The 72,089-nt window shown below is 37.4% G+C and overlaps 6 protein-coding genes across 6 annotated transcripts; all 6 read left to right on the forward strand.

Annotated features, from left to right (window-relative positions):
- Nucleotides 1-26,100: 26,100 nt before the first annotated feature.
- LOC143050801 (uncharacterized) lies at nucleotides 26,101-29,287 on the forward strand. The gene is made up of 3 exons (XM_076223915.1): nucleotides 26,101-27,871; nucleotides 28,335-28,676; nucleotides 29,274-29,287. Exons 1-3 carry the CDS (start codon nucleotides 26,101-26,103, stop codon nucleotides 29,285-29,287), a joined length of 2,127 nt encoding a protein of 708 aa, XP_076080030.1.
- Nucleotides 29,288-29,380: 93 nt separating this feature from the next.
- Nucleotides 29,381-30,134, forward strand: LOC143050802 (uncharacterized). Its single transcript, XM_076223916.1, has one exon. It carries the CDS (start codon nucleotides 29,392-29,394, stop codon nucleotides 30,100-30,102), a length of 711 nt encoding a protein of 236 aa, XP_076080031.1. The 5' UTR covers nucleotides 29,381-29,391; the 3' UTR covers nucleotides 30,103-30,134.
- A 1,739-nt stretch (nucleotides 30,135-31,873) lies between these two features.
- On the forward strand, nucleotides 31,874-32,896 carry LOC143051225 (uncharacterized). The gene has a single exon (XM_076224200.1). It carries the CDS (start codon nucleotides 31,898-31,900, stop codon nucleotides 32,819-32,821), a length of 924 nt encoding a protein of 307 aa, XP_076080315.1. The 5' UTR covers nucleotides 31,874-31,897; the 3' UTR covers nucleotides 32,822-32,896.
- A 1,174-nt stretch (nucleotides 32,897-34,070) lies between these two features.
- LOC143050803 (uncharacterized) lies at nucleotides 34,071-37,350 on the forward strand. The gene is made up of 2 exons (XM_076223917.1): nucleotides 34,071-35,112; nucleotides 36,272-37,350. The coding sequence occupies exons 1-2, from the start codon at nucleotides 34,071-34,073 to the stop codon at nucleotides 37,348-37,350; spliced, it is 2,121 nt and encodes a 706-aa protein (XP_076080032.1).
- Nucleotides 37,351-37,553: 203 nt separating this feature from the next.
- Nucleotides 37,554-41,176, forward strand: LOC143050804 (uncharacterized). The gene is made up of 2 exons (XM_076223918.1): nucleotides 37,554-38,595; nucleotides 40,084-41,176. Exons 1-2 carry the CDS (start codon nucleotides 37,554-37,556, stop codon nucleotides 41,151-41,153), a joined length of 2,112 nt encoding a protein of 703 aa, XP_076080033.1. The 3' UTR covers nucleotides 41,154-41,176.
- Nucleotides 41,177-41,993: 817 nt separating this feature from the next.
- On the forward strand, nucleotides 41,994-55,946 carry LOC143050805 (uncharacterized). Its single transcript, XM_076223919.1, has 8 exons — nucleotides 41,994-43,027; nucleotides 43,815-44,138; nucleotides 44,555-45,688; nucleotides 46,101-46,253; nucleotides 48,412-49,653; nucleotides 50,810-50,863; nucleotides 53,940-54,004; nucleotides 55,727-55,946. Exons 1-8 carry the CDS (start codon nucleotides 42,049-42,051, stop codon nucleotides 55,904-55,906), a joined length of 4,131 nt encoding a protein of 1,376 aa, XP_076080034.1. The 5' UTR covers nucleotides 41,994-42,048; the 3' UTR covers nucleotides 55,907-55,946.
- The last annotated feature ends 16,143 nt before the right edge of the window (nucleotides 55,947-72,089 follow it).

Here is a 72,089-nt window from a genome sequence, read left to right on the forward strand (position 1 = left end):
ATTTGAAATGTCAAACAGTTTTTTAGCGGTTCGTTTTGCGAAGTCTATACCTATCCATGTTGTGTTTTATCTGAAACAATAGTGTAACATCACAACATAGAAAGACGCACTATAAAATAATAATTGAAATCCTTTATCAGTACATCTGTCGTGTATAAGTTGCAATTTTGTACAGGTTTATAACATGTACAAAAATATTGTACATGTTATAATTTGTACAATGCTAAAATACAAGTTATAACATGTACAAAAGTACCTCGTACATGTTATAACATGTACAAAAGTACCTCGTGCATGTTATAACATGTACAAAATATTGCTTAAAAATGGTTTTAACCTGTACAAAATTTGCTGAAAAAAATAAAAAGCAGAATATACATGCAAGATTAAAATCATTTAAATAATAAAGAACACTAATGAAAAGCAAAAGAAGAAAATTGACAAATGGCTACTACAATTTCACCCTGAAAGATGTAAATACATGAAAATATGTAAGAAATCAAATAAGGGAGCTACCATTTGATTTTTATGGGGGGGGGGGGATAGGATGAAAAATGTTGTCCTGCATTTTTTTTTACTTGTAATCTCTGTCCTGCCTTTTTATTTTTCACTATATTCGGTCCTGCCTTTTTTTTTATTAGTTTATCCTGACTTTTTTTTACCTAAATTGTCATCCTGCCTTTTTTTTGCAAAGTGTCTCATCCTGCCTTTTTTTTTTACGCAAAACTCCTGTCCTGCCTATTTTTTTCAAATTTCATCCTAGCCCCCCCCCCCCCCATAAAAATCAAATGGTAGCTCCCTAACACTGACCGCTCAACAAATCACAGTCTACTTAATCATACAATAGCAAAGGTTAAAGAGCGAAAAGGTGAATAAGGTTAACTCCATGTTTGGAGTTCTCAAAGAACTTTTCAATACTTGGGTACTAAGACATTCATATATACCATTATATAAAACCATGTTAAGAACTCATTTGGACTATGCTAGTTCAGTATGGTCTCCCTCCATACAAAAAACGATATTGATAAAGAAAGAGTCCAAAGAAGGGTACCAAAACAACTACCAGGTCTCAAAGACTTATAACCTGTATAAAATCGCAATATGTACACGACATATCGACAATTACCTATTATAGCTACGTATATGGCGCACTGCAATCTCTTTTAATTTTTCTTTTTCCAAATGATTATCATTAGGGAAAACGAAGCACTTTAACGCCCTTAATTGGTACTCCACCCCTTGAAAGTTGTGTTTAAACTCTTTGTGATAAAATACGAATTTGAATTATGCATATTATGTATAATATAACGACTTTAGTCGTAGGTATATCCTATACTATATCTAACTAAACGACATTTTTTTTCAAAATTTTAGTTTGCGGCGTGAATTATATTGTCCCAAATGTCACAGTTCACCATGTGCATGTAATAAATTATACTTACTATGGTAACGGAACGAATACTACTGGAACGAATACTACTGGAACGAAGGGAGAAATTGGCCAACCAGGTAAAATACTTTAAGTTATTACTGTTTATTAAAAGAAAAATATATATATGTATATATATATGTAGAGAATGTATACACACATGAGTAAATTAACATTTGACAAACATGCAAAAAGGACAGATAACCCGTGGTAATTAAAAAGATATAATATATGAACAAAATAGTGACGTTATGTCCCTCCCCCTTTTTAATAATATCGTTACAACAAGCCCAATAAAAACTTCCAAAAAGTAATTCCGAGAGACAATCTATATACAGCAACTATAAATCCCCGACTCTTCACAAAAACAATAATAAATATATTCATTTTTTTTTTCATAATCAATAAATTTAGAGAACAATCAGTAAAGTAGATCTAATTAAATGACAAAGAAAGTGATAATCCCAACACACAATATAAAAAAGAAGATGTGATATGATTGCCAATGAGACAACTGTCCACACGAGACCAAAATGACACAGACATTAACAACTATAGGTCACCGTACGGCCTTCAACAAGCTCATTACCGGTCGTTAAGAAATTAATCAGAAAGAATGACTTAGTCCAAACTTTTGAACAACTCATCATAGATAGTAGAATTATAGTATTTATATAAATCGGCTTTAAAACTTTCATCAGACACGTACTCCCTCTTAAATCATTAATTCGTCATAAGTCTAGTTTTATACTTAGTCTGAGTTGTTAATACAGACGGTCCAAGTTGTTTTATTAACAGTCCAAGTTGTTTTATTAACAGTCCAAGTTTGCTTAATAATGACGGTCCGAGTGGTCTTTTATGGAGACGGTCCAAGTTGTCTCCAAACTGACTTGTCTTTAACCCGACCAGTGGGGTATTGTCCAATTTCGAAATGAACTGACATTTTATGATCTATTTTCATCATTTCTACAACAGTACCACTAGAAACGTCCATGAGAATCACTATACAAACATGTGAGAATAGCAGCAAACCAGTCCACATCGACTTACAACTTTATTGATTAACTTTCACATTTAACTTACTGTAACTATATTCTTATTTCACTTTCTATTTTATATCTAAAACGGCCTTATAACAAATTATATTGTAACAGTACTTCTGGCAAACTGCATGAACCGCCAAAGTTGTACTTCCCTGTTTGATTTCATCATGTTTATATGTAATATTGTCCTGAAGATGCCACACTTGTTGGCGAAACATGTTAACCAGAATAAGGGAGCTACCATTTGATTTTTATGGGGGCTAGAATGAAATTTGAAAAAAGGCAGGACAGGAGTTTTGAGTTAAAAAAAAAAGGCAGATGACAGTTTCTGTTAAAAAAAGTCAGGATAAAGTAAGAAAAAAAAAGGTAGGAAAGAAAAGAGTGAAAAATAAAAAAAAAAAGCAGGAGAGAGATAACATCTAAAAAATATGCAGGACAAAATTTGTCATCCTAGGCCCCCCCCCCCTAAAATCAAATGGTAGCTCAATAACTCTTACCATGTGGTAAATGATGGACGCTATTGTCTTTATTATCGTTTTATGTTTTATATTGTAGTTCAATCATCAATACCCCTTCAGTCTCCAGAACTACAATCTGCTGACCTATTGGATCCGCCGCCGACGTTAGACCTCAGTGAGTACAAAACTATAACCTGATATTCTAAATTGTAATTATGCTTTTCACTAAAATTATTTGGAGTCCTAGAGTAGAGCTCATCTCTTTTTTGCAGAAGTGAGGCTCAGTTGATTTTGGTAAGGTCCTATAACCAAGATAACATTACATTTATAACTCAAATAATTCTTATCTTGATCTGCTGTTGGCTCAGTTGATTTTGGTAAGATCCTATAACCAAGATAACATTACATTTGAAACTCAAATAATTTTTATTTTGATCTGCTTCTGTTGGCCTTAAGCTTTACAACAGTTTAAATAAAGTTAAGTCAGTGAATTGATCACAGTAAACAAACCAAACTACTGGAATATTGATCATGAGGTTAATGCTAGTACAAGTTAATCATTTAAAAATTAGCAAATGTTCATATACAGACAAACAACGAACCAGATTACATGACTTGGTACAGCCATAATGCTAGTGCACGTTAATCATTTAAAAATTAGCAAATGTTCATATACAGACAAACAACGAACCAGATTACATGACTTGGTACAGCCATAATGCTAGTACACGTTAATCATTTAAAAACTAGCTAATGTTCATATACAGACAAACAACGAACCAGATTACATGACTTGGTACAGCCATAATGCTAGTGCACGTTAATCATTTACAAACTAGGAAATGTTCATATACAGACAAACAACGAACCAGATTACATGACTTGGTACAGCCATAATGCTAGTGCACGTTAATCATTTACAAACTAGCAAATGTTCATATACAGACAAACAACGAACCAGATTACATGACTTGGTACAGCCATAATGCTAGTGCACGTTAATCATTTACAAACTAGCAAATGTTCATATACAGACAAACAACGAACCAGATTACATGACTTGGTACAGCCATAATGCTAGTACACGTTAATCATTTAAAAACTAGCTAATGTTCATATACAGATAAACAACGAACCAGATTACATGACTTGGTACAGCCATAATGCTAGTACACGTTAATCATTTACAAAGTAGCTAATGTTCATATACAGACAAACAACGAACCAGATTACATGACTTGGTACAGCCATATTGCTAGTACACGTTAATCATTTACAAACTAGCTGATGTTCACCACATTATTTATGTATGTGCCTGTCCTAAGTCAGGAGCCTGTGTTTCAGTGGTTGTCGTTTGTTTATGTGTCACACATTTATTTCCTTCAATTTTTGTACATAAATAAGGCCGTTCGTTTTCTCGTTTGAATTGTTTTACATTGTCATATCGGGGCCTTTTATATCTGACTATGCGGTATGGGCTTTGCTAATTGTTGAAGGCCGTACGGTGACCTATAGTTGTTAATGTCTGTCATTTTGGTCTCTTGTGGACAGTTGTTTCGTTGGCAATCATACCACATCTTCTTTTTTATATATACAGACAAACAACGGAGCAGATTACATGATTTGGTACAGCCATATGGTGTACTCTTATTAAATATACAGGTATAAGCTGACAGTAAATGCTAAATCATCGTTTGTTATGAGATTGTGACACAATGATGACTGATATTGTGACTAATTTACCTATTATGTCTGTTTCGTTTACACATCGTTTTAAATACCCCGGTATAATGGAATTTGACGTGACTGTTATACAAGTGAGAAGTTTAGCGCTATAAAACCAGGTTCAATCCACCATTTTCTAGCCAGTCAAGGTCGTTAAAAACTTCCATTTGTTGTATTTTCTACCTGTACCAAGTCTGACAGTTGTTGTCCATTCGTTTGAGGTGTTTTATCATTTGATTTTGCCATTTGGATAAGGACTTTCCGTTTGAATTTTCCGCGGAGTTCAGTATTTTTGTGATTTTCACTTTTCTTTATAACAAAAATGTGGTATACAACACACCATCTATATGAATCATTCTGTATTATTTAAAAATAATTTTAATCTCATTTTCCCTTTCTTGAGCTCCGTTAGTTTATAGAACGTACCGTGTTATAAAATCGTTTTTTTTATAGATGAAACAGGAATACGTGGAGACAAGGGAACGCAAGGTGATAAAGGAATGACCGGACAGAAGGGCACACAAGGAGACAAAGGAATGGCAGGAATACAGGGCACACAAGGAATCAAAGGATTGAAAGGAATGATGGGATACAAAGGCATAAAAGGTATGCAAGGAATGAAAGGCATCAAAGGAATGAAAGGAACAGGAGGCGACAAAGGATTAACTGGAAATAAAGGTACAACAGGAGATAAGGGTACTACAGGAGACAAAGGGATACGAGGAGACAAGGGAACACAGGGCGACAAGGGAATGAAAGGAGGTACAGGAAACAAAGGCACACAAGGTGATAAAGGAATGACAGGAAACAAAGGAACACAAGGCGATAAAGGAGTGACAGGAAATACAGGAACACAAGGCGATAAAGGAGCGACAGGAAATAAAGGAACACAAGGGGACAAAGGAACAACAGGAAATAAAGGAACACAAGGAGACAAAGGAGCAACAGGAACACAAGGTGACAAAGGTGGAGTCGGTGCGGATGGCAAAGATGGTGCGAAAGGAACCCAAGGGGATAAGGGAATGACAGGAAATAAAGGAACACAAGGTGACAAAGGAGCAAAAGGAATGAAGGGACAGACGGGATATAAAGGAATAAAAGGAGTGCAGGGAATGAAAGGCGTCAAAGGAATGGCGGGAGATAAAGGATCTAAAGGTATGTTTTTGCACGGTTGGTTACTTTAGATTTAGCTTCGGTCTCCATGTCTTTACACGTGACTATTATTATGAATCGGTCGATATCGCATTACAAGTTACAACACTGAGTATAAAGTGTTCAACCTCGTACTTTCCTAAAGGCTGAAATTTTACTACATTGTGGATGTTATTAATGAGGCCCCTCATGGGGGTCCTAGTAATCACATAATCACCATTTTTTTGCCAATATAATCACATAATCATTAAATATTTGCTTATCTTTAGTAATCAAATAATCATAAACTAAAAATACAGTCCTAGGTAATCAAATAATCATGAAATATTTGGCTTAATAATCAAATAATCATTAAAAAAACGGCCAAGTAATCACATAATCAAAAACCCCATGAGGGCCCTCATTAATAAATGTCGCTTCTCTGGCCTCCGCACCTGATTTTAAATAATCACTATTAAAGTTTAAAGGTTGTCTGAAGTCCCTCATTGATTATTTAAAATCCGATATGAAGGCTTGAAAAGAGACCTTTCATTTACTATCGTTGGTAGATGTTTTAAACTTTAACACAAAGAAGACAGAACAAAAGATAATCAAACAGTAGGGTTTTTCTTTTCAAGATATATGAAATAAAATGATATATAAAATGGCAGCATTTTCTCAAACATTTAGTCGGTACTTTTAAATTTGTTTTAAACAGATTAAAAACTACAATGCATACAGGTTGTAATCAGTATATGAGCGAATCCCAGAGGCGAATTTAGGGGGAGGGGTAGTTGTCCGCCCCCTTTTGAGCGGGAACTGAAGCATGACTTCAGTGGGCTCCTAATTTTTAAGTCAGTTGGGCCCCTACTTTTGAAATTTATTTGATACGCGACTTAATCCAAATCATATTTCGCTCATACCACTCCGGGAAAAAAGGGATAAAAAGTGCAGCATATACAATTTAATAACAACCTGTATTAATAAAACAATTGTGTATTTACACAATACATAAATATACAAAAATAATCCACATACCCATATGCTCTACACATGTCTAAAAAGGAAATATTACCTCCGCCCATGTTCTTTTAATACGTGCAAACAACATAACAAATGGTCAGCGTATTTGATACTCTACAATCACGTGATTTAACTTTGTTAATTTTTTTTATAGATTGATTGTAATGCGTTTTCATAGTGTAAACAACTCATGTACATGTAACATTAACCTTAATTTTTCAGGAACTTCTGGCGACAAAGGAACACACGGAGATAAAGGCGAGACTGGGAATAAGGGAACACAAGGAGACAAAGGAACACATGGTGATAAGGGTATGACAGGAATGAAAGGAACACAAGGAGATAAAGGTGAAAAGGGAATGAACGGAAACCCAGGCACTCTAGGCGATAAAGGAATGACAGGCAATAAAGGTACGACCGGTGACAAGGGAACACAAGGAGACAAGGGAATGACAGGCGCAAAAGGAACACAAGGTGACAAAGGAATGACAGGTCAAACAGGAACGCAAGGAGACAAAGGAACTAAAGGAATAAAAGGCGAGACAGGTTCCAAAGGAACGAAAGGAATGCAGGGAATAAAAGGTGTAAAAGGAATGAAAGGAGCAAAGGGAACACAAGGCGATAAGGGAACAGCTGGGGATAAAGGAATGACAGGAAACAAAGGGACGACTGGGGACAAAGGCACACTAGGTGACAAAGGAATGACAGGAGGGAAAGGAACACAAGGAGACAAAGGAACCAAGGGAATGAAGGGAGAGTCAGGAAACAAAGGGACGACTGGGGACAAAGGCACACTAGGTGACAAAGGAATGACAGGATCTAAAGGGACAGATGGAGATAAAGGAATGACAGGCGAAAAAGGAACACAAGGAGACAAAGGAGCTAAAGGAATGAAGGGAGAAACGGGATACAAAGGGACGACTGGGGACAAAGGCACACTAGGTGTAAAAGGAATGAAGGGATCAAAAGGAACACAAGGAGACAAAGGTATAAAAGGAATGAAAGGCACTCAAGGAGATAAGGGAACGACGGGAGATAAAGGCACACTAGGTGACAAAGGTATGACAGGAAATAAAGGAACACAAGGAGATAAAGGAACCAAGGGAATGAAAGGAAAGACAGGATACAAAGGAATGAAAGGAATTCAGGGAATGAAAGGTGTAAAAGGAATGAAGGGAACAAAAGGAACATATGGTGACAAAGGAACTGATGGTGATAAAGGAACAATGGGAGATAAAGGAATGACGGGTAAAAGGCTTATTACGGCGTTCTATTATTTTTTTACAGAATTTTATAAATATATTTTAACTTATCGTAACTTTAGATTGAGCAGGGTTGGCAATAAAACATGGACCAATTAAGGATTTAATATTTAATATTTTTTACATATCAAATATCAATACAGTTTAGAATGTAAAAAGGCAGTTTTTTTATGAACGGAAGAAAAAAGTTAAATCGTTCCTTTTATTTTTTTTTAATTTGACTATAATTATACTATATCAGGTTATATTTTGGTCATCTTTAAATGAAGCAAAAAATTGGACAACTAAAAAAAACACGTGTTACGGAAATTGATTACAATGATTATAATTTATCTTTATACTGGTAGTAAATGTCATAAGGAAATCTATGTTGCCAATTCTCTTATTTCAATTATTGCAAATTGTAAACAATTCATATCATATGAAAATAACTGAAAAGTAATATCTAAAAATGTAATGCTTGCGGACTCTTTTTTTTTAATTGAATGCTTTTAAACTGGATTAGAATACTTGAAGATAGACTGATGATTGGGCAACATTATTTTTCTATTGATGGTCCGAGTACACAGTTATCGTCCTTTACGAATATAGTCCTTAGTGTGGACAGTGTGTAACTTGCCAATTTTTTTTATACCCCTTCCAAATTTATTTCTCCATGTTTTATGCCTCATATAGCAAGTAGGGGGTCGAAATGACACTGTAAACAAAAGTGTGTCATAAATATTAATGTAAAGTAGTGATTAGGTCCAGCTGAAAAATGTAAAAAAATAGCACTTCGGAAGCTGTCAAAAGATTTCAAGACCCCCTTAACATAAAATTGTCCATATTTTGAGCTAGGGCTGATGAAGTTTTCTATAATTTTGATATAATTTGTCCCAAAAGTAGTTCAACACACTGTAAAAATATAATTGAGAAAGCGCAGGTGGGATTTTTTAATTTTCATTTATTGTCTAAGGGAGCTACCATTTGATTTTTATGGGGGGGGGGCTAGGATGAAATTTGAAAAAAATAGGCAGGACAGGAGTTTTGAGTAAAAAAAAAGAAGGCAGGATGAGCAACTTGGTAAAAAAAAAGGCAGGATAACAATTTGTGTAAAAAAAGTCAGGATAAACTAGTAAAAAAAAGGCAGGACCGAATAGAGTAAAAAATAAAAAGGCAGGACAGTGATTACAACTAAAAAAAAAGCAGGACACATTTTTCATCCTAGCCCCCCCCCTATAAAAATCAAATGGTAGCTCCCTAAAAGAAATGCACTACGAAATAACTGTGTACTCGGACCTGTTAGCACTTATTTCACATCCTTGCAAATAACAATGCATGACGTACGGATATTATTTAACATCATTAAACATTATTTCATAGGGGCTAAAGGGACACTAGGAGATAAAGGAATGATAGGACCAAAAGGAACACAAGGGGATAAAGGAACACAGGGAGATAAAGGAATGAAAGGACAGGATGGAACACAAGGTGACAAAGGAATCACAGGTTTAAAAGGAACCCAAGGAGACAAAGGAACCAAAGGAATGAAAGGAGAGACAGGTTTCAAAGGAATGAAAGGAATGCAGGGAATGAAAGGCGTCACAGGTATGAAAGGGTCTAAAGGAACGCAAGGAGACAAAGGTATGACAGGAGGAAAAGGAACACAAGGAGATAAGGGAACGACGGGAGATAAAGGCACACTAGGTGACAAAGGAATGACAGGAGGGAAAGGAACACAAGGAGACAAAGGAACCAAGGGAATGAAGGGAGAGTCAGGATTCAAAGGAATAAAAGGAATGCAGGGAATGAAAGGAGTCAAAGGAATGAAAGGAGAAAAAGGAACAAATGGAGACAAGGGAATGATTGGTCAACCAGGAACACAAGGTGACAAAGGAACTAAAGGAATGAAAGGCGAAACAGGTTATAAAGGAATGAAAGGAATGCAGGGAATGAAAGGCGTCAAAGGAATGAAAGGTTCTAAAGGAACGCAAGGTGACAAAGGATTCATAGGAGAGAAGGGAACACAAGGAGACAAGGGTATGACTGGAGAGAAAGGAACAGATGGTGACAAAGGAATTACAGGAGAAAAAGGAACACAAGGAGATAAAGGCATAACTGGACAGAAAGGAACACAGGGAGATAAAGGACTGACAGGAATGAAAGGAACACAAGGGGATAAAGGAACACAAGGGGACAAAGGAATGATAGGACAAGATGGACCACAAGGAGACAAAGGAATGACAGGTCTAAAAGGAACTCAAGGAGACAAAGGAATGACAGGTCTAAAAGGAACTCAAGGAGACAAAGGAATGAAAGGAATGCAGGGAATGAAAGGTGTTAAAGGAATGAAAGGGTCTAAAGGAACAGATGGAGATAAAGGAACTGTAGGTGATAAGGGGGCATCCGGAGAAAAAGGTGAAAAGGGAACACCTGGTTCGAAAGGAACGCAAGGGGATAAAGGAACACAAGGAGATAAAGGTTTGTACAGATATCTAATTTACATTGATTGTACCATATCCTTTAACGTTTATTTACCAATAATTTCGATTTTTGAATTCTATAAAATTATTTTAATACAACCACCCACGTTAATACACGGCTCGAAACAGGAGTAATGGCTCGCTGAGGATTGAATTACACCTGGTTCTTAGGCTCGTACAGCTAATACTTTAAGACACTTATGTATCTTACAATACTCAAGTCAACTTCGGAATTCTTCATCAAATCATTAAAATAATAAATTGTTTGTTGAAAAGTTCATCATAAAATTACAGGTCGACATCGCTTTATGTACACTTAGTCTTGACACACATTTACACTGTGAAATTGAACGTGGTGTGTGAGTTTTTTCGGAATTTTAATAAATGGGTAAAGGTGCAGACAAGGCAAAAATTCAAAACCGAAAAGACAAAGATTGTCAATATATAAAAAAGAAAAGGGAAAAATTGGCAATTTATATATATATAAAAAAGAGAAAAATGTTCATACAAATTGAAGAATACACAAATGAAAGAACAAATTGAAGAACAAAGAAATGGATTACCATATAATTTTGGCAACTTCGAGAAGAAAAATGATGAAAGCATATAAACATCGACACAATATATATATAAGTTTAGTTTTCCATTATAGAAATGATGTTAATCTTTCAAGAATGAGCGATGGAAGGATCATATAACCGCTGTTCTATGATCCCCCCCCCCTAAAAGTCAAATGGTAGCTCCCTAATGGGTGCCGTAGGAGGTCCACCGGAATTTTTAGCGATGATTTATTGGCATGTATGTAGTCATATCAATCGCTCCTTTGAAATTGAGCCATTGTTTGGATGATTTGTGTTCCATATTATTCCGGAACATACTCTTGAAACATTATCATAACAATGGCTAAAATGTTAGGGCTTGCAATCAGTATGTAAAATGTTATGAATGGACACATACTACAAACACTCTAAAGGAAAGTATAAGAATATGCAGCTCAGAAGACTTTGGATAACTGTAGATCCCCTTTGGTTACAGACCTTTTTTAATGTTTAGGTCTTGTGAGTCAGTGGATCTTAAGTGTTCGAGTTTTGATGTTTCCGTATGAAGGTTAACCAAAAAAGCGTTTCGGACATTCGAAATCAATAAGTGATATTTGGATCTTCAATACATTGCAACTATTCAATTTTTGGAATAGCAATTGAGATGCCATTGTAATATTTTGTATACAATATGAATTTAACGGTTATAAAATGAATGTAGGACAAAGTCACAGGACAAAAAGTCACAGACAAAAAGTCACGGACAAAAAGTCACAGGACAAAAAGTCACAATTCATTTTTTCTGATTATTTTCTTTGAATAAAAAATGCTTATTTTTACAAAATCATTTTTGCATTTTTCTTGAAGTATTGTATATTAACCAACTTTGTAAGCAAAATTTATCAAAAAAATATCAAAGATGATTAAATAATTGTTAAGAAAACAAAATGTCGACGTAGATTGGCACTTAAATGGCTGCATGGTGCCAACAAATATGATCTTTGCATGATTAAAATTGATTAAATCTTTTTTTTTCAAGTAAAATGATAAATTTTATTGACTTTAATATGAAATTATGTATTATAAAGTTATATTTCAAGATATTTCTCTTGTATATTCAAACAATTGTCAAAAAAATATTTGTGACTTTTTGTCCTATCAAATTTGTGACTTTATGTCCTGTGACTTTTTATCCTGTGACTTTCTGTCCGTTTACCTTATAGAATAACTTATATATCTCCACATCTGTTTTATATAAATAACGGTTTAAACACGACACCACTGCTATGGATCTTTAATTTCTTTTTAAATCATTCATTATAATAGGGGACAAGGGAACAGTAGGTGACAAGGGAACGACAGGCGACAAAGGAACATTAGGAGACAAAGGAACGACAGGAGATAAAGGAACACAAGGTGATAAAGGAATCACAGGTCAAACAGGAACTCAAGGAGACAAAGGAACTAAAGGAATGAAAGGCGAGACAGGTAACAAAGGAATGAAAGGAATGCAAGGAATGAAAGGTGTAAAAGGGACGAAAGGATCTAAAGGAACACAAGGCGATAAAGGAACAGATGGTGATAAAGGCATGACAGGATCCAAAGGGACGACTGGAGATAAAGGAACAGACGGCGACAAAGGAACTGATGGTGATAAAGGAATAACAGGACAAAAAGGAACACAAGGTGACAAAGGAACGACAGGAGACAAAGGCGCAACAGGTATGTAGTACGAGACTTTTTCTAATTGCAGGTAAAGTAAGCCAGCTCCAACCAACCTGATGTTCCTGTGGGATTTTATTTCTTTGGACAAACATTTTTAGGATTTAAAAAAAAACAAAAAAAAACAATTATTTTCAATATCATACATTAACAAGAAGTAAGTTTCCACTTATCTTTAATGGAAACAATTTCTGTTTTATCTTTGGCTTCTAAAACACGTTTTACTTTCATGGAATTTAGAATCAAACAAGTTATTTTATGAAATACCCATCCTCACAAAAGATGAAATAATAATTACAAAAAAATTATTAAAACCATGTTTATAACCTATAGATACCACTGAATTATAAAATTGAGAACAACCCGACCATAGAGCAGACAACAGCCGAAGGCCACCAATGGGTGTATATTCCTTATGTTACAAAAAAAAACCATCTTTTTTTTAACAGCAAAACGATGTCAGCCGCTGAAAAATATGTACAATAGAAAAATAAAGGATATAGACTAGGGTATATATCAATGACACAAAATACAATATTTGTATAGCAAAATAAAAAACTAAAAGAATACACACACACAAAGTAAAGGACAAGCCCTTATTTTTATTGCATTTCTTCATCTCAAATCACAGTGAGGCCTTCGACACGAGGCATTAAAACATAACAACTTAGTAATTAAGATATCAGACGAAAAGCGAGGGACTGGTGTTCCTGGTAAATTATATTAATGCAAAAATGTAAAAATAAATTCTAAAATTGAGGGCATATATATCATGTTTCTCAGATATGAAGTGCCTGGTTTGGTCACTTTGGTATTTTAAAATTTCCGGTAACCATTGCAGTAAGAGGTCTGATGTGTAACACTTTTTATTTCTTTTAAATGTCCATACGTCTGTCATTTACTTTTAGGAAACAAAGGAACACAAGGTGATAAGGGGACGAAAGGAATGAAAGGCGAGACGGGATATAAAGGCATGAAAGGAATGCAGGGAATGAAAGGGGTAAAAGGAATGAAGGGTTCAAAAGGAACAGAGGGTGACAAAGGAACAGATGGAGACAAAGGAATGAAGGGAATGAAAGGCACTATTGGCGATAAAGGTGAAACCGGATCAAAAGGACCCGTAGGACCAAAAGGAACTATAGGCGACAAAGGAATGACCGGCATGAAAGGAACACAAGGAGACAAAGGAGCAAAGGGAATGAAGGGAGAGACGGGATACAAAGGTATGAAAGGAATACAGGGAATGAAGGGAGTCAAAGGAACGAAAGGAGAGAAAGGAACAGACGGTGATAAAGGAACTGATGGAGACAAAGGAACGCAAGGAGATAAAGGTGAAACTGGTCAGAAAGGAACATTTGGGGACAAAGGTGTCAAAGGAACACAAGGTGACAAAGGAGCAGATGGCACACCAGGAACACAAGGAGACAAAGGAATGACAGGGGAGAAAGGTACACAAGGAGATAAAGGAACTAAAGGAATGAAAGGAGAGACAGGAGATAAAGGTATGAAAGGAATGCAAGGTATGAAAGGTGTTAAAGGAATGAAAGGAAGTAAAGGAACACAAGGTGACAAAGGAATGACAGGTGAAAAGGGAACAATTGGGGACAAAGGTCAAGGTGGCACCCAAGGCGACAAGGGAATGACAGGGGAGAAAGGAACACAAGGAGATAAAGGAACTAAAGGAATGAAAGGAGAAACGGGATATAAAGGGATGAAAGGAATGCAAGGAATGAAAGGTGTTAAAGGAATGAAAGGAAGTAAAGGCACAGTTGGGGACAAAGGTGAGAAAGGAGGAAAAGGACCACTAGGTTCCAAAGGTACTCAAGGTGACAAAGGAATAGATGGAGAAAAGGGAACACAAGGAGATAAAGGAATGCCAGGAATGAAGGGAACTCTTGGAGACAAGGGAATGACAGGAATGAAGGGAACCCAAGGAGACAAAGGCATGAAAGGAGAAACAGGCTACAAAGGCATGAAAGGTGTACAAGGAATGAAGGGTATCAAAGGAATGAAAGGAACACAAGGTGATAAGGGAATGACAGGAAATAAAGGAACACAAGGCGACAAGGGAACGAAAGGAATGAAAGGAGAGACAGGCTACAAAGGAATGAAAGGAATGCAGGGAATGAAAGGTGTTAAAGGAATGAAGGGATCAAAAGGAACAGATGGTGACAAAGGAATGACAGGAACGAAAGGTACACAAGGAGATAAAGGAATGACTGGAGAGAAAGGAACACAAGGTGATAAAGGACTCCTAGGAGATAAAGGAACAGACGGAGATAAAGGGATGACAGGAATGAAGGGAACTCAAGGAGACAAAGGAACACAAGGCGATAAGGGAACAGCTGGTGATAAAGGAATGACAGGAAACAAAGGGACGACTGGGGACAAAGGCACACTAGGTGACAAAGGAATGACAGGAGGGGAAGGAACACAAGGAGATAAAGGAACCAAGGGAATGAAGGGAGAGACAGGCTACAAAGGAATGAAAGGAATGCAGGGAATGAAAGGTGTAAAAGGTATGAAAGGAGCAAAAGGAACACTAGGGGACAAAGGAACACAAGGAGACAAAGGAACACAGGGAGATAAAGGAATGACCGGAAGTAAAGGCACCACCGGAGATAAAGGAGAACCTGGTAAGTACAGTTATACGCTCGTAAAGTTGTTCACTATGATTAATATGCGCATCAGTACTTTCTGTTTGATTTTGCCTGTAAATATATGTGATTTGATAAATGTTACAAAACTCATTCTGACCGTCTCGGTCTGTTGTCCGCTTAGCAATTGTGCAATACAAATTGTGTGGTGATTAAAATAAAAAGTTATGATGTGGTAACTAATTAATCATCTCAATTTGTTAGCGCATGTGGCGTACAGGGTCAAGTAAGCTTTTATTACAACTAGACGCCCGTCGTCCGTCTTTCGATAACTTTACAAACTTGTTCTCATCTGATACAATCCAATATGTAGACAAATTCAACATGGCTAAACATAGAAAATGCGGGAAAATGCAAGTTTGAGTCTTTTATTATGAAAACTGCTATAAATAGAGAAAATTGGAAAGATAAATATTAATTGGTAGATGTGTCCATGATGCTGAGATCTGTCTATGTTATTTTTGCCTTCAACAATTTTAGATAAAACAGAAAATTTTAAAATATCAGAAATGATCAGCCCTAGAGACGATCAGAGACAAGACAAAGTTGAAATTTTCTGACGACTCCTTATTTGAGTTATTGCCCTTTGTTAACAATTGTTACCAATCATTTGCGGTTTTTTTTTTTGCATCCTAATATAATTTTAGATCAATTTTAAAGCTTGAATCAGCAAAAATTTATTCATTGATATACAAATAAGTTTAATGGCCGAAAATGTCAGTCGACTGTTGTTCAGAGTTATCTCTCTTTGCCCATTTAAAATTGAGAATGGACATGGAGAATGTGTCAAGGACACAACAACCCAACCAAAGAGCGTCAAAATTCAAAAGTCACTAATGGGTTTTAAATGCAGCGAGAAACTTCCGAACCCGGAAGCGTCCTTCGGTTGGCCCCTACTTCAGTTCAGTGATAATGAACGTCATATAAAACTTAGTATTTTGCCTTCTATCTTTAAATAGCAAAAAATGATCAGCAAGTTCATATCTGATATGAAGTCACCATGGATGAAATGTTTAGTCGACACTGTATAAGAATTCTTGCTCTTCAATGATAATTTTTACCACTAAGCAGTTACATTTTCCACGTTTCTCTAGTATCTAGAAAAATATAAAAGATATAGAAACGCTTTAAAAGTAAAAATTATCAGCAAGGTAAGATTTTGTATATATTTCAAATTTAGCCAATATCCATGGTAGACTCTTGATGGGAGTTATTGCCCTTAAATGGTGATTTTTTTTTTTTAACCTTTTTTGGGGATTGGGCTAAAATTTTAGAGAAAAATTTAAAATAGAAAAAAATGTCATGAATTCTATTCTTATCCACAACGTTTGAGAGTGTCTATTGTTGAAGAGGCATATTGACATAGTCACGTGAGTGACGCAGGCTATTCATAGCCGCAAGTCTCTCATTGTTATACGATATCAAACATGTTTATAGTTTACTATAGCATATGGACTTACTCATTGTTGAAGGCCGCACGGTGACATATAGCCCTTAATTTCTGTGATATTTGGTCTCTTGTGGAAAGTTTCTCATTGTCAATCATACCACATCTTCTTTTTTATATGCTACATGTAGCGAGTAAGAGTGTGTATGTAAATATTCATTATCACTGTGTTCTATGTAAGTATTTCAAAGTTTATTACAGGAAAGACACATTTCATGATAGCACTATACAGATAAATCTAATTAAAAAAACAACAACACAAAAACAAAACTCGAACAACTGACAAAAAATAGAAAGGATCGGGATCAGATGTGTTTGCAGGGTTGGCATCTTCTACGACAAAATCTTTAAGCGCCATTAAGTCAAAATTACCCATCGGGATTAAAACCCAATCCGCCGTTTCAGAAGCTAAAAGACTATAATGGTTAACTTCATTGTTCGTACCCTAAAATGAAAACAAAGTCATGTCATTGGTTGAGTTTCAATTGTTTGCGACGTTGTTAGCACATCACGGCGTTTTGGTTTAAGCATTTGAAAATATTACCCAGACGGCGTTAGATTCTGAAACGGCAAATTGACACATTAACAGACAAAACAACTCCTTGTATTTGTCGACTAGGAAATAAAATTTCAGATAAAATGAAATAAAACAGAACAAAATCATCCTTGTATATTTGTAAAAATTTGTTGAATTAAATAATCGTCGGTCAATGATTCTGATTTAGGTGCTACTTAAAACCTGTAGACATCACGTATATGTATTTCAACTTATACATGTATCTCGTAAATGTAATTGTTGTCTTGTAATACATGTCACATCAATACTTCTTTACTTATAAAGGAAATGATGGCGGTAATGGTACAGTCGGTGATAAAGGAACACAAGGCGATAAAGGAATGACAGGACAGAAGGGAACAGAAGGTGACAAAGGAATGACGGGAGAAAAGGGAACTATCGGAGATAAAGGTGAAAAGGGAACACAAGGAGATAAAGGAATGACAGGACAAAAGGGAACACACGGCGATAAGGGAACAAAAGGAATGAAAGGCGAAACAGGTTACAAAGGAATGAAAGGAATGCAGGGAATGAAAGGTGTTAAAGGAATGAAAGGTGCAAAAGGAACAGACGGTGACAAAGGAATTACTGGAGAAAAGGGAACTGATGGAGATAAAGGAATTACAGGACAGAAGGGAACGCAAGGAGATAAAGGTGTTACAGGTGAAAAAGGAACACTAGGCGATAAGGGAACGAAAGGAATGAAAGGCGAGACAGGCTTCAAAGGAATGAAAGGAATGCAAGGAATGAAAGGCGTCAAAGGAATGAAGGGATCAAAAGGAACAGATGGAGATAAAGGAATGACAGGACAGAAGGGAACACAAGGAGATAAAGGTGAAACAGGTGAAAAAGGAACACTAGGCGATAAAGGAACGAAAGGAATGAAAGGCGAGACAGGCTACAAAGGAATGAAAGGAATGCAGGGAATGAAGGGAGTGAAAGGAATGAAGGGATCAAAAGGAACAGAGGGAGATAAAGGAATGACTGGTAATAAAGGCACAGTTGGCGACAAAGGAGCAATAGGAGAAGATGGAACAAAAGGTCCAACGGGAACGCAAGGTGACAAAGGAATAAAAGGCACAAAGGGAACCCAAGGAGATAAGGGGACGAAAGGAATGAAAGGCGAGACAGGTTACAAAGGAATGAAAGGAATGCAGGGAATGAAAGGTGTAAAAGGAATGAAAGGTGCAAAAGGAACAGAAGGCGACAAAGGAACTGATGGAGACAAAGGAACGCAAGGAGATAAAGGAATGACAGGAGAGAAAGGAACACAAGGGGACAAAGGAATGACAGGCATGAAAGGAACTCAAGGAGATAAAGGAATGAAAGGAGAAACAGGCTTCAAAGGCATGAAAGGTATGCAAGGAATGAAGGGTGTCAAAGGAATGAAAGGAACACACGGTGACAAGGGAACGACAGGCGACAAAGGAACAATAGGAGACAAAGGAACACAAGGAGACAAAGGAACTCAAGGAGATAAAGGAATGAAAGGTGAAACTGGCTACAAAGGCATGAAAGGTATGCAAGGAATGAAGGGTGTCAAAGGATTGAAAGGAACACAGGGTGACAAGGGAACGACAGGCGACAAAGGAACACTAGGAGACAAAGGAACACAAGGAGACAAAGGAACTCAAGGAGATAAAGGAATGACAGGAAAGAAGGGAACCGATGGAGATAAAGGACAATCAGGTGAGTTTTGAATTTAGATTCTGTAGATTTAGAAACTATTTTGTGCATTTATTATGGCATTTTTTTTCGTTTTAGACTGAAATGCGATTTATCAAATTTTATTACATTCTGAAGCGGCACAGAAGCCAGAAACGGCCCGGTGTTAGTGTTTGAGGCCGGAGGAATACTAATGACGTCACCTAGTGTAGGGTCCAACGAAGATAACATCTTTTCGCGGAATTTTCTTTAATGAAAATTTTACACTGAAATAATGATTGCAATTGAATTATGAACTTATTTTGCATTAGAGTAGAGATAACTGTATTGTATTTGAAGCTTTGCGGACGTCCGTCGGTTGTTTTACTGTCGCAAATTTAGTTTACCTGGCGACGCTGAGTGGAGACAGGTAAACGGGTATTTGCGACAGTAAAACTACCGATGGACGTCCGCAAAGCTTCAAATACAACACAGTTATCTCTTAAATAATTTAAGTGGATAGACTGTTTAGAAAACAATATAATTTTAAGAGTTAGCTCCGAGACAAATGGTCTACCCACTTAAGTGGACTTATTGTAGAGAGTTCAACTTGTCTCATTGGCAATCATACCACATCTTCTTTTTTATATTAAATGTTTGATGCATTATAGGACGTAATAGTATATCGAGAGAAAAAACGACAGTTCAACTTCTATCAAAGAACTGCATGTTTTGTTTAAGGCCGTCAATTCTGTTTCAGTGAAAAATTCTTCCAAAATAAGTGTTCCTACTGTGTCTTCAAATATTCTTACTTCAGTTAAACTTACCAACTCTATAAACTCTGTGTTTTCGTAAACATTTCCTGTTACAGTTTCGATTTAAATTGTCCACAGTTGGTTGCCCTTTTAGCTTATATTGTGCCTTGTGTTTTTTGTAAAACATGGCAGTTTGAAAGAACATAAAGATGCCACCAAGGAAAAAACAAACTTATGACTGAAACATTTCAAATGAATAGAAACATATGTGCAATATTTAATGTTAGCCAATACAGAATATCGTAAAACAAATGTAATGAGTATTGTTAGCAACGGTATATTCTGGTAGTTACCAAATATTTTGTATTTATATTTGATTTGTAAATAGGAACTCAAGGCGATAAGGGGACTAAAGGAATGAAAGGAGAAACTGGATACAAGGGTATGAAGGGAATGCAGGGTATGAAAGGAGTTAAAGGAATGAAAGGAAACAAGGGAACCGACGGTGACAAAGGAGAAAAGGGAACTCTAGGTGACAAAGGAATGACAGGGCCAAAGGGAACACAGGGAGATAAAGGAACGACAGGAGATAAAGGAACTCTTGGAGATAAAGGAATGACAGGAAACAAGGGAACCGATGGAGATAAAGGAACGACAGGAGATAAAGGAACCACTGGAGATAAAGGGGAAACCGGAGAAAAAGGAACACAAGGTGATAAAGGAATTAAAGGAATGAAAGGAGAAACAGGATACAAGGGAATGAAAGGAATGCAGGGTATGAAAGGAGTTAAAGGAATGAAGGGATCCAAAGGAACATATGGTGATAAAGGAACTGATGGAGATAAAGGAACACAAGGAGATAAAGGAATGCCAGGAGAGAAAGGAACACAAGGAGATAAAGGAACTAAAGGAATGAAAGGAGAAACGGGATATAAAGGCATGAAAGGAATGCAAGGAATAAAAGGTGTTAAGGGAATGAAAGGAACACAGGGAGATAAAGGAACACAAGGAGATAAAGGTAATGTAAATTTTGTTTTTTTGAATTTATAATTGTCATGTTCTGGAAGCTCGGTGTTACACAGTGCAATCTTAATATTTACGGATCGACCTACATGTAATAGGAAAGAAGGGGAAAATATTCCGCTATTGCAATAAAAAAAAACTAGAACAAGTAAAACAATTTACCGAAAGTGAAAAATAAACACGTAGAAAACCAACGATTATCTTATCCTGTTTAAGTTAAACCGTTATCCCTAGATTTGTTAACTTGGCAGAAAGGTAGAGATTTGTAAAGGTTGCGGTTATTCGGGAATACATGATATGTTCCTTATATTTGTCTAGTTAAGATTAATAAAATGGCAAATAGTAAGAAGTACCAAAGAAAGATCCTGATATACACGATGACACAAAAAAAACCAACACAATCAGTAGTATTTCAAAGCTTAAGCAAATGAAAAATAGAATTTCATCCTTCGATGTTTAAATTCGTGAATGATCTTTTCGTTTTATTTTCAATAGTTTCTGAGTAGGCTCTTAGGGGACATTGTGTCTTGTTTTCATATAGCTATTAAAACATTTTTGCAACCATTTTGAAGGAATTGATTTATAATCATTACAAATTATGACCATACTACAGAATGGTTTATTATCGTCCTGAACATGTATGAAATATTTGCCACTGGACGTTAAGCAACCATCAATCAATCAATCAACCGGATCGGTTTATAATACATAAACGGTGATAGGCGTTATAATAGTCTTCGTTTTTGACGCATTTGATTTTGGAGGGTTTTGATTGTCTCTAAAACAACGTTTCTATAAGATATGCTTATAAAACAAATGCTTCTTCATAGGTGGTGACGGTACACAAGGGGACAAGGGACAAAAAGGAACACAAGGTGATAAAGGAGAAAAAGGTACTGACGGAGACAAAGGTGAAACAGGGAATAAGGGAACACAAGGCGATAAAGGAATGACAGGGGCAAAAGGAACAGTCGGAGATAAAGGGAAAACAGGAGAAAAGGGAACACAAGGTGATAAAGGAGCTAAAGGAATGAAAGGAGAAACTGGATACAAGGGAATGAAGGGAATGCAGGGTATGAAAGGAGTTAAAGGAATGAAGGGATCCAAAGGAACATATGGTGACAAAGGAGAAAAGGGAACACAAGGTGATAAAGGTGCAAAAGGAATGAAAGGAGAAACAGGGTACAAGGGTATGAAGGGAATGCAGGGTATGAAAGGCGTTAAAGGAATGAAAGGAAACAAGGGAACCGACGGTGACAAAGGAACAGACGGTGACAAAGGAACACTGGGAGATAAAGGGGAAACAGGAGAAAAAGGAACACAAGGTGATAAAGGAATTAAAGGAATGAAGGGAGAGACAGGCTACAAGGGTATGAAGGGAATGCAGGGTATGAAAGGAGTTAAAGGAATGAAGGGATCCAAAGGAACATATGGTGATAAAGGAGAAAAGGGAACACAAGGTGATAAAGGTGCAAAAGGAATGAAAGGAGAAACAGGGTACAAGGGTATGAAGGGAATGCAGGGTATGAAAGGCGTTAAAGGCATGAAAGGAAAGAAGGGTACCGATGGAGATAAAGGAACAGACGGTGACAAAGGAACACTGGGAGATAAAGGGGAAACAGGAGAAAAAGGAACACAAGGTGATAAAGGAGCAAAAGGAATGAAAGGCGAGACAGGCTACAAGGGTATGAAGGGAATGCAGGGTATGAAAGGAGTCAAAGGAATGAAGGGTTCAAAAGGAACAGATGGGGACAAAGGGGTACCAGGAACACAGGGTGATAAAGGAATGACAGGAAATAAAGGAACTGACGGAGACAAAGGAACAGCTGGCGACAAAGGAACACTTGGTGATAAAGGAATGACTGGTGAAAAGGGAACACAAGGAGACAAAGGCATGACTGGTTTGAAAGGAACACAAGGAGACAAGGGTATGACAGGAAATAAGGGAACAGATGGAGATAAAGGTACTTGATTTTATTTCTTATGTAAGCTTGTTATAATAATTGATTTTTTCGTGCATGCTTACAGGTAAAAATATTGCATATTTTGGAATGGATCAACTACATTCAAAATTATTTCAAAATTACTAGTTTCACATTATATTTTTAACGGGTATTTTTGTGTGTTAATTTTGATAACTCATAGACAGATTTTTGATAGTGTTTGTATATCCCAAAGGAGTAGTCAGATTTGCCAAATTCGTAACGGATCCCATGGAAACCTGTGTCTGCCTTGCGCCGTTGCTGCTTCCAGTCAACCATTTTTTTTTTGGGGGGGGGGGGGGGAATTGCTTACAAAATAAAAACAATCGATTATTTTCTTTACATGCTATAACGTAATCTTGATCAAATTATTTTCAAGTTTCGTAAGATCCCATGAAAGTTTAAAAAAAGTAATAATGCAAAAAAAAAAGAAGATATAATCCCATAATGTATGTTAAAGCTAATTATGAATGAAAAAAATAAGTCCATCTGTTTGATAAAAAAAAAACTTTGGGAATTTAAAAGGAATATTTGTTTGTTATCGTTAAAAAATATTTTGTTTTACAAATTTATCAATCAAGACCTCTTGATCCTAGAAAAACTTCTGCTACAAGGTTTTAGAATTCGGAAGAGGCTTGACACAATAATTAGGGTCTTTAGACAAATAACCCCAAATGTTATTCAAATATCAAACGGATAAAGGTCCTTTAATCTGTAAATACAGAAACCATCATTTTTCAAATTACCTCTCTGTCCATGTTTCGTAAAATCCTTATTTGGTTTTTAGACAGAGTTATTGATATTTCAGATACTATAATTCAGACTATAGCTCAATGTTAAAACAAAAAGTCCAATTATTTGGTCTAGATACAAGTGTTGACATATATCAGTGTGGATACTCTAGTTTTTTTGCAAAAAGAGTTCTCTGGTTTTTCTGAAAAAAGCAGTATATTTTATTTAATATTTAGTTTTAATGTTCAAGACTGTCATGGAGGAGACAATACTTTAAAACAGTGTCGACCGTTCATAGATTTCATTTAGCTAAACATTGCATTTAATATCAAATCTACATACAATGTATTTGCCAACGTACTCTGTATATATACTATTAATATTCCTGTAAATAAATTTTGTGCATGTGCAACATTACATTCAATTTGGAGGATTTCCTTTCAACACTTAAACTTTGAAATAATTTCCATGTAAATACAATAACATTTTTTTAAAATGATCAATAATGCAATGGTGTCCGAGAACCTGCATGCATGTAATATTTGCATGGTTCTATTTATTGTCGTTTGATGTTGTCATTTAATTCTTGGTTCTGGATACTATTGTTTCATTTTACAATATCTTCTTTCCGAGTATCGTAAAATTTCAATAAAACATTAATGCGTTATATTATAATCCAGCATCCTACTGCTTATTTAAGTCTAATACGTTCATTCATAATTTTGTCTGAATTGAAAATTTGACTGATTCCAACAGGAGCGACAGGAGCTGGTGGACCAAAAGGAACACAAGGAGACAAAGGAGCCAAAGGAATGAAGGGAGAGACGGGATATAAAGGCATGAAAGGAATGCAGGGAATGAAAGGTGTCAAAGGAATGACAGGAGAGAAGGGAACAGATGGTGACAAAGGAACAAATGGAGACAAAGGAACTACTGGAGATAAAGGAACACAAGGAGACAAAGGAATGACAGGACTAAAAGGAACACAAGGAGATAAAGGAATGACAGGAGAAAAGGGAACACTAGGGGATAAAGGAATGACAGGAAATAAGGGTACACAGGGTGATAAAGGTGACAAGGGCGAAACTGGAAATAAAGGTAATTTTTAAATTTAGATTTATGGTTGTACATTTCGCTATAGGGCGATAACTCTGTAAAAATCAGCGGAACGTTTCTATCACGTTCTACTGTTAAGGAAATATCAAACTTCTAGTTGATAACAAATTTGCGTGTGTCCAATGAAAATTTTCCGATAAAGTGTGTGTTTCAATAATTTGAAATTTTTATATTTTTTGTCAAAGGGGTCAATCACATTTTTATTAAGATATCGATTAAACGAGAGTCATGTTAATTTTAGTCAAAGTGTTTGGTACCACCTTAATTGGTGGCTAATTCAAACTATAGTGTTTTTCTAGGCCAGCTTTGTGTTTTAAAAAAAATATGCATAAAGAAGAAGTGTTGAGTAGCTTTCTGTTTACGTTACATTATATGAAATGTGCACAATTGAATTAAAAGACATCACACAAGTTGCTGTCTTCATCAAATTTCCGTATTCTAAATTTCCGTTTATGAATTTCCATATACATGTGTTACGCTATTGGATGCATTGCATACATAATTGTTGATAGATGCTAGGGCGGCAATAAGTCGAAGCAAAACAGGCAACATGACCTAAGAAAACAATCCTTCTTCGCCAGGCATAATTGTCACAATATGGTAAATGTACCATATGTATAAGAGAGTATGCCAAAAAAACTAAGTTGATTTGCGTTCACAACGTGTGAATTTTACAATACTCCCAAAAAATAGTCCCATAACTCCTATCTATAGAATACCTGGAACACACTGACGTATAGTTCATGGTCAACTACATATGATGACGTCACAATTAATTCAAATTAGAATTAGAGCTTTCTTTCAAACAGTCTCATATAAGAGTTCTACCCATAATTTTTACACTATTACAAAAATGGACACAGAAACCCCTGTTAAAATTATGAAATTAAATTGACTGTTACAGAAAAAAAAGTAAGAGTGAACAAACCACATGGAAACGGGTGGCGAACGCAAGTTTTTTTTTCGAAAGGGTACGTAGGTCGTGCCCAATAATCCGTGGTCGACTATACAATTGGTATTCAATAACAGCAAATCAAATGTGTAATGGCAAACAACACTACCTCTTAATTCAAGAGATTTCAATTGGTATAATATTGGATGATATGAAGCGATAAAACTTTTCTAATAAATAAAAAAAATCAATAAGTGAACTGTCAAAGTCATGAATAGTTGCTATCCGATACGTTCTGATTCGTGACAACTTTGTGGTTCAATAGAAAACTATTTTCTACGTCTATAATGCATCTAGTAAAACATACGTTTTTAGATTAAACATTCTATTTGTATAAAGGGAGATTTGTTTTAGCAACTTTCTTTTACTTAACACAGGTACGCAGGGAGACAAAGGAGTGACTGGCACCAAAGGTACACAAGGAGATAAGGGAACTAAAGGAATGAAGGGAGAAACTGGATATAAAGGAATGAAAGGAATGCAGGGAATGAAAGGCGTCAAAGGAATGAAAGGATCAAAAGGAACAGATGGTGACAAGGGAACTGATGGAGACAAAGGAACTGTGGGAGACAAAGGAATGACCGGCGAAAAGGGAACACTAGGGGATAAGGGAATGACAGGAGAAAAAGGAACACAAGGAGATAAGGGACAAGAAGGACCACAAGGTGCTGAAGGACCTAAAGGAATGAAGGGAGAGACGGGATATAAAGGCATGAAAGGAATGCAGGGAATGAAAGGGGTAAAAGGAATGAAGGGAGAAAAGGGAACTGTTGGAGACAAAGGGATGACCGGTGAAAAAGGAACACTAGGAGATAAGGGAATGACAGGAGAAAAGGGAACACATGGAGATATAGGAGAAAAGGGCACACAAGGCGACAAAGGATCAAAGGGAATGAAAGGAGAGACGGGATATAAAGGAATGAAGGGAATGCAAGGAATGAAAGGTGTTAAAGGAATGAAAGGTCAGAAAGGAACAGACGGAGATAAAGGAACTCTAGGAGATAAAGGTATGACAGGAACAAAAGGAACACAAGGAGATAAAGGAATGACTGGATCAAAGGGAACACAAGGTGATAAGGGTATGATCGGTACGCAAGGAGATAAAGGAATGTCAGGAGATAAAGGAACACAAGGGGACAAAGGTACAAAGGGAATGAAAGGGGAGACAGGATACAAAGGAATGAAAGGAATGCAGGGAATGAAAGGTCTTAAAGGCATGGCAGGCGAAAAAGGAACACAAGGAGACAAAGGAATTACTGGATTTAAGGGAACACAAGGAGATAAAGGAATGACAGGAGAGAAGGGAACGCAAGGTGATCAAGGTGCAAAGGGAATGAAAGGTGAGACAGGCTATAAAGGTATGAAAGGAATGCAGGGAATGAAAGGTGTTAAAGGCATGGCAGGCGAAAAAGGAACACAAGGTGACAAAGGAACTGATGGAGATAAAGGAACACAAGGAGATAAAGGAATGACTGGCTTGAAAGGAACTCAAGGAGACAAAGGAATGACAGGAGAAAAGGGAACACATGGAGATATAGGAGCAAAGGGCACACAGGGCGATAAAGGAACAAAGGGAATGAAAGGAGAGACGGGATATAAAGGAATGAAGGGAATGCAAGGAATGAAAGGTGTCAAGGGAATGAAAGGTCAGAAAGGCACAGACGGTGATAAAGGAACTCTAGGAGATAAAGGTATGACAGGAACAAAAGGAACACAAGGAGATAAAGGAATGACTGGATCAAAGGGAACACAAGGCGATAAGGGTATGATCGGTACGCAAGGAGCCAAAGGAATGAAGGGAGAGACGGGATATAAAGGCATGAAAGGAATGCAGGGAATGAAAGGTGTCAAAGGGATGAAAGGATCAAAAGGAACAGATGGAGATAAGGGTATGACCGGAGAAAAAGGAACACAAGGTGACAAGGGTATGACTGGGGAAAAAGGAACGATAGGTGACAAAGGAATGACTGGAGCAAAAGGAACCCAAGGGGATAAAGGATTGACAGGAACAAAAGGAACACAAGGCGATAAGGGAGCTAAAGGAATGAAAGGAGAGACGGGATATAAAGGCATGAAAGGAATGCAGGGAATGAAAGGCGTCAAAGGAATGGTAGGATCAAAAGGAACAGATGGTGACAAAGGAACGAATGGTGATAAAGGTGAGAATTACATGAACTGTTTTTGCCGACTAAATAACATTATTTTGATTATTTGCGAATGAGCTATTTCATCATCTTTAATCATTATAGATTAAAGAAAGCAAAAAAAGTCGAGTTTAATATTATCCACCTCGTGTGTAATTTTCTACTTTTTCCTTGCCAGTTGTAATGAACAAAACTATATGAAATATTAAGATAGCACCAGGAAAGAACACTAGAAGGAACATGTTCGCACACGGAATGAACACGAAAACCAACAAAGGAACACCCGTAAAGATATTTTCGGAATTGATATTAACTTAATTTTAACCATGTAAATTGAGAGAACCATTTATTAGGCGATGATACACAAAGTTTGCCGTCGGAAACATTTAAAAGTAACCGTTTGTTTAATTTGATGAATGATGTTTTTCGTAAACATTTTTTTTTCTCACTTTTTCTTATATTATCCACTGGCATTTGTTTTATGTGAAATATGATGTTTTCATCCATAACAACTTCACTCTACCAATAACAGGTGTCAAGGGTGCAACTGGATCTAAGGGAACACAAGGGGACAAAGGCACAGCTGGTGATAAGGGCACAATAGGCGACAAAGGAACACAAGGCGATAAAGGAGCCAAAGGAATGAAGGGAGAAACAGGATATAAAGGAATGAAAGGGATGCAAGGAATGAAAGGTGTCAAAGGAATGAAGGGATCAAAAGGAACAGATGGTGACAAAGGAACTGATGGAGATAAAGGAACGCAAGGCGACAAAGGAACACAAGGCGACAAAGGCACACTAGGTGACAAAGGGATGACTGGAGCAAAAGGTACACTCGGTGATAAAGGTGCACCTGGAGATGGAGGAGGCAAAGGTACGTTAATTGTAAAAGATAAATACAGAACTGTTAAAATATATTTATTCCGCGAATTAAATCATAAACTACTTGCCCTAGTAAATTCGCGCATGTAACATGATTTTGCCCTTATTGACAAAAGTGTCTACATTATTTACGAACGATGATTTTTTTTCACTTGTTTCACATGAGAGATGAATAAGCTATCAATCCTATGTAACAATTAATAGATATAGGAAGATGTGCTGTGAGTGCCAATGAGACAACTCTCCATCCAATTAACAATTTAAAAAAAAGTAAACCATTATAGGTCAAAGTACGGCCTTCAACACGGAGCCTTGGCTCACACCGAACATTAAGCTATAAAGGGACTCAAAATTACTAGTGTAAAACCATTCAAACGGGAAAACCAACGGTATGACTATACATTGAAGCACTTAGTTAAGAGATGTGGCTTGTTCTCCATTGATTACTCCCTTGCTTTAAAGACGAATATAAGTTTTGATATCTGTTTTGCATGCTTTCTTATCTTTTGTGAATTGTGCGATCTTTTAACAAGCATAGTCGTTACAGTTTTCCCCAAAACTAATAAACAGCATTATTTCATAATTTTAGGCCAGCAGCGTTGAACTGTCAAATACAATACGTTTTTATATAAAAAATTCTACTTTAAGAAAAGGGATTTAAAAAAAACTTACATTTAATTAACACAGGTACGCAGGGAGACAAAGGAATGACAGGTACCAAAGGTACACAAGGAGATAAAGGAACTAAAGGAATGAAGGGAGAGACGGGATATAAAGGTATGAAAGGAATGCAGGGAATGAAAGGTGTAAAAGGAATGAAGGGATCAAAAGGAACAGATGGTGACAAGGGAACTGATGGAGACAAAGGAACTGGGGGAGACAAAGGAATGACCGGCGAAAAAGGAACCTTAGGAGATAAGGGAATGACAGGAGAAAAAGGAACACAAGGAGATAAGGGACAGGAAGGACCACAAGGTGCTGAAGGACCTAAAGGAATGAAGGGAGAGACGGGATATAAAGGCATGAAAGGAATGCAGGGAATGAAAGGGGTAAAAGGAATGAAGGGAGAAAAGGGAACTGTTGGAGACAAAGGAATGACCGGTGAGAAAGGAACACAAGGAGATAAAGGAATGACAGGAAATAAAGGAACAACTGGTGATAAAGGAACCCAAGGAGACAAAGGAATGTCAGGAACTCAGGGTGACAAGGGTGTCAAGGGAATGAAAGGCGAGACAGGATACAAAGGAATGAAGGGAATGCAAGGAATGAAAGGAGTTAAAGGCATGACGGGAGATAAAGGTACACTAGGAGACAAGGGCATGACTGGCACAAAAGGAACTACAGGAGACAAAGGAACACAAGGAGACAAAGGAATGCCAGGAACACAAGGAGATAAAGGAAGAACAGGTACATATTAAGAATCAATTTTATTATTTGTATGTTACAATGAGATTGTCTGACAAACTATGCCAGTTCTTTTCAGATTTCTATGCTTTTTATTCTCTTTAATATGTTAACATTACCCCAATACTCAGTTCATAAAAGTCGAGTTGTCTAAGGTTTCTAAAAAATGCGTTTTAACCGATGGTTGACATCTTGAATGCAGATGTTAGCCTAAACTTCTCAAATGCCATACTGTGACTTTTAGAGTAAGAACAATTATAAAAGGAATCTTTTTCGTATTAATAGGATTCACTATGTTCATGTAGAGGTTGTGTGTCATGCAATAATAGACCATATACATTCTTTCAATTTTTCATTCAACAATATCCATATCTGTCGAAGAAACACCATGGTTTTATATCTTCTTTAAGGAGTCCAAAAATCTAGCTTTGTAGTTACAAATACTTGTTTAATTCATTCAGGTACGACTAATATTACTTAAGAATTGAATGCTTCTTTTTGTAAATTTATTGGGGTGTAAAAGCGTTGACCGAAGTACATTTTGTATGAAGCGCGGTCAACGCTTTTACAACCCTATAAAGTTACAAAAAGAAGCATCCAATACTTATAATTACATTTTTTAGCTATGATCATGAAAACACGAATTTTATATATATTTTATTATTTAATTCACCTGTGCACTTTATTTTTGGAGCACGTGTTATCATGAATGAAAAGTTGTATTGAGCAATGCAACTGCTTACGGAATAACACGTGATGTGCAGTTAGCCAATCAGAATAAAATATTATAATGAAACATACATCTAATGTAATTATTCTCATATACAACTCTTGAAGATTTGAAGATGGAAAAGAAGCTTAATTTGTAAGGTCCTGTAAAACAGTGTTTTTCGTTTATTTCCGCTTTGGTGTTGCATCATGAGAACACACCAAAGTGGTCGTGCCCTAAGGGAGTTTCATTTTATTTTTATGGAAGGTGGGTGGCTAGGATGAAAATTGAAAAAAAAGACAGGATGAGCAACTTTACAAAACAAAGGCAGAATAACAATTTATGTAAAAAGTCAGGATAAACTAATATAAAAAAGGCAGGGCAGGGCATAGATTACAACTGAAAAAATACAAGTCAAAATTTGTCATCCTAGCCCCCCTCCCCCTTTTTCCTCATAGAAATCAAATTGTAGCTCCCTAATGTAATTAGTATGGTCTCGTCTGTTAAGAAAAAAGTATTTCATCGTTGACAATTAAGAGTAATCTTTATTTAATGATATATATCATTTTAAACTCGTCATTTATTCACACTTTTGTGATAAGGAATTTCATCAGATTAAGACATTGAATGATAATATAAGAATGATAAGGTGTGGTATGATTTCAAATGATAAAACTCCCCACAGGAGACCTAATTACACTAAAAGATTGATTGATTGTTGGTTGCTTATCGTCCAGTGGCCAATATGTCATACATGTTTAGGACGAGAACAAGTTAACAATAAGTACACAAGGCAGGAACTGAAATAAACATCTATATGTCACCGTGCATTGTGAATGTAATTAATCTACATGTAGCCATTATTACATATGAATTTCTTATCATTGCTAGGAACACAGGGAGATAAAGGAGCAAAAGGAATGAAGGGAGAGACAGGTTACAAAGGAATGAAAGGAATGCAAGGAATGAAAGGTGTAAAAGGAATGACAGGGTCAAAAGGAACACAAGGTGACAAAGGAACGGATGGCGATAAAGGAACAATGGGAGACAAAGGAATGACAGGGATAAAAGGAACACACGGCGATAAAGGAGTCAAAGGAATGAAAGGAGAGACAGGTTACAAAGGAATGAAAGGTATGCAGGGTATGAAAGGTGTTAAAGGAATGACAGGGTCAAAAGGAACACAAGGTGACAAAGGAACTGATGGCGATAAAGGAACAATGGGAGACAAAGGAATGACAGGGATGAAAGGAACACAAGGCGATATAGGAGCCAAAGGAATGAAGGGAGAGACAGGCTACAAAGGAATGAAAGGAATGCAAGGAATGAAAGGTGTAAAAGGTATGAAAGGACAAAAAGGTACTGACGGAGATAAGGGACAACCTGGAGAGGATGGTAGTAAAGGAACATCTGGCGATAAAGGAGCAACAGGAGAAAATGGTACACAAGGCGATAAAGGAACTAAAGGTATGAAGGGAGAACAAGGATATAAGGGTATGAAAGGAATGCAAGGTATGAAAGGTGTTAAAGGAATGGTAGGATCAAAAGGAACAGATGGTGACAAAGGAGAAAAGGGAACTCTAGGTGACAAAGGTGCTACAGGAAACAAAGGAACACAAGGAGATAAGGGAATGACAGGAAACAAAGGAACAGACGGTGACAAAGGTGAAACCGGAAACAAAGGCGAACAAGGAGAAAAAGGAATGAAGGGAGAGACGGGATATAAAGGTATGAAAGGAATGCAGGGAATGAAAGGCGTCAAAGGAATGACAGGAGATAAAGGCACACAAGGCGATAAAGGAACTGATGGAGACAAAGGAACACAAGGTGATAAGGGAATGACCGGACAAAAAGGAACACAAGGTGACAAAGGAATGGTAGGAACTCAAGGAGACAAAGGAATGAAAGGGGAGAAGGGAACAGAAGGAGATAAAGGAATGACTGGAGAAAAAGGTACGGTATTATTTCAATTGTATTTATGTTTGATGAAAAATAATGCATCTTTTTTTTCAAAAACATTCTAATTTTTTTTGTATTTGAACCTAATTATGGACTTTTATTATTTTTTTATATTTTACTAATTATGTTAGTTTATTAGTTATTACTAGTGATAATTTCATTATAGCTGGCTAACAAGAAAAGTTACTGTGAATAGAAGGCTCTTGGAATATTAAGGGACAAATAAATGACAGGAGAAAAAGGAATACATAACATATACTTTGTTATACATACTCGTGTGTAGCTTTGCCTAGGAATACATAAAATATACTTTGTTATACATACTCGTGTGTAGCTTTGCCTAGGAATACATAAAATATACTTTGTTATACATACTCGTGTGTAGCTTTGCCTAGAAATCTAAACACATCTATCCCATTAAATAGTTATGAATTCATTTATACATGTCTATATAATAAATAACACTATATAATTTACTGATATATTGGTTTAACAGTTTTTACCCGGTAACTTGGTTTAAAACACTTTTTACCTAGTTTATTGTTTAACACAACACATTTTAGGTCGTACATTAATTAACACAACACCTTTACCCCGTAGATCGGAAAAAACAACACCCTTACCCCGTATATTTGTTAACATAAAACTTTTTACCCCGTGTGTTGTGTGTTTGTTTACAGAACACTTTTTACTCAATATATTGGTTAACACAACATTTTTTATCCCGTATTTTGGTTATCATTGGGTAATACATATACAACTGTACGTAGAGCAGTCGCTGGTCCCAGGCTTGTAGACTTTGTATCCTAATGTTCTGAGGTTTAGCCAGATATAACAATCCGATAGTAAAATCGATTGATTTTGGTCAGCTTCAACCCTTTTCAATAATAATACTTTTTTATACGGTTTAAGTCATTAAATTCGTTGGTTTTATTTTGTTATTCGGTCTAGGATTTTCTGATTTTGTTACATTTTATTTAAACATTACATGTTTTAATACTATAAATCTGAAAATCGGATACTCGTACTACATTTGCGAAATTTATTACATAAGTCACTTTGCTTCAGAAATGTACTTTTCCGCTGTATATTTATGTAAAGGAAGGTTTTACTTCATTTATATAGAAAAAAGAGGTTTAAAGATTTCTTAAGCTATCAAGAGATTTTCTAAAAAAGGAATTGTAAACAAAGTTTTGTTATTTTCACATTCAACTTTTAATTTTTATTCATGTTGATTTTTTTTCTTCAATAAACAGTCATATTAGATGTACATGGGCATGTTTGATGATTTCAGGAACACAGGGAGATAAAGGCATGAAAGGAACAACTGGTGACAAGGGAATGACAGGAGAAAAGGGAACTCTTGGTGACAAGGGAGAAAAGGGAGACAAAGGTCTAACAGGAAACAAGGGCACACAGGGAGATAAAGGAATGAAAGGACCAAAAGGAACACAAGGCGACATGGGAACGAAAGGAATGAAAGGCGAAACAGGTTACAAAGGAATGAAAGGTATGCAGGGAATGAAAGGTGTAAAAGGAATGGCAGGAGAAAAGGGAACATTAGGTGATAAAGGTGCAAAGGGAATGAAAGGCGAGACAGGCTACAAAGGAATGAAAGGCATGCAGGGAATGAAGGGAGTAAAAGGCATGAAAGGCGAAAAAGGGACACAAGGTGACAAAGGAATGACTGGAAATAAGGGAACAGATGGTGATAAGGGGGACAAGGGAATGACAGGAAGCAAAGGAACGCAGGGCGACAAAGGAATGACGGGTGAAAAAGGAACACAAGGAGATAAAGGAATGTCAGGAGAAAAAGGTACACTAGGAGACAAAGGAATGACAGGACAAAAAGGAACACATGGCGATAAAGGAGCAAAAGGTATGAAGGGAGAAACGGGATATAAAGGAATGAAAGGAATGCAGGGAATGAAAGGTGTCAAAGGAATGACAGGATCAAAAGGAACAGATGGTGACAAAGGAACACAAGGAGATAAGGGAACTTATGGAGATAAAGGAGCTACAGGTGAAAAAGGAACACATGGAGACAAAGGAATGACAGGCGAAAAAGGAACACTAGGTGACAAAGGTATGACTGGTGAAAAGGGAACACAGGGAGATCAAGGAACCAAAGGAATGAAAGGAGAGACGGGATATAAAGGCATGAAGGGAATGCAGGGAATGAAAGGAGTCAAAGGAATGACTGGATCAAAAGGAACGCAAGGGGATAAAGGAACCAAAGGAATGAAGGGAGAAACAGGATATAAAGGCATGAAAGGAATGCAGGGTATGAAAGGGGTTAAAGGAATGAAGGGATCAAAAGGAACAGATGGTGACAAGGGAACTGATGGAGATAAAGGTAAGATTGATAAATAGATAACTCAATGTCATAATAATGAATGGGTCTTTTTTAAAAGAGTAAGATAATAGCTAAATAAACTCATTGGTTAGAGGTATAGGGGGAGGGATGAGATCTTACAAACATGTTTAACCCCGCCGCATTTTTGCGCCTGTCCCAAGTCAGGAGCCTCTGGCCTTTGTTAGTCTTGTATTATTTTAATTTTAGTTTCTTGTGTACAATTTGGAAATTAGTATGGCGTTCATTATCACTGGACTAGTATATATTTGTTTAGGGGCCAGCTGAAGGACGCCTCCGGGTGCGGGAATTTCTCGCTACATTGAAGACCTGTTGGTGACCCTCTGCTGTTGTTTTTTATTTGGTCGGGTTGTTGTCTCTTTGACACATTCCCCATTTCCATTCTCAATTTTATCATCATAGATACCAGGATTATTATATATACGACAGACGCGCGTTTCGTCTACAAAAGACTCATCAGTGAGGCTCGAATAAAAAAGTATCAAATTGAAATAAAGTAAAACAATCTTCATTATCTATTAATATCTCTGTGTTGGACAAGGCTCGTTGTCAGGGAATTTTACATCAATAATGTTGCAAGATTCTTAATTGATTAACGACAACATTGTCATAAAATTGTCTTTTTTACACGGACATAGGGTTTAAGAATTGTTAATACGAGTGCTTGTTTCAGCAATTATGTATCTAATATATTTTCCAAAATCTTCCAATACATTCTACAGATGGAATGAAATAGAGTTCATAAACATTAAAAACAATGTACAAGGTTCAAGTAAAACAAATGTATTTAAAGTATTATTTGTATCTAAAATTGATGAAAATTTTCACAACGAAAAGAATAATACTAATATTTACTTTCTTCGTTCAGTATTTCTTATAAATCGCACATAGGGATAATAAAATTGAGAATGGAAATGGGGAATGTGACAAAGAGACAACAACCCGACCATAGAAAAAAAACAACAGCAGAAGGTCACCAACAGGTCTTCAATGTAGGGAGAAATTCCCGCACCCGGAGGCGTCCTTCAGCTGGTCTTCTTCATATTCTGCTTAATGTTCATTTGACTAGTTGAAGATTTACAACCATTCTTATATACATTTCTCAGTCAACATATTTTTATATATGCATTATCAATTGTAGGTACGCAAGGAGATAAAGGAATGAAAGGAACAACAGGAGACAAAGGAATGACAGGCAAAAAGGGAACACAGGGTGATAAGGGTATGACAGGATCAAAGGGAACAGTAGGAGATAAAGGAACACAAGGGGATCAAGGAGTAAAAGGAATGAAGGGAGAGACCGGATATAAAGGAATGAAAGGAATGCAAGGAATGAAAGGCGTCAAAGGAATGACAGGAGAAAAAGGAACACACGGCGATAAAGGGGCTAAAGGAATGAAGGGAGAGACAGGATATAAAGGCATGAAAGGAATGCAGGGAATGAAAGGTGTAAAAGGAATGACTGGAGAAAAAGGAACACAAGGAGATAAAGGAGCTAAAGGACAAAAGGGAACACTTGGGGACAAGGGTACACAAGGTGACAAAGGAGAAGTCGGTGAAAAAGGAACACAAGGTGATAAAGGAATAAAAGGAACCCAAGGAGACAAAGGCATGACTGGTAAAAAAGGAACACAGGGAGACAAAGGAATGACAGGCGAAAAAGGAACGCTAGGTGACAAAGGAATGAAAGGACAAAAAGGAACAAATGGTGAACAAGGAGCTAAAGGAATGAAGGGAGAGACGGGATATAAAGGTATGAAAGGAATGCAAGGAATGAAAGGTGTCAAAGGCATGACAGGATCAAAAGGAATAGATGGTGACAAAGGAACTGATGGAGATAAAGGAACACAAGGAGATAAGGGATTGACAGGAGAAAAAGGAACAAATGGTGATCAAGGAGCTAAAGGAATGAAGGGAGAGACGGGATATAAAGGTATGAAAGGAATGCAGGGAATGAAGGGTGTCAAAGGAATGACGGGATCGAAAGGAACAGATGGTGACAAAGGAACTGATGGAGATAAAGGAACGCAAGGAGATAAGGGATTGACAGGAGAAAAAGGCACACAAGGTGATAAAGGATCAAAGGGAATGAAGGGAGAGACCGGATATAAGGGAATGAAGGGAATGCAAGGAATGAAAGGTGTCAAAGGAATGAAGGGAGAAAAGGGAACCGACGGTGATAAAGGAACGACTGGTGACAAAGGTGAGAATTATATGTAGTTAACCTTATTTTTTGTGAATCTGACTGATTCTTAAAAGTTTAAATTGTTTGAGATATGTTTCTTCTATCTTAGTGGAAGGAGACTTTGTTCATTTTTGTTCAATTTTCGAAGTAATTTTGTTTTTTGAAATTTTTATCACATGTAGCTAGTAAGCAATGCTAATTATACATCCGTTATTTAGGTACGCAAGGAGATAAAGGAATGATTGGAAATAAGGGAGAAAAAGGAACATTGGGAGATAAAGGAATGACAGGTGAAAAGGGAACAACCGGCGATAAGGGAATGACAGGAAACAAGGGCACTCAAGGTGATAAAGGAATAACTGGAGAAAAAGGAACACTAGGTGATAAAGGAGCTAAAGGAATGAAGGGAGAGACGGGATATAAAGGTATGAAAGGAATGCAAGGAATGAAGGGTGTCAAAGGAATGACGGGATCGAAAGGAACACAAGGTGACAAAGGAACTGATGGTGATAAAGGAACAATGGGAGACAAAGGAATGACGGGAGAAAAGGGTACTGTGGGCGATAAAGGCGCAACAGGAGAGACAGGAATGAAGGGAATGAAAGGTGAAACAGGATATAAAGGAATGAAAGGTATGCAGGGTATGAAAGGTGTCATAGGCATGACTGGCGAAAAAGGAACGCAAGGAGACAAAGGTATGACAGGCAATAAAGGAACCGAAGGCGATAAGGGAACGATGGGAGATAAAGGAACACAAGGTGACAAGGGAATGACAGGAAATAAAGGAACAACTGGTGATAAAGGAACACAAGGAGATAAAGGAATGACAGGACAAAAGGGCACTTTGGGCGATAAAGGCGCAACTGGAGAGACAGGAACGAAGGGAATGAAAGGTGAAACAGGATATAAAGGAATGAAAGGTATGCAGGGTATGAAAGGTGTCAAAGGCATGACTGGCGAAAAAGGAACACAAGGAGACAAAGGTATGACCGGAACAAAGGGAACACAAGGAGATATAGGAGCAAAGGGAATGAAGGGAGAGACGGGATATAAAGGTATGAAAGGAATGCAGGGAATGAAAGGCGTTAAAGGAATGAAAGGAACACAGGGAGACAAAGGAACAAAAGGTGGCGAGGGAGCTCCAGGAAGCAAAGGAACACAGGGAGATAAAGGGACAACAGGAGACAAAGGAACGCAAGGAGATAAAGGAACACAAGGAGACAAGGGAACGTTAGGAGATAAAGGAATGACAGGAAACAAAGGCACTCAAGGAGATAAGGGTACGTAGTGTATTATAATTAATATAAAAAGTTAAACTTTCATCTAGGTAAACTAAGAAATTGATCGAAAATATTCGTTTAATTGATGAACAAATAATATTCTGATAGATCAACTTCTTACATAAAAAGCCAATGAATTTCGAAAATGCATACTATTCGATCTTTCGTTTGTCATCTTGATAACTTGAAAATTGGCCATTGTTATTATGAAGCAATATATTAGTATGAATACATACATTTGACCTTTAATTTTAGGGAGCTACCATTTGATTTTTATGGGGGGGGGGGGGGCTAAGATGAAAAATTTTGTCCTGCATTTTTTTTTAGCTGTAATCTCTGTCCTGCCTTTTTATTTTTCACTCTGTTCAGTCCTGCCTTTTTTTTTTAGTTTATCCTGACTTTTTTTTTTGCAAGTGTCTCATCCTGCCTTTTTTTTTTTACTCAAAACTCCTGTCCTGCCTATTTTTTTCAAATTTCATCCTAGCCCCCCCCCCCCCTAAAAATCAAATGGTAGCTCCCTTACCACTGTTTGAATTAAATCAATTTTAAGGTTAGTAACGTATTGATATTTACAGATGAACAATGCAAGTAAATTTTTAAAGCTCAGGCTCTTACATTAGTGTGTGTCAAAAAGTACAAAAAAAGAATCATGTTGCCTTAAGATTTACATCAGTATAAAATTTAGTATCTATAAAGTCGAAAACTATCTACATTTTTTAGTAAAAGCATCTTAAATGTCATATATTCAAGTTTTGAAATTTGCCTGAATTCATATGTATGTTGTATCGAGTGTAATTCTTCTTTTCAACTACATTTAGTGACCTGTACGACATATAAAATGTTTCAGTTTAAAATATTATCCGCTTTCTATAGTAAGATCGGTTTATTTCTAAGTTTAGACAAAATAAAATAATACGTGTGTTTCCTGTACATCTTTGAAAAAACAAGAGTAGATTGGTAGTTGATTTTTACATTCTTTTTTTCGTTGAATCTATGGGAGAGACATTCTGACTTTTACAGTGCTTATTGATAAATGACCAAAAAAACCTTTAAGGTAGGCTATTTCTAAGCTTAAAATAAAAGGTAGGTAGGGAAATAGGAACACATATATTGTTTTATTTGGCCTTCTGAAAATTAAGTCAATAAATGCCAATTTAGCCAACTAGTATGCTTCGTTAGCATGTATCGAAATGTTTCACTTTTTCCAAGATTAAAATCCTTCTCCGCTACTTAACATTAAAGGATTTCATGGTATGATTTTTAGAACATGTATATACAGTAAAACCTGCTTAAGAGACCACATGTATCAAGCAAAAACCTGTGTTATACAACCATTAATTTAAGGTTCCTCTATAGACTATAGTGCATTTCATAGACATTAAACCTGTACTAAAAGGCCACCTGTCTTAAGAGACCACGTTTTTGCTGTCCTTTATGTGGTCTTACTGTATCTGATATATTCATTGATTTCATTTTCTACTTTGAAAGGATTGAAAGGTACTCAAGGTGACAAAGGGCAAACTGGAGAAAAAGGAACACTAGGTGACAAAGGAATTCCCGGCGAAATGGGAACGAAAGGAATGAAAGGCGAAACTGGTTACAAAGGAATGAAAGGTATGCAGGGAATGAAAGGTGTAAAAGGAATGACAGGAGCAAAAGGAACACAAGGTGATAAAGGTGCTAAGGGAATGAAAGGCGAGACAGGCTATAAAGGAATGAAAGGAATGCAGGGAATGAAGGGTGTTAAAGGTATGGCTGGCGAAAAGGGGACACAAGGAGACAAAGGTATGAAGGGTGAGAAAGGAACACTAGGAGACAAGGGTATGACAGGAGCAAAGGGAACAGCAGGGGATAAAGGAGTGAAAGGGACAGAAGGAGATAAGGGTGCAAAAGGTGGACCAGGAAATAAAGGAACACAAGGAGACAAAGGAATGAAAGGAGAGACTGGCCAGAAAGGTACAAATGGCGACAAAGGAATGACTGGCGAAAAAGGAACACTTGGAGATCAAGGTGCAAAGGGAATGAAAGGGGAGACAGGCTATAAAGGAATGAAAGGAATGCAGGGAATGAAGGGAGTCAAAGGCATGACTGGTGAAAAAGGGACACAAGGAGACAAAGGAATGACTGGATTGAAAGGTACACAAGGAGATAAAGGAATGACTGGAGCAAAGGGAACACAAGGAGACAAAGGATCAAAGGGAATGAAGGGAGAGACGGGATATAAAGGCATGAAAGGAATGCAAGGAATGAAAGGCGTCAAAGGAATGAAGGGATCAAAAGGAACAGATGGTGACAAGGGAACTATGGGAGACAAAGGAACTGTGGGAGACAAAGGAATGACCGGCATGAAAGGAACACAAGGAGATCAAGGAGCAAAGGGAATGAAGGGAGAGACGGGATACAAAGGTATGAAAGGAATGCAGGGAATGAAAGGTGTTAAAGGAATGACCGGATCAAAAGGAACGCAAGGGGATAAAGGAATGACAGGAGAAAAGGGAACACAGGGAGACAAAGGAACAGTTGGTGACAAAGGAATGACAGGCGAAAAGGGTAGGTAATAATTGAGAAGGTGTTTGACGTATATAGCAACTTATTCGTTGTTTTTAATTATTCTGAATATTTAGTAATATTTTACCTATAGAAATCACAAAACAAATATATACTCGTTGCTTCTGATATACACATTTTGATTTAAAACAATTATGAAACCGGCGAAATTTTTATATTAAGGAGGGTCGAGGGTACAAAAATTTCAGCAAAATTGAAAAAAAATTGTTTGAATTATAAGATTTATTTATTACACTATTAGTTACTTTATGATACGGTACAAAAATCAACCAAAACAATATGATTCGTTTGACCCAAGATGACTTTTATCTCGCAGTTTGTTATTTTTCAGTTAGAAAGTTATGAATAGCCAATTAAATAAAGTTTAAGTCCTATATTGGTAGTCATTTTATAAATTTAAAAAAAACCTAATTTGACTAAAAAGCGACCTCAACTTTGCATTCTTCTAAACCTAGGTACAAATCTGTGACATCTGAGAAAAACTTATAAACCCCCCACTTTTAGGGAAGAAATGCATAAATCCGTATTAATAGAAAATGTTCGAAAATCCGGTTTCGTCTAACTCTTTAGGAATATACTAAATACAGTTTTATAAAATATATTGTTACTCTCAAATATTTATTGGAATATGGAAATAGAAATCTACATTTAATTTTCATTCAATTATTAATGATAATCAACATTCCTAATCATCGTTAGAAGATGTTTTAAAGTTATTATCAAACTAAAAAACAGATATAAGAAACTGAATTTCATATATGTGTCTAATACCTAAAATACGGTTGATGCGACTTTTTAAAAGGTACACAAGGAGATAAAGGAATGTCAGGAACCCAAGGCGACAAAGGCACAATAGGGGACAAAGGTACACAAGGCGACAAAGGTATGACAGGAATGAAGGGTACACAAGGCGATAAAGGAATGACGGGACAAAAAGGAACACAAGGCGATAGAGGTACAAAGGGAATGAAAGGTGAGACTGGCTATAAAGGAATGAAAGGAATGCAGGGAATGAAAGGTGTTAAAGGAATGACTGGCGAAAAAGGGACACAAGGAGACAAAGGAATGACTGGATTGAAAGGGACACAAGGAGACAAGGGAATGACCGGAGTGAAAGGTACTCAAGGAGACAAAGGAATGACTGGCCAAAAAGGAACACAAGGCGATAAAGGTGCAAAGGGAATGAAAGGCGAGACTGGCTACAAAGGAATGAAAGGAATGCAGGGAATGAAAGGTGTCAAAGGAATGAATGGCGACAAAGGAACACAAGGAGACAAGGGAATGACCGGTGAAAAAGGAACACTAGGAGATAAAGGTATGACAGGAACGAAAGGAACACAGGGCGACAAAGGCATGACAGGAATGAAAGGTACACAAGGTGATAAAGGAATGACAGGGGAAAAGGGAACACTTGGCGATCAAGGTGCAAAGGGAATGAAAGGAGAGACAGGCTATAAAGGAATGAAAGGAATGCAGGGAATGAAGGGTGTTAAAGGTATGACTGGCGACAAAGGGACATTAGGAGACAAGGGAATTACTGGTGAAAAAGGAACACAAGGCGATAAAGGTACAAAGGGAATGAAAGGCGAGACAGGCTACAAAGGAATGAAAGGAATGCAGGGAATGAAAGGTGTTAAAGGTATGGCTGGTGAAAAGGGGACACAAGGAGACAAAGGAATGACTGGCAATAAAGGTACACAAGGTGACAAAGGCATTAAGGGAACACAAGGCGACAAAGGATTGACTGGAGAGAAAGGAACTACTGGCGATAAAGGAACAAATGGTGACAAAGGTTCAACAGGAGAAAAGGGAACGCTAGGAGACAAGGGAATGACTGGAAATAAAGGAACGCAAGGAGATAAAGGTAAGTTGAAGACATAATTTTGCTTTATTTAGAAACATACTGAAATATTGCAAAATTTGGCAGAAAAAAAATGTTCGATACAGTCATTAACTTCTAGTTGTTAAGTTCATAGAATTTAAAAGAAAAAGTGTATAGTTATGTTAAATTAGACTATTTACCGGATTTGTAATCACATAAGCAACACGACGGGTGCCAGATGTGGAGCAGGATCTGCTTACCCTTCCGGAGCACCTGAGATCACCCCTAGTTTTTGGTGGGGTTCGTGTTGTTTATTCTTTAGTTTTCTATGTTGTGTCGTGTGTACTATTGTTTTTCTGTTTGTCCTTTTCATTTTTAGCCATGGCGTTGTCAGTTTGTTTTAGATTTATGAGTTTGACTGTCCCTTTGGTATCTTTCGTCCCTCTTTTATGCATTGTTGTTTGTCTTTGTTATTGCACAGATTGATTGTGTGTGGATTCCTTCTGCATAATAAAATTAAATATACATTGAACTTATTTCTCAATTTGTCTATTATATAAAATTAAATATTTGTTCTTCGATATAAAAAGATGTTTCCAGTAAAAGATGTTAAATTCAGACGTGAAAAAGATCGGACATGCCGATAAGATGGCGTACTGTCGAGAACTGATAGTGAATTTCAAAAATCGATTCTGATCTCTTTTTGAAAAGAGAATAAAAGTTTTTTTTATTTATGAACATGTGTTATTTTTTTATATCACTTTTTCATTTTTTGGCGGAGTTTCCCTTTAAAACTTTGATAAATCGTATTATCTAAAAATGCTTTCAGGGGACAAAGGTGAAACTGGAAACAAAGGAACACAAGGTGACAGAGGTACCAAGGGAATGAAGGGAGAGACAGGATACAAAGGAATGAAAGGAATGCAGGGAATGAAAGGAGTCAAAGGAATGACAGGAGAGAAAGGAACACAAGGCGACAAAGGAACTGATGGAGATAAAGGAACACAAGGAGATATAGGAACAAAGGGAATGAAGGGAGAGACGGGATACAAAGGAATGAAGGGAATGCAAGGAATGAAAGGAGTCAAAGGAATGACAGGGTCTAAAGGAACACAAGGCGACAAAGGAACTGATGGAGACAAAGGAACTCAAGGTAAACCCCTTTTTTAAACTGTTTTAATATTTAAATATGTACACATGTCTATATGACTATCATTTTGTTTTCTCGTACTAATTTTTTTACTTTTAGATATTAAATTTACTTGAAATATGAAAAGAAGGAACAACTCGATAGTTTAGATACCATTTGTCGTTCATGGTTTTGTGTTCAATACCAAATTTTCTTTCATATAATATAAAAATTATCCAGTATAATATTTATGCCTATTTCATTAATTGAATTTTATATTCAAAATATGTAATAATGAACGTTGCTAATTAAAGAAGATAAATATGACCTTTAACCTGAACTATCTCCAACAAAAAAAAAGGTTTATTTATTATATTTTGTTGTGATAAAATGTATATAACTTTAAAACATACGCTTGATCAATTAAAATAATTTTGAAGGTGATAAGGGTATGACAGGTGGAAAAGGAACACTTGGGGATAAAGGAATGACAGGAGAGAAAGGCACACAAGGTGACAAAGGAATGACAGGAAACAAGGGAACACTTGGTGACAAAGGTATGACAGGAAACAAAGGAACACTAGGGGATAAAGGAATGCCAGGTACACAAGGTGACAAAGGTGGAAAAGGAGAACAGGGTACACAGGGAGACAAAGGAGTTAAGGGAATGAAAGGAGAGACAGGATATAAAGGAATGAAAGGAATGCAGGGAATGAAAGGTGTCAAAGGTATGACAGGCGAAAAAGGGACATTGGGCGACAAGGGAATGACTGGAGAAAAGGGAACACACGGAGATAAAGGAATGAAAGGAACAGTAGGAGATAAGGGAGCAAAGGGAGAAGTTGGACCAGCTGGTCCCAAAGGAACACAAGGAGATAAAGGTGTCAAGGGCATGAAAGGTGAAACTGGGTATAAGGGAATGAAGGGAATGCAGGGAATGAAAGGTGTCAAAGGAATGAAAGGTCAGAAAGGCACAACCGGTGATAAAGGAACGAATGGAGATAAAGGAATGGCAGGAACACAAGGAGATAAAGGTGCCAAGGGAATGAAAGGTGAAACCGGATATAAGGGAATGAAGGGAATGCAGGGAATGAAGGGTGTCAAAGGAATGAAAGGTCAGAAAGGCACAGCTGGTGATAAAGGAACGAATGGAGATAAAGGAATGACAGGAACACAAGGAGATAAAGGTGTCAAGGGCATGAAAGGTGAAACCGGATATAAGGGAATGAAGGGAATGCAGGGAATGAAAGGAGTCAAAGGAATGGAAGGTCAGAAAGGCACAGACGGTGATAAAGGAGGTAAAGGAACGCAAGGTGATAAAGGAATGACAGGACAGAAAGGAACAACTGGAGACAAAGGAGCAGTGGGAACACAAGGAGACAAAGGAATGACAGGAAACAAGGGAACATCCGGTGACAAGGGAGATAAAGGAACACAAGGAGACAAAGGAATGACAGGAAACAAGGGAACAGTCGGTGACAAGGGAGATAAAGGAACACAAGGAGACAAAGGAATGACAGGATCGAAAGGAATGAAAGGAATGCAAGGAATGAAAGGTGTCAAAGGAATGAAAGGTATGTTTTGTGCAAATACTAGAAGTTTGATATACAGCTGTTAGTCGGTAAAAGAAACAAAAGATATCAGGCCATAATCTTTAACTCCAAACGGGTGTTATGTCCATATATATATAAATCAAATGAGACATGCACGTAAATAAAATCAGTTTGATTGTCAAATTACAGTTAAAGAGCAATCAGACACAAACAAAATACAAATATTAGTTAGGGTATCCATATTTTGCGTTGATTTTTAAATTTTATGAATAGAAATTTTATAAAAAAAGATCTGTTTAGTAAACAAAATAGTTTATTTGTGTTCGGTTAATATATTCACTTGAAATAGGATTATAAAGGAAAATTGTTCAGATAAAAGTGATCAAATTAGTGCTATATCAATACATACACTATACATATCTGAATTCAATAGGCAATAAGGGTCCAGACGGAACACAAGGGGACAAGGGAACACAAGGAGACAAAGGAACAGTAGGAGATAAAGGGATGACTGGGGCAAAGGGCACTCAGGGTGATAAAGGAACGACAGGAGATAAAGGCACACTAGGAGACAAAGGAGCCACAGGTAGTTATAATACATACAATTTGCTCATTGTTGAAGGCCGTACGGAAACATATAGTTGTTAATTTCTTTCTGAGTCACATGGTCTTTTGTTGAGAGTTGTCTCATTGGCAATCATACCACATCTCCTATTTTTATAAATCAATATAAAAGTACAAAATATCTCCAAAGATTACACACAAAGTCGTACATGTATGCTCATACATGTATCTACTCTCACTTCATTTTCACTTCGTATAAACAGTTTGTTTGTTCGTATGCAGCTACATTGTGCCCATTGTTTACATATACGTACAAGTTTTTATTCCTGCGCTCTTTTCGTGTAGCAACTTTTTGTCAATACAAAATACATTTATTAACAGTTATTTTCGAACAAAACGGCTGAATTGTAGATTCAGCATTTTTCAAAAGAAGAATTTGCGTTATTTCAGTGATAACTCAAAAAACGAAATTCACTCGTACTTTAATTTTACCAGTAAAACTTGATTTAGCCAACATATACACATGAGACAACTCTCCATCCAAGTCATAATTTATAAAAGTGATGACCCCATTTCAAATATTTACATTTTCACTCTTCATACAGAAAGAATTAAAATCTGTTCATTTTTTACCAGAATAATTATTTAAAAAACTCTCAATGGTCAAACAAACTTTTGTCCACAGTCAAACGAAAAAAAAACTAAAATTTGACATTTGTCGAAATATTCATTGGGAATACATGTACATGTATTGCCATTTACGGACTTATTGAATTCTAGCAGTTTCTAATTGATTGATTGATTGTTGGTTGCTCTACGCCGCATTAGCACAAAAAGGCTATATCGCGGCGAGAGCTAATTCGATAGTTTCTAATTAAGTCATCGCATAAAAAGACAGAATTATCTAACAAAAACAAATAAACAGCTGCGCCATGAGCGCATGATACGCTCGACGTCTTGTGTGGAAGTTTTATGCAATAATCATCAATAGTTTCTGAGAAAGTTTTAAGCAATAACCATATATTGTTTTTGAGACACGGCGGGACATGTGAAACCCCCAACCCTGTTTTTTTTAAAAAAAAAACTAAATATCAAGAAAATAAAATTTTGAATCAAAACCAAAAAGTATACAGATCTTTAGATTAATATAACAAAGAAGTGTGTAAAGTTTTAAACAATAATCATAAATTATTTTTGAGATACGGCGCGACATGTAAAAAAACCCTCCCCTGTTTAACAAAATACTCAATAACTCAAAAATAAAGTTTTGAATCATCACCAAAAAGTATACAGATCTTTAGATTAATATAACAAAGAAGTGTGTAAAGTTTTAAGCAATAATCATAAATTGTTTTTGAGATACGGCATAACATGTAAAAAAAACTCCCACTTTTTTACAAAATACTCAATAACTCAAAAATGAAATTTTGAATCATCACCAAAAAGTAAACAGATCTTTAGATCAATATAACAAAGACATGTGTAAAGTTTTAAGCAATATTTGTAAATCGTTTTTGAGATATGGTGCGACATGTTAAAAAAACCTCCCCCTTTTTTACAAAATACTCAATAACTCAAAATAAAATTTTGAATCATCACCAAAAAGTATACAGATATTAAGATTAATATAACAAAGAAGTGTTTAAAGTTTTAAGCCATAATCAAGAATCGTTTTTGAGATACGGTGCGACATGTGAAAAAAACAAACCCCTGTTTTAGTTGCAAAGTGCCGTAACTCAAAAAGTTTTAATCTTATTTTCACCAAAAAGTATACAGATCATTTGACCATCATAAGAAACAACTATGTTAAGTTTCATAAAATTTGGATAAGTCGTTCTCAAGTTACGGTGCGACATGTTTACGCCGGACAGACGGACGGACGGACACCGGACATTTGTATACCATAATACGTCCCGTCAAAATTTTGACGGGCGTATAAAAACACATATAAGAATATGATATAACTCACGTTCCATATTTATCTAAGGAATACTACGCCAAGATATTTACATTTGCAAGCTTCATGGAAAAATATGGATTTAAAATCGTAACTTTTTTGAATTCTTGCAATATTTGAAATATTCCGATAAAAAAAAAAATTATAATTTCTAAACCAATATTCGTTAACCTGCCCCTTTACATTACATTTTTAACAAGTTGCCAACAATATTTGATTGTAGGTGAAGGCGGGGCAAAGGGAACACAGGGAGATAAAGGAATGAAAGGAGAGACCGGCTACAAAGGAATGAAAGGAATGCAAGGAATGAAAGGCGTCAAAGGAATGACAGGAGAAAAGGGAACACAAGGTGATAAAGGAATGACAGGACAAAAAGGAACCCAAGGAGACAAGGGAATGACAGGAAATAAGGGAACGTTGGGAGATAAAGGAATGACAGGGAAAAAAGGAACACAAGGCGATAAGGGAATGACAGGAGAGAAAGGAACACTCGGTGACAAAGGAATGAAGGGAACGACTGGGGACAAAGGTGAAACAGGAAACAAAGGAACACAAGGAGATAAGGGAGTTGCAGGTACTCAAGGTGACAAAGGACAGAAGGGAATGGCAGGCTACAAAGGAATGAAAGGAATGCAGGGTATGAAAGGTGTCAAAGGAATGACAGGAGCAAAAGGAACACAAGGAGATAAAGGAATGACAGGACAAAAAGGAACACAAGGAGACAAGGGAATGACAGGTGAAAAGGGAACGTTAGGAGATAAAGGAATGACAGGACCAAAAGGAACACAAGGCGATAAGGGAATGACAGGACAAAAGGGAACACAAGGTGACAAAGGAATGAAAGGAACGACAGGAGACAAAGGTGAAACAGGAAACAAAGGAACACAAGGAGACAAGGGAATGACGGGTACTCAAGGAGACAAAGGAAAGAAGGGAATGGCAGGATACAAAGGAATAAAAGGAATACAAGGTATGAAAGGCGTCAAAGGAATGACAGGAGCAAAAGGAACACAAGGAGATAAAGGAATGACAGGACAAAAAGGAACACAAGGAGACAAGGGAATGACAGGTGAAAAGGGAACGTTAGGAGATAAAGGATTGACAGGGTCAAAAGGAACACAAGGCGATAAGGGAATGACAGGACAAAAGGGAATGAAGGGCTACCAAGGAATAAAAGGAATGCAAGGTATGAAAGGTGTCAAAGGAATGAAAGGAACACAAGGGGACAAAGGAACACAAGGAGACAAAGGAATCAAAGGAATGAAGGGAATGAGGGGCTACCAAGGAATAAAAGGAATGCAAGGTATGAAAGGTGTCAAAGGAATGAAAGGAACACAAGGGGACAAAGGAACACAAGGGGACAAAGGAACACAAGGAGACAAAGGGACACAAGGAGACAAAGGGACACAAGGAGACAAAGGAACTCAAGGAGATAAAGGAGAAACTGGAGATAAAGGAAAAACAGGTAATTATTTTGTTTTTTACATGTGAAGTTGCGATAAACCATAATACAACAGTGTTGTAGCTTAAAGTATGTTAATAGTATTTCTCCAAGTCTTTGAATAATCATTAAAACATTTTAGATTTCTGTTTAGCCTTCTACAAATAAGAAATAAAAATATTTAACACACGATAATTAAGTGACTTTTGTTGTTGTGATCAAGACAAGACAATTATTCTTTAAAACCACTGTTTACACTCATAGGTACAAAGAAAGAAATAATAATACGTAGTATACAAATACGTTGTGCACATGTGAGCAACATATAAGTGATTAAATATTACTTAAGGTGGTACCTAACACTACAGGGAGATAACTCTGTAAAATCGGCTTAACGTTTTAATTACGTTGTGTTGTAAAAGGAATATTAAGCTTCTCAATGATCAAAATTGGTGTTTGTCAAATTGCTATATAACCAGTGTAATTTTTCTGACAAAACGGTTGGTTCAAATTTTTAAAAAATTTTATTTTTTTGTTAAAGTGTTAAAGTAAATACTTTGACAAAATTTTATGAAAATTAAACGAGCCAAATTAATTTTAGTGAAAGTGTTGAGTACCACCTTAAATTATCATCGTTTTCTGACTGTGAATTTATCCGAAGTTTAGAAAAATTACATCGTTTAAGGTCGATGCAAAGAAATTAATTTCAAACAGAATACTTCTTTCGTATCTAAATAAACTGTTTACTTTCAAATATTAGCCTTAATTATTTGGGAAAGTATTTATGTCTTTCAGAAAAACCCGTACGTGCTAATTGTTTTACGTATTGTCTGTCGTTGTGATTACAAATTGTTTGTGCATGTTTTACTTTATTTGGCCTTTTTAACTTTTTTGGATTCGAGCGTCACTGATGAATCTTTTGAAGACGAAACGCGCGTCTGGTGTAAATACAAAATTTAATCCTGGTATATATGATGAGTTTATTTACTATTTAGACACTAATGTATTTAATTCATTATATTATATGTAGATTTAATATTGGTACGAATAAAGTTATTATTAATCATTAAATATTTTCCAGGAAGATTCACGTAGCTTTCGATTTCGTATGTCGATTTCTTATGTAGATTACAGCATTGGTACGAATAAAAAATATTATTAATCATTAATTATTTTTCAGGAATGATTCACGTAGCTTTCGATTTCTTGGGACATTATTTTATGGGACCATTCAGTAAGTACTTGATGACTTTGGATTTATGTTAAAATTGAAATGCACACGAAGTAACTTTGCTAGTCTTATTTATCATTATATAATAAATTTCAATAATTTTATTCAATTTAAGACCCTCATTTAAGATTGTTACAAGTTCGGTTATTTTATCACTTGAAGATACCAAGATTCAAGATTTCAAGATTGTATTCATAACCTCAGACACATACTTGTGTACAAGAGGACAATATATACAAACATATATAACATATAACAAATTGATAATTTCCTTTGAACTTGTACGTTACATATAGACAACTAGCCAGTAAATCTGTTCTTGCTTGGATTCATTACATAGTAACTTTGTATAAACTTTGATCTAAGAGCAGAAACATCAGCATTTTAACAGGTAAACAATATATGAAACGCATCCCCAGTGGCGGGTCCAGAAAACAAATTTGGGGTGGTCCCAAATGAATATTCAATTTAAATGGTATGAAAAAGGTTAAAAAATACCTTCGACATTATGGAAGATCATGAATTTGGACAACACCATGCAATGCACATATTCCTATGTAAAGGAATTTAAAGACATGTAAAACTGATTTTTATTAAAGACTCTATACAATATCTTGCAATCTAAAATAGCACGACATACAACTGTCATCTGAATTAGGCAAGCTGTAAAATAAGTTTAGCTAAAATGTTCCGAATCGGTAAAAATAGTTCTACGTAAAATTGTTCAAAATTTACTAATTTAACAAAGAGTCGTTTATCAGTTCATTCAACATCATCCGTCGCAGGTGTTTCCTTGCAAAGTTATCTGTAATTTGTCTTTATGTTTAGTTCCAAACTGTAGTGCACATGCACCAACGCAAGTCCGTTTAAACGCGATTGTCCCATAGTTGTTCTCAGGTAGGTTTTTAAAAATGATAACTCACTGTTGGATCGCTCACATTCGCAACTCGTCCCCCCCATGGAAGCTATGATTTTTAAGATAACAGAAATATTTGGAAAGTCTGTTTTTCAACATACTTTCAGAGCACCGGCTACAGTTTCTGGTTTTGAAAGCATTGACTCGCAAGTCTTTTGCCACAAACGCAGTTCGGACGGCATTGTAGATCGGTAAATCAGTATGATAAAAGTCTACAAAATGTTTAATTTCATCAAATGTTGCGCTTTGTACAAATGCCGGTACCAACTTCAGTGCTTGAATTGCTGTTGATGTTGGAGGAAGGGTGGGGAAAGGGGGGGGGGGGGCTCAAAGAGATAGATAAACAAATTTAATTCATTCATAATGAATGTTTTTTCAAAATGTACATAAATGAAATTTAAACCGAGACTCCGTTAGTTGGACAATGCAATTATATATGGAAATTTCACTTAAAAATACAAAAAATAATTTGTATTTACCTTTCAAAATAAGAAGCCAACTTCTTCATATTGACGAGCTGTTTTGACAATTTAATTACATGTATGCAAGTGAAACGCATTGATCCGTATTCTATCATTGTGACACCTCCAGGTATCCAGATAATCCACAACTAATTAGTGCGATGAAAGGATTAATCCTACGTGTTAATTTGTTAATCGAAGTTTAGATATATAATATCTGTCCTTGGGTAATAATCGCAATAGATACGGTTCCAAAACAAACTCGAGTTTGAATAAAGAATAGAATTCACCCCTAGATGCATTATGTATCTGCGAGAACCAATGCTGATAGAACTGATTTGTTAATCGCTGTTTAACCATACTTTTTAACCAATCAATATTTACAACTAATTGATCGTTCCATATAAAACGAAGACCTGTATCATCAAATATAGATTGTACATATTGAATCCATTTAAATTTGGTAGGATTAGTTTCATGTAGTTTAATCATAAGTCTTAGAAGGATATTTGACAGTTTGCTCTCTGTTTTAATAGTTCTGCACCAAAATGATGCCATCCTAAGTTTTATAGAGATATCTAACGGAACCCGACCTAATTCCCCGTAAACCAACACCACAGTTAAAGAAAGTTGATCTTTGGTTACCATATCGAACACATGTCTTTATATTTTGATACATACTATAAATAACTGTAAATATTTTCCCAGTTATGTGAGATTTTTGTAACTTTTGCCATAACACTGTTTTTCCAAATAGTGTCCAATGCTCTCTTAAAATCCACAAATGTGCAAAACTATTTTTTGCTTATCGAAAAAAATATAGATAAAATTGAATGCAGCACAAAGATATTATTTGTAGTTGAAAATCGTTTTCTAAATCCAGCCTGAGATTCTGATATAAGTTCAACTTCATCTGAGAAACTATTTAATCTCTCATTTATTATTGATGAAAAAGTCTTTCTTAAACAAGAGTTTAATGTTACACCTCTATAATTTGCAGGGTCTGCTTTGGAACCTTTATTCTTAAAAGTAGGAATCATAATATCAAGAGACCATAACTCTGGAACTATTCCTGTATCTAATACAAAATTTAAAAAGTTAACATACATTGGCATACTATCATATACAGTACATTTTATATATTCATTAATTATTTTGTCACATCCACTAGCTTTATAATTTTTGAAGTTTTTTACACTTTTTAAAATCTCATCTTCGGTTACAGCACCATTCGATACGTTATACAATTCATCTGGTAAATTATGTACATTAAAATTAACTTTTGGTTCCTCAGTATTTGAGTCACATCTATTCATATCTTTGAAATAGTCATAGAGAGCTTCAATAGAAATTTCAGGGTCTACGCCTTTTTTTTTTTATCTGACCCAATACTATTCAAAATATTCCAAAACTTTTTACAATCTGTTTTTTTTTTTGGTCTGGCGTAATTTATTTCCAATATTTCTTTGGTACAGTTCATATGCTTTAGAAATTTCAGTTTTATAGCTTTTGCCTACATTTTTCATATGTTGAAGATATCAGACATATAAAATTTCAGACATCTGTCTTTTAATGTTGTATACTTTTACAAAGATATGATACGATAAAGTCAACATGTATTTATGATACTTGATTATGCCCAAGCTTTATACATGGTACCATCAGGCTAATGTATATTGATATAAATGGATTTTTTCTTCAGAAAAAGCATACGGAACCCATTATGGCATAAAGAAAACTCCTGGATCATACCAAGTATATGCTGGTGTAAGTATACAAAAAATAACGTAGGAACGTACATTGTCAACAAATAGACTTATTTCCTATATAGTCACTATACTAGCTATGATTCATTCTAACATTGGTCAATAAATCCTAACTTGGAATTAAGCTAAATAAAGTGCCATTTTAGGACCTTATCGAACATAATATTAAAAGGCCTAACAAGTGCGTAAAAAATGTGTTAACACATGATTAATCGCGCCTGATGTGTGTTCATAGCCTGGTCGGTTAAAGTCCTTTCTGGGCCTACTTCGGGAGCCGAATGATTAAATAAGAAGTGGCACAGAATTTATATACTAGTACATAGGTATAGGAAGATGTGGTATGAGTGCCAATGAGACAACTCTCCATCCAAATAACAATTTATAAAAGTAAACCATTATTAGTCAAGGTACGGCCTTCAACACGGAGCCTTGGTGGTAGTACATGTATATATCTAGACTTTAAAAGTTATCCTTTAACGGTTGAATTTCAGGTTGCATTATACTTCATATGCATTTCACTCAAATTCAATAATAGAATGCGGTTTTTTTTTAAAACTTTTATGTGCAACCCAATGGATGCAACATGCGCAGCAGAATCGGCTGACCATTTCACGAGCTCAATATTTCACTTAGTTATTTTTACTGGGTTCTTGTAGCTTAAACTCTGGTTTGCTCTCTTATGTATAAGATGTTTACATCAGTTATCATAAAACAGTTACACACATTAGAAGTTATAACATTTTGTAAAGAAAAATAATTTTCTTAGATCAACGGTTATTTGTCCTCATATGTAGTTGACAATACTATACAATTGATATGCACATGTTTGGGACATTGCTACAGCCGATTTCATTGAGTGTGTCGGGAAAGGTAAAATCCTTGGTTAGCTTGCTTGTTAGCTAAACCATGAAGTCATTATTAGGTTAAGTAAACTACCCTCCTTTAAGAGTAGACCAGTCCGACGGACAACCAAACTATCTGTCTGTAGGACTAGACTTCTTCGGAAGGAGGGTAGTATACCTTACATTATAATGAATTCACGGTTCAACTAACAAGTAAGCCAACCAATGATTCTACCTTTCCCTACACACTCAATGCAATCGGCTGTAATAATTTTAGCCTTTTTTTATTTTTATTAAGTATGGACGCTTTTTTAGTTATTTTTTTGGACCTATTCAGATTATATTGCCCGAGAAGGCATGTATATTACGAGTCAGTATATTTGTTCTGCATTGATATTTATACCCAGGAAACGTATTTTGCACTGTCATTAACTGCTATATGTGTTATTCTGTGCGATTACCCAGCATATGTGTTCTATGGTGCACAGATCGACCTGGCAAAAATAATACCTTGCACAATCTTTACCGTTTATTGGTTCTAAGGGCCTTTCTGTAGTAAGCTTTGAACTTATTTGCCGTTTTGAAAACAAAACTCTTTAAGAACATCAATAAAAACGGCTTTCCTTTTGCATGAGGTACGTCTGTTTGTCATTACCCATTGCACTGTATCCGTGCATTCCTTATGCATCTTATGTATTCTCCTTTTTTAGAAGACCAAGATCTATATTTTTTCTACATTATTCTCATTTTTTTGCAGACTATAGTTTATCATTTATTGTTAGTACTTTCAGTTTTTGCAAGGTCAAATATATCATTTATTTTCCCATATTTAGCAGACTGAATTTGGTTATCTATTATATATCATTCTTCCTCTATTGCAGACTGTAAAGAATTACGCTGGAATCCAGACCCAAATCTACAATGCTATCAAAAAAATTACAGCCAAGTCGAGTTACACTTACAAATCACAATACAGCACTTCATCACATACCAGTCCATATAAAAGAACAATATACAGACGGCCAGTGTACAGGAAGACACATTATGCAGGAAAGAAATAAAAATTGACATTTTGACTTAACAGAATGAGGGATAAATAAAAAAAAATGTATTAATCGTACATGGTAAACATTGTAGATTGTATTTTAAAATACGTTTAGGAATAAAGATATAATATTAAACTTTGTTTATTGCTTGTTTGTATAAATAATAAGATGTAGTGTAGTGACAATGAGAATGAGACAAGTGTCCATCAATCCAAGTCACAATGTAAACAGTTAACAATCATAGGTCAAAGTATGGCCTTAAACACGGAGACTTTGCTGACACAGTTAACAATCATAGGTCAAAGTATGGCCGTAAACACGGAGACTTTGCTGACACAGTTAACAATCATAGGTCAAAGTATGGCCTTAAACACGGAGACTTTGCTGACACAGTTAACAATCATAGGTCAAAGTATGGCCGTAAACACGGAGACTTTGCTGACACAGTTAACAATCATAGGTCAAAGTATGGCCTTAAACACGGAGACTTTGCTGACACAGTTAACAATCATAGGTCAAAGTATGGCCTTAAACACGGAGACTTTGCTGACGCCGAATATCAAGTTACACGACGGTTGCCACATGTGGAGCAGGATCTGCTTACCCTTCCGGAGCACATGAGATCACCCCTAGTTTTTGATGGGGTTCGTGTTGTTTATTCTTTAGTTTTCTATGTTGTGTCATGTGTACTATTGTTTTTCTGTTTGTCTTTTTCATTTTTAGCCATGGCGTTGTCAGTTTGTTTTAGATTTATGAGTTTGACTGTCCCTTTGGTATCTTTCGTCCCTCTTTTATAAAGGTGACTAGTGTAAAACCATTCAAACAGGAATACAAACGTTATAATCTATATATAAACGAGAAATGAAAAACACCTATGAACCACACATAAAAACGACAACCACTGCACGATAGGCTTTTGTTTTGAGTAATTGCTTTGCAATAAGAATTGGTCGGATACATTATTGCTTATGATACATCTAGGACTTATAGTCCAGTAGCAGTGTATCGTCCTGAAGATGCATGACATATTGGCCACTGAACGTTAAGCAACCAACAATCAATTAATCCAGTAGCAGTGGTTTCGACCCAGTGCTATTAGAAATAAACATAACCTTGGTAAAATTGCTGCATCTGACGCTCTTTTCTATATTGTCTTTAATAAGAACCGCTCGAAACAACTATTTGAAGGCGATAACTATAAAAACCAACACGCATGAAGAGCCATATGAACAAAAGGCACATAAAAACAATTTAAAAACAAGAATGTGTCCGCGGTACACGTATGCCCAACTCGCACGATCATTTTCTATGTTCAGGGGACCGTGCAATTTGGGTTAAAACTCTAATTTGGCATTAAAATTAGAAAGATCATATCGAAAGGAACATGTGTACTAAGTTTCAAATTAATTGGACTTCAACTTCATCAAAAACTACATTGACCAAAAACTTTAACCTTAAGCGGGACGAACGGACGAGCGAGGGAATGGACGGACGAACGGACGCACATACCAGAAAACATATTTCACTTCTACTATCGTAGGTGGGGCATAACAAAAATATTCAAGGTCAACTTTGTCAGATTGAGTTTGAACTTTAGTTTCCTTATGTATAAACGGACACCATATATAAGGCCACACCAATTTAATTTCTTGTTCTACGGATTTTTGGACTCCAAAATTTGGGGCGAGCGAGCGATTTGAAAATTTTAATAAAAAAATATTTAATTTGCAAATTTTTGAGGCGAAGCTTGAAAAGTAAAGGCGAGCGATTGTAATTTTTTTTGTAAACATAAAATAATAGGTTTTGACAATATTAAAACTTGATATATCACTTGTACTTTGACATTTCTTTAATTTCTGAAGTATTTGTTCCCTGTTCACCAAGAAATAATTAAATCTGGTCTATGTATGTGTAACTGACAATGAGACAATTCTCCATCCAAATCATAATCAGTTTGGGGACAACCCCTTAATGTTATAAATATCCCTTTTACATATTTTATGAGGGATCAATATAAGTTATAATATATTTGTTTGTACAAAAGGGCTCATATATTCTCATAGAACTATATATCTATCTGGTATTAAATGGTCAAAACATGTCCAAGAATTTAGTAATATTCCTGGACTTTAACCATGTTAACACATTTACTTTAACAGTTTAATATTATTCAAAATAAGTGGACCCCTCTTTTAGAAAAAATTGTTGAAAATATGATGTAACTCTCCCTCCTCTTTTTGAGTACAAAATTCGAAGTGTTCAAAGGTTTTGTATAGAAGAACTATACAAATCCTTGGTATTTCTATTTTCTTTTCTACATCAGTAAAATTACCCTTGTCTGAGAGAGGGTTGTTCTCAACCGGATAATAACAAACACAGGTCAAAGTACGGCCTTTTACACAGGGCTTTGATACATACTAAACAGCAACTAGTGTGGATCTAGCCGGCGTTAATATTCATGAGGCTAGCCGTCAATAATATTCATGAGATCAAAACCGCGTTCGATGAAATGTTTTGGGTAGTTATTAGATTGTGACAATAAAATAACTTTTGCTGTTAATATCCAATATGGTTATGCTATTTATAGCAATATAAAGTAATTAGGAAATAGTAAGCCAATAGGTGTCTTCTGCAAGGTCCGCGTCATTTAAAATGAAAGTAAATGAAAAGTTTAATTGCATTGCCTCACACAACACAAAACAATTATGAACATTAAAATGTTGTTATTATTGAATCAATGTAAACTATAGTAATTAAAACAAGATGATTAAATATAGGGTAATTAAATGGAATTAATTGTCATATGGGCATTCCATAATCTGTTCGTTGTCTACAAATATAGTCCAATTCTAAAACTAAAATATACAATACATACGATAGTATCACACAATTAAAAAGATCAGAAAAACAAGAAACATAGTTTGTTGAAGGAATATAATAAACAGAAAAATAGAAACTGTCAATTACTATTTCAATGACATAATTCTTCAAAATTACGGAGATCAATAAGAGTCTTTAATCTCAACATTACCAGACCATTTAATTGCCTCTAAAATGTCCCATAGCACATATGCCCTAGACCCGTACGAGTTAGTCAGAAAAGGATAAGGGGGTACCCTGGTATATCACAAATTCGAAAATGAACTATTGCCGGCTGGCCAAACGAAGAGATTCTCCACGTGGGCAATGATACCAGAGGAAGAGGTACTTATTGCCTTTAAAATGGCCCATAGCACTTATACCCTAGACCCGTACGAGTTTGTCAGTAGAGGGTTCAAAGGGGGGATATGGTATCCCGGATACAACGAATTCGAACTGAACTATTGCCGGCTGGCCAAACTAAGAGATTCTCCACATCGGCCATTATACCAGAGGTAGAGGTTGGTATTGCCTCTAAAATGGCCCATAGCACTTATGCCCTAGACCCGTACGAGTTAGTCAGAAAAGGATAAGGGGGGTACCCTGGTATATCACAAATTCGAAAATGAACTATTGCCGGCTGGCCAAACGAAGAGATTCTCCACGTGAGCAATGATACCAGAGAAAGAGGTACTTATTGCCTTTAAAATGGCCCATAGCACTTATACCTTAGACCCGTACGAGTTTGTCAGTAGAGGGTTCAAAGGGAGGATATGGTATCCCGGATACAACGAATTCGAACTGAACTATTGCCGGCTGGCCAAACTAAGAGATTCTCCACATCGGCCATTATACCAGAGGTAGAGGTTGGTATTGCCTCTAAAATGGCCCATAGCACTTATGCCCTAGACCCGTACGAGTTAGTCAGAAAAGGATAAGGGGGGTACCCTGGTATATCACAAATTCGAAAATGAACTATTGCCGGCTGGCCAAACGAAGAGATTCTCCACGTGAGCAATGATACCAGAGAAAGAGGTACTTATTGCCTTTAAAATGGCCCATAGCACTTATACCTTAGACCCGTACGAGTTTGTCAGTAGAGGGTTCAAAGGGAGGATATGGTATCCCGGATACAACGAATTCGAACTGAACTATTGCCGGCTGGCCAAACTAAGAGATTCTCCACATCGGCCATTATACCAGAGGTAGAGGTTGGTATTGCCTCTAAAATGGCCCATAGCACTTATGCCCTAGACCCGTACGAGTTAGTCAGAAAAGGATAAGGGGGGTACCCTGGTATATCACAAATTCGAAAATGAACTATTGCCGGCTGGCCAAACGAAGAGATTCTCCACGTGAGCAATGATACCAGAGAAAGAGGTACTTATTGCCTTTAAAATGGCCCATAGCACTTATACCTTAGACCCGTACGAGTTTGTCAGTAGAGGGTTCAAAGGGAGGATATGGTATCCCGGATACAACGAATTCGAACTGAACTATTGCCGGCTGGCCAAACTAAGAGATTCACCACATCGGCCATTATACCAGAGGTAGAGGTTGGTATTGCCTCTAAAATGGCCCATAGCACTTATGCCCTAGACCCGTACGAGTTAGTCAGAAAAGGATAAGGGGGTACCCTGGTATATCACAAATTCGAAAATGAACTATTGCCGGCTGGCCAAACGAAGAGATTCTCCACGTGGGCAATAATACCAGAGGAAGAGGTACTTATTGCCTTTAAAATGGCCCATAGCACTTATACCCTAGACCCGTACGAGTTTGTCAGTAGAGGGTTCAAAGGGGGGATATGGTATCCCGGATACAACGAATTCGAACTGAACTATTGCCGGCTGGCCAAACTAAGAGATTCTCCACATCGGCCATTATACCAGAGGTAGAGGTTGGTATTGCCTCTAAAATGGCCCATAGCACTTATGCCCTAGACCCGTACGAGTTAGTCAGAAAAGGATAAGGGGGTACCCTGGTATATCACAAATTCGAAAATGAACTATTGCCGGCTGGCCAAACGAAGAGATTCTCCACGTGGGCAATGATACCAGAGGAAGAGGTACTTATTGCCTTTAAAATGGTCCATAGCACTTATACCCTAGACCCGTACGAGTTTGTCAGTAGAGGGTTCAAAGGGGGGATATGGTATCCCGGATACAACGAATTCGAACTGAACTATTGCCGGCTGGCCAAACTAAGAGATTCTCCACATCGGCCATTATACCAGAGGTAGAGGTTGGTATTGCCTCTAAAATGGCCCATAGCACTTATGCCCTAGACCCGTACGAGTAAGTCAGAAAATGATAAGGGGGTACCCTGGTATATCACAAATTCGAAAATGAACTATTGCCGGCTGGCCAAACGAAGAGATTCTCCACGTGGGCAATGATACCAGAGGAAGAGGTACTTATTGCCTTTAAAATGGCCCATAGCTCTTATACCCTAGACCCGTACGAGTTTGTCAGTAGAGGGTTCAAAGGGGGGATATGGTATCCCGGATACAACGAATTCGAACTGAACTATTGCCGGCTGGCCAAACTAAGAGATTCTCCACATCGGCCATTATACCAGAGGTAGAGGTTGGTATTGCCTCTAAAATGGCCCATATCACTTATGCCCTAGACCCGTACGAGTTAGTCAGAAAAGGATAAGGGGGGTACCCTGGTATATCACAAATTCGAAAATGAACTATTGCCGGCTGGCCAAACGAAGAGATTCTCCACGTGAGCAATGATACCAGAGAAAGAGGTACTTATTGCCTTTAAAATGGCCCATAGCACTTATACCTTAGACCCGTACGAGTTTGTCAGTAGAGGGTTCAAAGGGAGGATATGGTATCCCGGATACAACGAATTCGAACTGAACTATTGCCGGCTGGCCAAACTAAGAGATTCTCCACATCGGCCATTATACCAGAGGTAGAGGTTGGTATTGCCTCTAAAATGGCCCATAGCACTTATGCCCTAGACCCGTACGAGTTAGTCAGAAAAGGATAAGGGGGTACCCTGGTATATCACAAATTCGAAAATGAACTATTGCCGGCTGGCCAAACGAAGATATTCTCCACGTGGGCAATAATACCAGAGGAAGAGGTACTTATTGCCTTTAAAATGGCCCATAGCACTTATACCCTAGACCCGTACGAGTTTGTCAGTAGAGGGTTCAAAGGGGGGATATGGTATCCCGGATACAACGAATTCGAACTGAACTATTGCCGGCTGGCCAAACTAAGAGATTCTCCACATCGGCCATTATACCAGAGGTAGAGGTTGGTATTGCCTCTAAAATGGCCCATAGCACTTATGCCCTAGACCCGTACGAGTTAGTCAGAAAAGGATAAGGGGGTACCCTGGTATATCACAAATTCGAAAATGAACTATTGCCGGCTGGCCAAACTAAGAGATTCTCCACGTGGGCAATGATACCAGAGGAAGAGGTACTTATTGCCTTTAAAATGGTCCATAGCACTTATACCCTAGACCCGTACGAGTTTGTCAGTAGAGGGTTCAAAGGGGGGATATGGTATCCCGGATACAACGAATTCGAACTGAACTATTGCCGGCTGGCCAAACTAAGAGATTCTCCACATCGGCTATTATACCAGAGGTAGAGGTTGGTATTGCCTCTAAAATGGCCCATAGCACTTATGCCCTAGACCCGTACGAGTAAGTCAGAAAATGATAAGGGGGTACCCTGGTATATCACAAATTCGAAAATGAACTATTGCCGGCTGGCCAAACGAAGAGATTCTCCACGTGGGCAATGATACCAGAGGAAGAGGTACTTATTGCCTTTAAAATGGCCCATAGCACTTATACCCTAGACCCGTACGAGTTTGTCAGTAGAGGGTTCAAAGGGGGGATATGGTATCCCGGATACAACGAATTCGAACTGAACTATTGCCGGCTGGCCAAACTAAGAGATTCTCAACATCGGCCATTATACCAGAGGTAGAGGTTGGTATTGCCTCTAAAATGGCCCATAGCACTTATGCCCTAGACCCGTACGAGTTAGTCAGAAAAGGATAAGGGGGTACCCTGGTATATCACAAATTCGAAAATGAACTATTGCCGGCTGGCCAAACGAAGAGATTCTCCACGTGGGCAATGATACCAGAGGAAGAGGTACTTATTGCCTTTAAAATGGCCCATAGCACTTATACCCTAGACCCGTACGAGTTTGTCATTAGAGGGTTCAAAGGGGGGATATGGTATCCCGGATACAACGAATTCGAACTGAACTATTGCCGGCTGGCCAAACTAAGAGATTCTCCACATCGGCCATTATACCAGAGGTAGAGGTTGGTATTGCCTCTAAAATTGCTCATAGCACTTATGCCCTAGACCCGTACGAGTTAGTCAGAAAAGGATAAGGGGGTACCCTGGTATATCACAAATTCGAAAATGAACTATTGCCGGCTTGCCAAACGAAGAGATTCTCCACGTGGGCTATGATACCAGAGGAAGAGGTACTTATTGCCTTTAAAATGGCCCATAGCACTTATACCCTAGACCCGTACGAGTTTGTCAGTAGAGGGTTCAAAGGGGGGATATGGTATCCCCGATACAACGAATTCGAACTGAACTATTGCCGGCTGGCCAAACTAAGAGATTCTCCACATCGGCCATTATACCAGAGGTAGAGGTTGGTATTGCCTCTAAAATGGCCCATAGCACTTATGCCCTAGACCCGTACGAGTTAGTCAGAAAAGGATAAGGGGGGTACCCTGGTATATCACAAATTCGAAAATGAACTATTGCCGGCTGGCCAAACGAAGAGATTCTCCACGTGAGCAATGATACCAGAGAAAGAAGTACTTATTGCCTTTAAAATGGCCCATAGCACTTATACCTTAGACCCGTACGAGTTTGTCAGTAGAGGGTTCAAAGGAAGGATATGGTATCCCGGATAAAAAGAATTCGAACTGAACTATTGCCGGCTGGCCAAACTAAGAGATTCTCCACATCGGCCATTATACCAGAGGTAGAGGTTGGTATTGCCTCTAAAATGGCCCATAGCACTTATGCCCTAGACCCGTACGAGTTAGTCAGAAAAGGATAAGGGGGTACCCTGGTATATCACAAATTCGAAAATGAACTATTGCCGGCTGGCCAAACGAAGATATTCTCCACGTGGGCAATAATACCAGAGGAAGAGGTACTTATTGCCTTTAAAATGGCCCATAGCACTTATACCCTAGACCCGTACGAGTTTGTCAGTAGAGGGTTCAAAGGGGGGATATGGTATCCCGGATACAACGAATTCGAACTGAACTATTGCCGGCTGGCCAAACTAAGAGATTCTCCACATCGGCCATTATACCAGAGGTAGAGGTTGGTATTGCCTCTAAAATGGCCCATAGCACTTATGCCCTAGACCCGTACGAGTTAGTCAGAAAAGGATAAGGGGGTACCCTGGTATATCACAAATTCGAAAATGAACTATTGCCGGCTGGCCAAACTAAGAGATTCTCCACGTGGGCAATGATACCAGAGGAAGAGGTACTTATTGCCTTTAAAATGGTCCATAGCACTTATACCCTAGACCCGTACGAGTTTGTCAGTAGAGGGTTCAAAGGGGGGATATGGTATCCCGGATACAACGAATTCGAACTGAACTATTGCCGGCTGGCCAAACTAAGAGATTCTCCACATCGACCATTATACCAGAGGTAGAGGTTAGTATTGCCTCTAAAATGGCCCATAGCACTTATGCCCTAGACCCGTACGAGTTAGTCAGAAAAGGATAAGGGGGTACCCTGGTATATCACAAATTCGAAAATGAACTATTGCCGGCTGGCCAAACGAAGAGATTCTCCACGTGGGCAATGATACCAGAGGAAGAGGCACTTATTGCCTTTAAAATGGCCTATAGCACTTATAGCCTAGACCCGTACGAGTTTGTCAGTAGAGGGTTCAAAGGGGGGATATGGTATCCCGGATACAACGAATTCGAACTGAACTATTGCCGGCTGGCCAAACTAAGAGATTCTCCACATCGGCCATTATACCAGAGGTAGAGGTTGGTATTGCCTCTAAAATGTCCCATAGCACTTATGCCCTTGACCCGTACGAGTTAGTCAGAAAAGGATAAGGGGGTACCCTGGTATATCACAAATTCGAAAATGAACTATTGCCGGCTGGCCAAACGAAGAGATTCTCCACGTGGGCAATGATACCAGAGGAAGAGGTACTTATTGCCTTTAAAATGGCCCATAGCACTTATACCCTAGACCCGTACGAGTTTGTCAGTAGAGGGTTCAAAGGGGGGATATGGTATCCCGGATAAAACGAATTCGAACTGAACTATTGCCGGCTGGCCAAACTAAGAGATTCTCCACATCGACCATTATACCAGAGGTAGAGGTTGGTATTGCCTCTAAAATGGCCCATAGCACTTATGCCCTAGACCCGTACGAGTTAGTCAGAAAAGGATAAGGGGGGTACCCTGGTATATCACAAATTCGAAAATGAACTATTGCCGGCTGGCCAAACGAAGAGATTCTCCACGTGGGCAATGATACCAGAGGAAGAGGCACTTATTGCCTTTAAAATGGCTTATAGCACTTATAGCCTAGACCCGTACGAGTTTGTCAGTAGAGGGTTCAAAGGGGGGATATGGTATCCCGGATACAACGAATTCGAACTGAACTATTGCCGGCTGGCCAAACTAAGAGATTCTCCACATCGGCCATTATACCAGAGGTAGAGGTTGGTATTGCCTCTAAAATGTCCCATAGCACTTATGCCCTTGACCCGTACGAGTTAGTCAGAAAAGGATAAGGGGGTACCCTGGTATATCACAAATTCGAAAATGAACTATTGCCGGCTGGCCAAACGAAGAGATTCTCCACGTGGGCAATGATACCAGAGGAAGAGGTACTTATTGCCTTTAAAATGGCCCATAGCACTTATACCCTAGACCCGTACGAGTTTGTCAGTAGAGGGTTCAAAGGGGGGATATGGTATCCCGGATACAACGAATTCGAACTGAACTATTGCCGGCTGGCCAAACTAAGAGATTCTCCACATCGACCATTATACCAGAGGTAGAGGTTGGTATTGCCTCTAAAATGGCCCATAGCACTTATGCCCTAGACCCGTACGAGTTAGTCAGAAAAGGATAAGGGGGGTACCCTGGTATATCACAAATTCGAAAATGAACTATTGCCGGCTGGCCAAACGAAGAGATTCTCCACGTGGGCAATGATACCAGAGGAAGAGGTACTTATTGCCTTTAAAATGGCCCATAGCACTTATACCCTAGACCCGTACGAGTTTGTCAGTGGAGGGTTCAAAGGGGGGATATGGTATCCCGGATACAACGAATTCGAACTGAACTATTGACGGCTGGCCAAACTAAGAGATTCTCCACATCGGCCATTATACCAGAGGTAGAGGTTAGTATTGCCTCTAAAATGGCCCATAGCACTTATGCCCTAGACCCGTACGAGTTAGTCAGAAAAGGATAAGGGGGTTACCCTGGTATATCACAAATTCGAAAATGAACTATTGCCGGCTGGCCAAACGAAGAGATTCTCCACGTGGGCAATGATACCAGAGGAAGAGGCACTTATTGCCTTTAAAATGGCCTATAGCACTTATAGCCTAGACCCGTACGAGTTTGTCAGTAGAGGGTTCAAAGGAGGATATGGTATCCCGGATACAACGAATTCGAACTGAACTATTGCCGGCTGGCCAAACTAAGAGATTCTCCACATCGGCCATTATACCAGAGGTAGAGGTTGATATTGCCTCTAAAATGTCCCATAGCACTTATGCCCTTGACCCGTACGAGTTAGTCAGAAAAGGATAAGGGGGTACCCTGGTATATCACAAATTCGAAAATGAACTATTGCAGGCTGGCCAAACGAAGAGATTCTCCACGTGGGCAATGATACCAGAGGAAGAGGTACTTATTGCCTTTAAAATGGCCCATAGCACTTATACCCTAGACTCGTACGAGTTTGTCAGTAGAGGGTTCAAAGGGGGGATATGGTATCCCGGATACAACGAATTCGAACTGAACTATTGCCGGCTGGCCAAACTAAGAGATTCTCCACATCGACCATTATACCAGAGGTAGAGGTTGGTATTGCCTCTAAAATGGCCCATAGCACTTATGCCCTAGACCCGTACGAGTTAGTCAGAAAAGGATAAGGGGGTACCCTGGTATATCACAAATTCGAAAATGAACTATTGCCGGCTGGCCAAACTAAGAGATTCTCCACGTGGGCAATGATACCAGAGGAAGAAGTACTTATTGCCTTTAAAATGGCCTATAGCACTTATAGCCTAGACCCGTACGAGTTTGTCAGTAGAGGGTTCAAAGGGGGGATATGGTATCCCGGATACAACGAATTCGAATCGAACTATTGCCGGCTGGCCAAATTAAGAGATTCTCCACATCGGCCATTATACCAGAGGTAGAGGTTGGTATTGCCTCTAAAATGTTCCATAGCACTTATGCTCTAGACCCGTACGAGTTAGTCAGAAAAGGATAAGGGGGTACCCTGGTATATCACAAATTCGAAAATGAACTATTGCCGGCTGGCCAAACGAAGAGATTCTCCACGTGGGCAATGATACCAGAGGAAGAGGTACTTATTGCCTTTAAAATGGCCCATAGCACTTATACCCTAGACCCGTACGAGTTTGTCAGTAGAGGGTTCAAAGGGGGGATATGGTATCCCGGATACAACGAATTCGAACTGAACTATTGCCGGCTGGCCAAACTAAGAGATTCTCCACATCGGCCATTATACCAGAGGTAGAGGTTGGTATTGCCTCTAAAATGGCCCATAGCACTTATGCCCTAGACCCGTACGAGTTAGTCAGAAAAGGATAAGGGGGGTACCCTGGTATATCACAAATTCGAAAATGAACTATTGCCGGCTGGCCAAACGAAGAGATTCTCCACGTGGGCAATGATACCAGAGGAAGAGGTACTTATTGCCTTTAAAATGGCCTATAGCACGTGTACCCTAGACTCGTACGAGTTTGTCAGTAGAGGGTTCAAAGGGAGGATATGGTATCCCGGATACAACGAATTCTAACTGAACTATTGCCGGCTGGCCAAACTAAGAGATTCTCCACATTGGCCATTATACCAGAGGTAGAGGTTGGTATTGCCGATAAAATGGCTCATAGCACTTATGCCCTAGACCCGTACGAGTTAGTCAGGAAAGGATAAGGGGGTACCCTGGTTTATCACAAATTCGAAAATGAACTATTGCAGGCTGGCCAAACGAAGAGATTCTCCACGTGGGCAATGATACCAGAGGAAGAGGTACTTCTTGCCTTTAAAATGGCCCATAGCACTGGTACCCTAGACCCATACGAGTTTGTCAGTAGAGGGTTAAAAGGGGGGGTATGGTATTCCGGTTTACAACGAATTCGAACTGAACTATTGTCGGCTGGCCAAAATAAGAGATTCACCACATCGACCATCATACCAGAGGTAGAGGTTGGTATGGCCTATAAAATGGCCCATAGCACTTATGCCCTAGACCCGTACGAGTTAGTCTTGAAAGGATAAGGGGGGTACCCTGGTATATCACAAATTCGAAAATGAGCTATTGCCGGCTGACCAAACGAAGAGATTCTCCACGTGGGCAATGATACCACAGGAAGAGGTACTTATTGCCTTTAAAATGGCTCTGAGCACTTGTACCCTAGACCCGTACGAGTTTGTCAGTAGAGGGTTAAAAGGGGGGATATGGTATTCCGGTTTACAACGAATTCGAACTGAACTATTGTCGGCTGGCCAAAATAAGAGATTCTCCACATCAACCATCATACCAGAGGTAGAGGTTGGTATTGCCTATAAAATGGCTCATAGCACGTATGCCCTAGACCCGTACGAGTTAGTCAGGAAAGGATAAGGGGGTACCCTGGTATATCACAAACTCGAAAATGAACTATTGCCGGCTGGCCAAACGAAGAGATTCTCCACGTGGGGAATGATACCAGAGGAAGAGGTACTTATTGCCTTTAAAATGGCCCATAAAAATTATACCCTAGATCCGTACGAATTTGTCAGTAGAGGGTTCAAATGGGGGGATATGGTATCCCGGATACAACGAATTCGAACTGAACTATTGCCGGCTGGCCAAACTAAGAGATTCTCCACGTGGGCCATTATACCAGTGTTAGAGGTAGGCATTTTCTCTAAAATGGCCCATAACAATCATGCCCTAGACCTGTGCAAATTTGTCAGCAGACGGTTTAAAGGGGGACATAGTATCCCGGTGTACAACGAAGTCAAAATGAAATATTGCCAGCTGACCGACTAAGATAATCTTAACGTGGACCATATTAGCAGAGGTAGAGGTAGCCATTGCCTTTAAGATGGGTCATAGCACTAACCCTGATTGCGTTGTCAAACATATCAGATGTATGGAATAATGTTGCCTCGAAAATTACCCATGGTTCTTATGTCCTAGACCCGTACCTGTTGAACAGCAAAGGGAAGTACTCTTGTATATCACAAAGACCAAACTAAGAGATTCTCCTTGTGGGCTAACAAAAAGATTAGCGTAGGTGTTTTCTCTAAAAAGGTCCATGTATCGTATATCATAGATCCGTACGTATTGGTAGGAAAAGGGTAAGGGAAGTACTCTTGTATATCAAAATATTCAAACATACTTTTACTTGCTGGTCATTTTAAAGGTAATTAGTACCTTAACCTCTGTATCATGGTCCACGAGGAGAATCTTTTAGTTTGACAAGTCGTCAATAGTTCAATCCGACTTTGAGATATATAAAGGAGCCCATCTTTCTCTTTGCTGACTAGGTCGTACGGTCTAGGGTATAGTAGTATGGGTCATTTTAGAGGCAATTCCTATTTCTTCCTCTGATATAATGACCCACATGGAGAATTTCTTAATTTGGCCATCCGGCGATAGTTTTTTTCGACTTCGTGATGAATCGGAGTACCACAACCCTTGTTATCCCCTCCTGACAAACTTGTACGGGTCTAGGACATAAGTACTATGGGCCATTATACAACTACTACATATACCTCTTGTGTCATGACCCATGTGGAAAATGTCTTGGTTTGGCCAGCTGGCAATAGTTCATTTCGACTTTGTGATATATAAAGATACCAACCTTATCCTTTCCTGGCTAAGTCGTACGAGTCTAGGGCATTAAAGATTTTTGTCATTTTTGAGGCAATGGATACCTCTCCCTCTGATATAATGACTCGTGTGAATAATTCTTTCTATTCAAGCTCTAATGTCAACATGTCACACATGTTACAATGAATATGGGCAGCGAGAACGTTGCGTTTGTGATTTTGCTCTTAACATACTTGGGCCGCACATGAATTACTTTAAAATAAATGAAAGTGATCACAACATTAATTATTAATAAAATAAATTACTAGTAAAATTTTAAATTTATATGTAAAATATTTAACAGCCCACGGTTTAAATTCATTTTAATGTCCATATGCTAATCACACGTTATCATTTAACTTTTCACGATTTATATTTAACACATGTTAGTCTATGTTTTTATTTTCGTCTTTTCCTCACTCTGAGCTGCTATATTTTCAAGTTCCAAAGAATTCAAGTTTGATGATTGGTCTAGATATCAAACCAGTTTTTGTTCGAATTATGGCTGATCGTGTAAGTCCATCTTTGCCGTAAAAAAAAAAAAGTCCAATTTACTCTAGATACATAGTCCTGAATCTGAACTACATATTTCCGACGTTAATGTTCTATGTGTTTCGATCTGTGTATCGGTAATATTTCCTAAGCGAATTTATGTATTCCTGCTTCCATCTTTTTATGTAGTTTTTAAGAATTAATGAAAGAAACTTCGATTGTCTAGCCAGTTACTGGTTCATGCGTAGTGTCTTTGGTTCCTGGTTGTAAACTACAGTCTTTAAGGCCGTTATACGGTAGCGTCTTGGTCCGTTTTCAATATAATAAATGTGACGGAGTAAGGGGTTCGTCGTCCGCGTTTGATCCGATGAAACGTATGTTAGTGGGCGATCACTGAGTAAACGTTCTACTTCAGTCATTATCGTGTTGAGTGTTTTATTGTCCATATGTGCTCGTTTAATTCAGTTTTTCGTTATTCCTCTCAATCTCTCCCACCATCCACCGAACAAAATTGTTCCATAAGGATTAAGCTTCTCGGTTACATGATGATTTTGATAAATGTTCAATTCCTTATGCTCTCGCATCATACAAATCATTTACAAATACTAAACGTGATGCATGGAAGAAGTCTAACAAAGCTCTTTGTTAATTAAAGCTCGATATAATATTGTCAACATAAAAGTATTTCTTTAACATTGCTGTCCAGTCTGTTGAATTGCAGTCAAATGTTTACGTATAACAGCATTTAGGATAAACGGAGAGAAAGTTGCTCCAAATTATACTGACTTGAATCTGTTTGCGGTTAGTTGACTATTTGGGTCATCCGGGTTACTAAGCATAAGAGAATCTGGTAACATCACGATCCTCTTCATCCAGCCCATAATAAGTAAGGCTTTTTCTATACCTGTCGAGACGGCGTATTTGTGCATTCTAAATCGGAGAAAAATTCCGGTTAAATCATTAAAGTTTGGCCAAAGATCCATCAAACAATCATTTAAGCTTAGATTAATAGGTGAAGGTTTGCAGCTACAGTCAAATACAATTCTGATTGGCGTGGTTGACGACTTTTTACGGAAATGATGGTGCGGTATGGAATGAACAATTGTTTTGGCTGATCGTTCATCAACTCTCTCGATAAATCTACGTTTTTCTTGTTCATTAATAATTTTTCCGTTTTTCTGTAAAAGTGTAAGTTTACGATTAAGACGCTTAATGACATTTTTTGTTCTCCGTTATTCAATACTTCTGTTGTCTAGTAAGGTGTGGTGTTCCTCCTTACAAGGTAACTTATCAACATATCTTTATGTTTTCATATGGTAACCTCTACCATTTGATTTATATACATCTTGGAATTGTCTGTTTTCAGATTTGTTGTCACTATTACTTATACTAGCAGCTTCAACTTCCATAAATTTCTCCATTATAAAAGTTATACTCTTCAACTCTGTGACCTACTAATATGTTCATCATTGACGTAAGTGTGTGATCTGGATTTGCAGGTATTCAATTGATTGTGCCGGACAGAAGGTTACGGATTTCCGACTTGACGGTAGTAGGTCCTGTTCCTCATACTATTCTATCATCGACAATTGACCAGTAATAATCGAATTAGATATAATTCAATAGAGAATCTTCAACCATTGGGTCATGTGAGACCGGATGGTCTAATTTCAAGCCAAACAAATACTTTAAATTTGTTATATTACGTACATAAGTCTT

Source organism: Mytilus galloprovincialis, chromosome 11, assembly GCF_965363235.1.
Source record: "Mytilus galloprovincialis chromosome 11, xbMytGall1.hap1.1, whole genome shotgun sequence".
In the NCBI taxonomy this organism is placed as follows: domain Eukaryota; kingdom Metazoa; phylum Mollusca; class Bivalvia; order Mytilida; family Mytilidae; genus Mytilus; species Mytilus galloprovincialis.

Excerpts from the sequence above, each read along its gene's own strand:
- LOC143050801 (XM_076223915.1), top strand. The coding sequence starts at position 26,101 with ATGAAGGGAGAAACTGGATATAAAGGAATGAAAGGAATGCAGGGAATG. Across the intron at positions 27,872-28,334 it reads TAACATTATTTTGATTATTT|GTGTCAAGGGTGCAACTGGA; the intron begins GCGAATGAGCTA and ends TACCAATAACAG.
- LOC143050802 (XM_076223916.1), top strand. The coding sequence starts at position 29,392 with ATGACAGGTACCAAAGGTACACAAGGAGATAAAGGAACTAAAGGAATG.
- LOC143051225 (XM_076224200.1), top strand. The coding sequence starts at position 31,898 with ATGAAAGGAGAGACAGGTTACAAAGGAATGAAAGGTATGCAGGGTATG.
- LOC143050803 (XM_076223917.1), top strand. The coding sequence starts at position 34,071 with ATGAAAGGAACAACTGGTGACAAGGGAATGACAGGAGAAAAGGGAACT. Across the intron at positions 35,113-36,271 it reads GGGAACTGATGGAGATAAAG|GTACGCAAGGAGATAAAGGA; the intron begins GTAAGATTGATA and ends TATCAATTGTAG.
- LOC143050804 (XM_076223918.1), top strand. The coding sequence starts at position 37,554 with ATGATTGGAAATAAGGGAGAAAAAGGAACATTGGGAGATAAAGGAATG. Across the intron at positions 38,596-40,083 it reads AGGCACTCAAGGAGATAAGG|GATTGAAAGGTACTCAAGGT; the intron begins GTACGTAGTGTA and ends CTACTTTGAAAG.
- LOC143050805 (XM_076223919.1), top strand. The coding sequence starts at position 42,049 with ATGACAGGAATGAAGGGTACACAAGGCGATAAAGGAATGACGGGACAA. Across the intron at positions 49,654-50,809 it reads TGGAGATAAAGGAAAAACAG|GAATGATTCACGTAGCTTTC; the intron begins GTAATTATTTTG and ends ATTATTTTTCAG. Across the intron at positions 50,864-53,939 it reads TTATTTTATGGGACCATTCA|AAAAAGCATACGGAACCCAT; the intron begins GTAAGTACTTGA and ends TTTTTTCTTCAG.